At 41.6% G+C, this 72,089-nt stretch overlaps 1 long non-coding RNA gene and 1 pseudogene across 1 annotated transcript; both read right to left on the bottom strand.

Moving 5' to 3' along the window:
* Window positions 1–19,512: 19,512 nt before the first annotated feature.
* LOC117200998 (ATP synthase subunit beta, mitochondrial-like) lies at window positions 19,513–36,223 on the bottom strand (annotated as a pseudogene).
* Window positions 36,224–60,539: 24,316 nt separating this feature from the next.
* Window positions 60,540–65,815, bottom strand: LOC117201002 (uncharacterized). The gene is made up of 3 exons (XR_004482903.2): window positions 65,609–65,815; window positions 61,470–62,087; window positions 60,540–60,763 (listed from the first exon to the last, which is right to left on the bottom strand). It is a non-coding gene; the product is annotated as an uncharacterized LOC117201002 (long non-coding RNA).
* Window positions 65,816–72,089: the final 6,274 nt, after the last annotated feature.

The following is a 72,089-nucleotide window of genomic DNA, read 5'->3' as shown; positions in this document are numbered from 1 at the left end:
TACCCTATTTGGTGAGCACAAAAACCAAATAGCATATCATTTCTTATTGTTAAATATGCAGAAACCATTCATTCTTTATACAGAATGAATGGCCGTATTTAAGTGTTCATTTAAAATTACTGATTTAATATAGATTAATATATATTATACTTATCATGTGCTAGATGGAAAGGTGGACAAAAATAAGTAGCCTAAGTTTAGAATCATGGAAGTTGACTGCTTAATTACCCCCCCCCCTTTTTTTTTTTTTCTGCGGTACGCGAGCCTCTCACTGTTGTGGCCTCTCCCGTTGCGGAGCACAGGCTCCAGACGCGCAGGCTCAGCGGCCATGGCTCACGGGCCCAGCCGCTCCATGGCATGTGGGATCTTTCCGGACCGGGGCACAAACCCCCGTCCCCTGCATCGGCAGGCGGATTCTCAACCACTGAGCCACCAGGGAAGCCCAGTTACCCCTTTTATAGATAAAAGGGTATGGTGAGATTGCCTAAACACACAGAGCTGATGTGTCTTAGTTTGGGTTTCCCCTAAAACAAACTCTAAGACAAGCATTTGGTCATAGTAGCTGATTTGGGAAGTGATCCGCGAAAGCAGATGTGAGGAAATGGGAAAAGTGACAGGGCAGGAGGAAACCCAACAAAAGGTGAGTCAGTGAGTGAGTTACCCATGCTCAGTCTCACTGGAAACCCCTCAAGAAACTGCGTGGAATGTACCTCGAGATGTGCAGACAGAGGTTGGAGAGCCGGGTTAATTTATCCACCAACTACCATCCTCCCTTGGTGGATGGTTGCCTCTGGCTGGGTACTTAATTCCTGCTGGCTGTTGAGCAAATCTTTGTGATGCCAGAGGAAGCCCTTCAGGAAGTGAGGAGAGATGCTGGTGCTGAAGGTGGGAAGTTGACTGTGCTGGAAACTGTCCATCATACCTGCTGGTGAACTCAGGTGTCTCCAGGAGATATGGGGCAGGGCATAAACAGCATCTGCTACATGGTTGATGATGGTACACTTAGTAGAATGGATTTTGAAGGGTCATAATCACTGTCATTTTGGGGGCACTTAATATATTCCAAGTGTTTTATATGTATTTTTATCGAAATACAGTTGAGTTACAGTGTTGTGTAGTTTCATGTGTACAGCTAAGTGATTCAGTTACACATATAAACATATGTCTGTATATATATATATATATATATATATATATATACACACACACATACACACACACATACTTTTTCAAATTCTTTTCCATTATAAGCTATTACAAGATATTGAATATAGTTCCCCGTGCCACAGGAACTTGTTTTTTATGTATTTTGTATATAGTAGTGTGTGGTAACCATACGTTTGTTTTCTGTGTCTGTGAGTCTGTTTCTGTTCTGTAAATAAGTTCATTTGTCTCATTTTTTTTTAGATTCCACATGTAAGTGATATCATGTGGTATTTGTCTGACTTACTTCACTTAGTATGATAATCTCTTTCATTGAGTTATCCTAGCAATCATATGGAATAAATATTAGTATTACCCGTTTTTATTAATTTGAGGAAGAAAGTGGGGCTCACAGAGGTTTAGTAAGCTCTCCAAAGCCCCTTGGATGGGAAGTGACAGAGCTGAGATGTGAACCTCCATCATTTTGTTGCCATCGTCCTTGCTCTTAACCATTGTCCTACTCGACAAACACAGTCGTGCCATCCCTATGGTATCTCATCTGGGCTCTTGCGGTGGTCTCCCAGCTCTTCTCTCAGTGGTCACTCTTGCCTCCCACAAGGCAGCTAGAGTGGTTTTTTAAAAACACAAACCCAAGTAACGTCTCTCTCCTCCACTAATTTCTCACTGCCCTTGGAATAAAATCCAAAAGCCATAGCAAGCCCCAGCATGATCTAAACCGCCCCCTTTCCCCTTCAGTTTCAACATGCCACATTCACGCTGGCTCCTTACATTCCAGTTGCACTGGCTTGGCCTCCCTTCTGTCCTCGAACCCCTACACTTGTTCATGCTTAGGGTCTTCACACTGCCCCTTCCTGCAGCATGGGATGCTCTTCTCCTGGATCTTTGTATGGCTGGCTCCTTTTTATCATTTCAGTCTCAGCTTAGATGCCATCTCCTCAGAGAAGGTCTATGGCCCATATTATGAACACAGCAAATCAGATTTCTGTAAGACTCACAGACTTCTGAGAGTCTTTGGTGGCTCCCTCTCGCTTTATCTAGAGGGGAAAATAAGACACACGTATAATTCACATATATTGGGTTGACCAAAGAGTTCGTCCCTATTTTTCTGTAACATCTTACAGAAAAACTCGAACGGACTTTTTGGCCAACCCAATATAAATACACACACACACACACACACACACACACACACACACACACACACATACACACAGACATATATACATACAGGGATATAAAGCTAGGTAGATAGATATAGATTGTTACAGCTATAACATGTTATATATACATATACATGTTATATATGCATATGTTATATAAATATGTAGAAAGATTTTGTTGTTTGTTTATAGGAATTGACTTTACTGTTTTGCATATTTGTCATTGAGCAGCATTTCTGTCCTGGTGTCATCAGCACTAATAAAACTTATTTTAATTAAGTCATACACCGAGACGTGTGTGTTTGTGTGTGTATATCTACACTCTAGGAGGAATGGTCTAAGGCAAGAATAATACACAAGTCCTTCACCGAGATCTTCCGTCATCTTTCTGATTTCGTCCTTGCATATGGACATCCTTGAACTGTTATTTTTAACAGATTTTTTATGGTATTATTTATATGCTATGTAATTCACACATTGTGAAATACAGTTCCGTGATTTTTAGTTAATTTAGACAGTGCACACCATCACCACCATCCAGTTTTAGAGCATTTCTGTCACCCCATAAAGAGTCCTTATTAATTCCCATTTACAGTGGATTCCCATTCTACCTCTAGCCTCAGATAGCCGCTGATTTGCTGTATCTCTATACTTTTGCTTTTTTAGGAATTTCATACAAATGAAATTTTACTACATGTAGTATTTTATGTCTGGTTTCTTCCACTTGGCACAATGTCTTCGGGTTCAGCCGTGCTGTTGCGTATATCAGTAGTTTATTCCTTTTTATTTTGTGGATAAATTGCATTTTTATCCATTCACTAATTGATGGACATTTTGATTGTTTTGGGGTTTTAGTTAGCCGTTATAAATAGCGCTCCTACGAAAATTTGAGTAAAAGTTTTTTCTGGGGACATATATTTTCACTTCTCTTAAGTAGATACCAGTAGTGTAATTGCTGGGTATATGGTAAGTGTGTGTTTAACTTTTTAAGAACCTGCCTGTTTTCCAAAGTGGCCACATCATTCTACATTCACACCAGCAACCTGCGTGTTTTGAGTTCTCCATATCTTTGCCAACACTTGGTATACTGTTCATCTTTTTGATTATATCTATTCTAATGGGTGTGTACTAGTATTTCCTTCTGGTTTTAATTTTCATTTCCTTAATGATTAATGACATTGAGCATCTTTTCATACACTTATTAGTTATTTGTATACCTTCTTTAGTAGAATGAAAACCCAATTTTTACTTGATTGTCTGTCTTTTTAAGTTTTGAGTGAGTATAATATTTTAAAAGTTCCTTTGTTTGTGGCTTTCTTCAATAGCATTAGAATTGTCCCTTGAATGATGGTGTCATGGTCAGATAATGTTAATACATTAAGTGGTCTTGGAGATCATTTCTAGTATTTCCTAAAGTGGTGCTCCAGGGAGGAATGTCTTAGGAGCTGTTGAAAGTGTTCCTTGGTTAAGAGTTCCTTTGGAGAGCTCTATTTACCGTATCCCACATCTTGGAAGGTCATAACATATGTCAGTATATTAAAGGCCCTGAGAAATTCTGTAATAACAACCTGTTAGCTCTTTAATCCAAGATCTTCTAAACTCACCTGAGCCTAGATCACATCAACAATTAAGTAAGACTAATGATATTAACATATTTATAAAGCAGAATTTTTCCAATCTGTGTTCCATGGACCTTGTTAATAGATGAAAGGTGAAAAAGGACATCCAGAGAGCTTAAATGATTTGTTCAACTTAGTGACAAAGTTGGTGGGTAGAACACAGATTTTTGGACAGCCACCCTAGTCCTCTTTCTTCACTGCTCCCTTGGGTTGCCACCAGCTACTGTCAAAAGCCAATAGAAAAGAAAACAAATGAAGTTGAAATATGTATGATCAATTCCAGCCAATGAGTTGACAAAGGATGCCTTCCAAAAGACCTCCTCTCACATCCAGCTGGTAGGGTACGTGCTATTCTACTAATATGCTTCTTTTCCATAATCTTTTGTTTTCAAAGGTTAATCTTTAATTTAAAAATTTATATATTTTTGTATTTATATTTTTATATAGATAAAAATTTATATATTTATCTGTGAAGTAGGGTTAGGGAGACCTTAGTCTGAAGCTCCTTTAATAGAACTGATTATAATACAGTAAAACATTGGGCCTTCCTCTACTTCCTCTTTTTCTTGCAGGATTCTTTGGTTTGTTATTTCAGTAACTACTTACTTATATCCAGGTATGTAACGGGCAAGGCCTTAGGGACAAAGAGAACAGCAGGGAACAAAGCAGAGTCCCTGTGCCCATGCGGTGGGTGTGAGGATAGAGACAATCAAGGAATAGGTAGATAGATGATGTTATGTCTGGTAGTGTTATGTGCTATGAGAAAAAAAATAAACAGGGAAAGGGGAAAGGGAATATTAATAATAGAGGGGGTGATTTTAGTAGAGCCTTGGATGAAAGGAGGGTAATAGTCATGTGACTATCTTTGGGAAGAAGGTATAAAGCACATGAATGGAAAATGTAAAATCTTGAGCCAAGGGTAGGCTTGGTGCCCTTGAGGGGGGCTAAGGGGAGTGAATGAGAGGGAGAGTGGAGGAAATGAATGGGGTTAGGTGGGTCACTAGAACCACAGCGGGGGATACAAAGAATTATAAGGTGCATTTGCTGCCCCCAAGGAGTTGATAACCCTGGAGGGTCAGGTGGGCATTGTTTAAAACCATGAAAACAACCTTTATGATTGAATTGAATTCAAAAATATCTGTTTTTCTACATGAATTTTCATGGCACTGATTAATAGTTGCTCCAAAAAAAAAAAGGTGGTAGGAAGGAAATTTCTAGATAATTTGGGGAATTGCTCACCACACACTCATCTTGGAGATTTACAATGTACATACCCACCCATCCCCAACCCCCGACGTGCAGATGGTTCTGAGACCTTCAGCAATGAAGAAATATCTTGACTTTTTAAAACTTCACGCATTTTACATCAGTTTATTTCATAAATTGATGACTCTCTCCTTGGATGATCAGAATTCTCAGGGATTGTTTTCTCTGGTTTCCAGTAGACATATTCTGTTCTGTTCACAGAAGGTGCTGAATGCAGCACATTTAATATGCACTAAGTCCATGGAACTAAAAAGGTATAATTAGGAGTTTTCAAAGTTTTATCTTTATTTAAAATTAGACAACTGACACTTTTTACTTTCAAGTACTCTCCAAATTTTTATCATGTCAGCTGTAAAGACCAAACTTAATAAAGATGAGAAATGTACAGTCTTATTAGATCCTGGTTCAACCGTTTGGATCCTCTAAAGTCTAGTCTTCTGATTTATGACTCATCTGAAACATAATAATTTAAAAAGTCCATCGTAACAAAATTGTTAAAATGCTAGATAAATTCCACTGTGGATATCAGATGAGAAATATACCTTCTATGAATGATATATTTCAAGACGCAAAAAGAGTGGAATTCACATGAAATGTTACGCGCTTCAGAATGAAATAATCCCTGATTCGTGCAGGGGGACCATAAACACGAATGTACGCACATTTATGGACACGAAACTGTGAGACTTGGCATGCGGCCCCCATCTGTGATGGCTTTTCTGAAAAGGACAATAAAGTCCACCTGTTCGACTTCCATTAGACCTGCAAGTGTAAGGCAGGCCAACGAGGTCCTGAGCCTACCTTTAATATGTGACTTTTGGAAATTGGTCTCATTACCTTGAACTCCACATCAGAGGAAACACAACTACTCAAAACAAATTTGTCAGGAAAAGCAGACAAATGAATAAAACGCTGGTTAACCAAGTCAATATCCTGCTTCCCTGCACAAGTACTTCTTCCTTGGGCATATGGTAATGGTCAGTGTGTGGTCTCTGCCTGATATTATGGAAACAATGCTCGTAAACAATTGGGCTTTCATACTGGGGGCCTTGGGGAGGCTGTGCCTTCATACGGGCACCACGCAGGTGGGTGCTTTTCTGAAGTCCTGCAGCAGAAAGAACGCCATCCTGGGAGGGGGTAGACGTGGATATTCAATAAGACACTGGGTTAAGGAGTTGTGTGAAATTAGGAAAGCCGTACCTTCTCTCCTGGCTTCAGTTTTCTTGTCTGAAGGGAATTTTGAGTTCTGAAAGCTCTGTGACCCTACATTTTTTATGCCAGAATTATTTCCACGTTATTGTTCCTTTCAATGGCTTTAAGGCCAAGTAAATAAAAATAATTAAGAAACTCACTTTGGCAAATGTTTCACGTTTTTATATTCAATATTGCATCTTTTGGAACCAAAAACCCAAAGTCTCAAATTATTATTTCACTATCTCTCGCACTACACTTTTAAGCCGTACAGGAATTTCAGAGTACTCTTAGATATGTGTTGATCTCCCTGTGCTTTTTTTGGATAGCCCATTATACCAGCTCTCAGCGGGACCCAGAGATGGTTTACTTCTCCCATTTCTCCCAAATTGGGGCCACATGGCCTTCACACTGAGTTCCTGTTGGAGGAAAATGGGATTTTAATCTATGAGACTTAATTACCATAAGGGTTGGTCTGTTCTTCTACTGAAACCAGAGTCCACTTCTCTTAGTTTCAGCCTCTCCAAAAAGCCCACCTACTGTAATTAGAAGGGAGGACCTCTGTGCCCCAAATGCCTGTGCTCCCTGACTTAATCTGTTACTTCCCCACTTCCTCCTGATTGCTTGCATGTCGGCCACTTTCCCAACATCTACATTTGTGTTTTCACATTCTCTGTGTGTAAGAGAGAAAGAGATCCAGCACCAGTATCAGTGTCCTCTGACGCATGTCTGCTCCCCAGGATCAGTTTCACCCTCTTATTTGAAACACTGAGGTTAAATATCCAGGTGGAGAGAGACCACGATGGGAGGTTGCATGACAAGTTAAATAATTTTCTAGGGAACATCGAGGAATCGTCTCAGTTCTTTGACTGCTTGGCAATTTTGTTTCACTGCTTCTTGCCTTTTTCTGTTTTTGTAATTCTGTTTTATTGGCAATTTCTCACGGTGAGTACACTGGTAGTCTTGGTGACATGTTGATTGTATTCAGGTCTTTAGGACAAGGAAAATTTCTTGTAATGTTCATGAGCTTGTAGATGTTAAGATGAGAACCTTCTTTTGCACTGCCTCGTGTTTCCATGGTGTGGGAGTTGTGCGTTGGAGGAAAACCCCTATTGTTCACTGTCCCACTTTCATTGGTCTCCAGGGCATAAAGAGGGGCTTTCTGATGGGTTAGTTTGGGAGAAAAAACATGATAGAGCCCTTTCCTCCTCTCTCTCTCTGTTTCTCTGTCTCTGTCTCTCCTTTTTATACATCTATCATACTGCAGACACCGTGCATTCATTCCGGTCTACTGCTGGCTAGGGGGTTTGTATTTGCCCAGCTCCAGAGACCAGAGAAATGCACAATCCTGTTAAATTCAAAGGTGAAGTATCAACACTTTCAGTCATCACTTTAAAGCCACATCCTCCCAAATAGCCTTGCTTCCTCCTCCTTCTTCTCTTTTTCTTTTTCATAAGTAATAAACCTAATATATTGGTCTCCAAGTATCTGATTCCTATGTCTTTCAGTTTTCTCTGAACTCTGGAGGGGTGCTTGGCCCTCAGTCCCCTTAAGTTTGGAGACGAATGGCTTCTTCTGCTCCTACATTTTCCACTTTTTAGAAGATTCTATTAGACTGAAAGAAACTTCCAGAAACTTTTTACAAATAGAAACTAGATTAGTCTTTCAGAATCAATTAAGACAAATAACAATGATGCTAGGGAAGTTTACTTAGCAACATAACAATCATCAGGATGGAATGATTTAATCATCTCCACCTAAAATGGAAATAGGAATAATGACCCAGCCTCAATTTTCAGACATGTTTAAGTGAGTAAACATATGTCCTTTGGGGCTGCAGTTTTCCAGCAATCATTTTCTGTTTCTTACCCACCTGTACCACAGTAGGGATTAGTTGAAAACTTTCAATACACATCCTACCCCACACATGCCATGTGGGAAATGCAGAGTATAAAGAACACAATTTCTAGCTTTCAAAACAAACATGAAAAGGGATATTACACAGCGTGGCCCTGGAACATGGAGGAGCGCGTGTAATAGTTATGGATGTGCGCAGAATTGTGGATGTTGACTAGATAGAAAACTGGCTTGGGACAAGTGAGAGACAGGGTTTCAGAGGTGATCCTTGCATGCCCAGATGCTTGCGTAGGGCATTCTGTAATGTTCTTCCAGGAGCGTCCGTACTATGTATGGATTTTGCTTTTAAATTTTAGCTTTCGGAGGCAAAAAAATTTCCATACAGTATTGTACTTTAGTGATACTGAGATTGTTTGACGACTAAGGAAAAATGGCAGCTAATAAAGGTCTCCTAGAAGAAATTTTTTTCCATGAAGCTTTAAGTTGACCTGAAAAGTCTAACCTTTATTAAGGTGGAATCATTTTGGAAATAGAGGTGTATTTTCAGAAATTTCACTTGTTTTTCAAATGTTTCAACATTTCTTACAATTATGAAGATACGTATGAATGGAAAGAGTTTCCAAAAGCTTCGACTTTTCTCATAAATATTGTACATGGCAACTGATAGAATATTTTTCTTTCTCCGGTGCTCCTGGCAAACCTTTTCAGTCCCTGGAGAATAAAGCAGAGACTGAAAACATTGGGGTAATGCCTTCTCTGGTTGTATAGGTCAAGAAGGCTTTATCCAGGCCATTTCTGATAGCAGCCCCTCCCACCCTCATGCATGTCGTTTTGGTTGGAGATTGAATTTTTGTCCTCGATTTGGCACCCTGTTCTGCTGGCGGGGACTCTTTCCTGTGCACCTGTGAGAGTGCTCAAGGAAGCAATTCACAGTTGTTCTTGGACTTCTTGGAGAATTCACAACAGCCTGATTTTAAAAACATGGGTGCTGGAGCACTGCCTGACCGTGAAATGTTTTTGAGGTGTTATTATGTTTTGCAAGGCCCGCATTTTAGACACACAAATAAATAAAAAGTTCGAAATGGAGCCATGCATAGGTAGAAAGAAAATATCTGAAAAGCAGTAATAAAATGTTGAAAGTAATTGGATGTGTGGAGAATTGTGTCTTGGACTGTCTTCTTTTATGATTCGGAAAAAAAAATTACTGGGCTTAAGAGAAAAGTAGAGTAAATGCATTTATACTGATGTTTCTCCAGCAGATTCTTTTTTTTTTTTTTTTTTAATTTTATTGGAGTAGAGTTGGCTTAAAATGTTGTTCTAGTTTCAGGTGTACAGCAAAGTGAATCAGTTATACATATACGTATATCCACTTATTTTTAGATTCTTTTTCCATATAGGTCATTACAGAGTATTGAGAAGAGTTCCCTGTGCTATACAGTAGGTCCTTATTAGTTATCTATTTTATATATAGTAGTGTGTCATTTGTAGCAACATGGATGGACCTAGAGATAGTCATACTGAGTTAAGTAAGTCAGACAGAGAAAGACAAATATGATATCGCTTATATGTGGAATCTAAAAAGAACGGTGCAGGGCTTCTCTGGTGGCGCAGTGGTTGGGAGTCCGCCTGCCGATGCAGGGGACGTGGGTTCGTGCCCCGGTCCGGGAAGATCCCACATGCCGCGGAGTGCTGGGCCCGTGAGCCATGGCCGCTGAGCCTGCGTACCGCAAAAAAAAGAATGGTGCAAATGAACTTCTTTACAAAACAGAGTCACAGATGTAGAAAACAAACTTATGGTTACCTGGGGGGTATCTTTTCATGTGCCTGTTGGCCCTCTGTATGTCTTCCTTGGGATTGACATATCCAGCAGATTTCTTTACAGTCAGCTCAACTTAAAGTCATGTTGGTTTCATTGAAAAATAGTTCTGTATATCTGGCAAGGATGTGTTCTTCAAGGAAGCATGTATCTTTGGGAGAGGTGCACGTGGGATAGAGGAGGGAGAAGGCAGTATCCACTGGCAGAGAGATGGCTCCTGGTGTGGAGGGCATGGCTCATTGGCTCCCTAACATCCACTTCACCTCTGCCCCACTGTAGAGCTGCACTTGGTTTATGTAGGATTGATCTTCAGCTCTAGTTTATTGGGTGGACATTGAAGGGCCTGACCCCAGAGTAATTCTGCACCACTCGCTGCTGTAGTGAATGGTTCACAGGTGAACATATTATAAATAGAGTGAAGTTGAGGTCAGTTGTAGAATTAGAAGCATCTTCTAAATGGGTGGTCTATAGATGTGAGGCCTGGAATTGTTATAGCCATTTTGCTACCAAGAGAGAGGAAGCCAGCTTGAATACAACCCAGCTAAGACTAAGCCAGCCAATGCATATTATTTTCTTGGTCACTGAGATTACTTCAGAGGTGGACACAGGATTAGACTTGGTCCTTAAGAGAGAATATGATGACATTTGTTCAGTGATTGAGAGGACGTAATTCTCACTTCTGTGTGTGATGTGGTTTGAGAATCTAAGGCCATTTTGCCTCAGGAAGGTGGAGGAAGGTGACCTGAAGCCAGATTCAGCACACGGAGGAGGCAGAGTCTGAACAACTGTAGAGAAATGGGGCTGACACCTTGATCAAACCTCTCCTGAAGGTTTTTTTAATTGAAATATATTTGACATACAATATTACATTAGTTTCATGTGTACAATATAGTGATTCAACATTTGTATACAGGGTGAAATGGTCACCACAGTAAGTATAGTCACCATCTGTTACCATACAAAGTTAAAACAATGTTCGTGACTTAATATCCCATGCTGTACATTATAGCCACATGACTTATTTATTTTACAACTAGAATTTTGTACTTCTTGACCCCCTTCACCCATTTTTGTACTCCCCCAACTTTCCTTCTTTTAGGGAGGAGACAAACACTAGTTTGTTCTCTATATCTATGAGTCTGGGTTTTATTTTTTTGGTTTTGTTTTTTAGATTCCACATATAAGTAAAATCATGCAATATTTGTTTTTCTCTGTTTGCCTTATTTCACTCAATACCCTCAAATTCCATCCATTTTGCTGCAAATCGTAAGGTTTGTTTCTTCTTTTATGGCTGAGTAGTACTTCATTGTATATATATGCTACATCTTTATTCATTCATACCTTGATGGACACTTAGGTTGTTTCCATCTCTTGGCTATTGAAAATATACTGCAGCGAACATGGGGTGCATATATCTTTTTGAATTAATCTTTTGTTTTCTTGTAATTGATACCAGTAGAAATGGAATTGCTAGATCATATGGTAGTTCTATTTTTAATTTTTTGAGGAACCTGCATACTCTTTACATAGTGGCTGCAACAATTTACATCCCCACTAACAGTGAGTGAGGGTCCCCTTTTCTCCACATCTTGCGACACTTGTCATTGCTTGTCTTTTTGATAATAGCCATTCTGACAAGTGTGAGGCGATATTTCACTGTGGTTTTTATTTGCTTTTCCATGATGATTAGTGACGTTGAGCATCTTTTCATGTGCCTGTTGGCCCTCTGTATGTCTTCTTTGGAAAAATGTCTATTCAGATCCTCTGCCATTTTTTAATTAGTTTTTTTTTTGTTATTGAGTTGAACGAGTTCTTTAAACATTTTGGATATTCATCCTTTATCAGATACGTGATTTGCGAATATCATCTCCTGTTCAGTAGATTGCCTTTTCATTTTGTTGATGGTTTCCTTTGATGTGCAGAAGCTTTTTAATTTGATGTAACCTCCTGAAGTTTTTTGCTTCTCTCCACTTTGAGTTTTGTGAGCCAGTAATTTCTGTTACAAATAAATGAGTTGTTTGAGTTGGAAACATTAGTTGATTTAAATGAACTTGAATCAATGTTACTCCCTAAAGAGAAGTTAACACACTATCCTGTTATATGCTATCATACATACAAAAATGCACATTACTTTTTTAGGTGTCCTAAGAAGAATATTAACATGCAAAGGACAAAAACCAGTAAAACAGGCACATTTAAATCTACACCTTCACTATGTAGGTCAAATGCCACAGTCACTTAGTTTCAACTGATTTACTGGAGAAAACACAAAAGCATATAATAAGAATCAGATGTACTACAAGTTGCATATAACTAATTGGATTCAACAAAATCTTGGAGATGTTTCTGCTTGTTTTTTTGAGCAATCCAACAATTTAATCAAAATAGAAACGGTCTTCTTTCAGTTCAGAGCAACAAATGAAAAGTATACAGTACAACATAAGAAAACAATGCAATTTTGTTCAATTGAGAGACACACACACACATACCAAGAAAACTACAAACATATACACAAGCACACAGAAAAAATTCTGCAATGACACACACACAAATAATTTACCTAAACTCAAAACTAAACTATCTCACATGCTGAAGTCCATGGATACCAATGTACAAAGAAAGGGTATCTGCCTTATCTCAACAATTACAGTTTGCTCTAAGGTGACAACCCAAATACTTGAATTACCCAGTGGTTATTAAATTTATGATACTGTAATATTTTTATGTTTTTTGCTTCTTTAAAAAAGCAAGGGACAAAGCCATTTCATAAAATTTTTCAAGAACCAAATCAAACTCTAATGTAAAACTAATGGAATTATAAAGTGCCTTGAACTTCATTTTGTTTGTTTGTTTGTTTGTTTGTTTGTTTTTAATCTAAGACCACAAGGGGGTAGAATAAAGGAGGAAGAAGACAGAGGGCTTCCCAGGGTAAGAAAGATTGAAGACACAGGAAGAAGAAAATGAGAACTAGAATTGTTACTTAGCAAATGAATAATGAATAAATTAGAGGGTCAGAGGAAAATGCATAGATAGTAGTTTCAGGATCTTTAAGTCTCATCATAACATCATTATTATCATCAAGCAATCCATCAGTTTAGCTTCGGTCATGCTTATGTCAAAAAATCATTTGAGTTGGTCAAATCAATTATATTAATAATTGGCTATCTTGATAAAGATTTAAATCAAAGTTTTTGGAATTGTAAAAGCAAAACCAAAAATTGTTCTGAAGATGATTATCTGAAGATGATAATTGCTTAACTGTTTTGCTCGCAGCCCCATCTAAGGGGAAAATGCCCTGCCTACAGTGCCTGTTAGATGGATTATCATGTTTTATACTTTATCTGGGCCCTGTGCTCACAGATTATTAAACTAGATATGGGCATCTGATTCCAGGGTAGCAGCAGCATAAGCTCTCTCGCAAATCTGAGCATGTTCTGGTGCTAGGAGACAAACTGGACCAATTAGATGTTTCCATCTCAGGGACTGAAATGAAGAAAGACAAAGGAATCTGTCAGTTGGCAATAAAGCAGAAGCTGAAAAGTTGCTTTGAGGTGAACTTAGGCATCATAAGCGAAAGTCACGGGCAGCCAGAAGTATGAAGAAGCAGATATTTGGAGGAAGGACAGCAGGAAGCAGACTGTGGAGGGTATAGAGTCCTATAGTCATAAAGCAGTCAAACTGTTAGCAGAACATAAAGAGCCAGGAACTTTTGCTTGCTGGCGTCCCTGGAGATATTGTGATCTCCCAATTCTTTCTGAGGTGGGGACCTATTACAGCACCTGTTTTGTGAAAGATCTAATTCCCTGGTGGTGCCAAGGGTATTTCTGCAATAAACTCCCCTATTACTTGAGCTAACTTGAGTGTGTCTCTTTCCCTGCAAACCAGAGGAGTTGGATGAAATACTTCTGAACTCATTTTGAGCATTTCTGCCTCGAAGCCTTCGATTACATGTAAGGATTAGCTGGGGAATTCGTTAGAATATGGTTTCCTGGAACAGAACTTTGGAGATTCTGATTCGATGGTACGGAGACAGCCGTGGAGTCTGTTGTTCTTTTCTGATGTAGCTGCCAGGAGACCGGTATTTGGGAAGCACTGCATTGGCTTATGTTGCCCCTTTCCTGGAAATCCTCTAATCTTGTGGCCGTCAAACTTTATGGTCTCAGGACCTTTCTTTCACTCTTGAAAATTATTGAGGACACAAAGAGCTTTTGTTTGTGTGCATTATGTGTATCAGTATTTATGATATTAGAAATTAAAATTGGGGAATTATGAATGTTTTTATAAATTCATTAAAAATAATAAACCATTGTGGGTTGTTAGTCCCCTGGTGCTGGTGTGAAGGAATGGTTTAACAACAGAAATTTGTTGTCTCACAGTCCTGGAGAATGGAAGTCTGAAATCCAGGTGTAGGTAAGTTTGGTTTCTTCCGAGGGCTGTGAGGAAGTTCTGTTCCGTGTCTCTCTCTAACTTCTGGGAGCCTCAGTTGTTCCTTGGCTTGCAGATGATATTCTCCCTGGATCTTCACATCATCTTCCTACCTCTGTAGGAAATGTAAGAAATGCAAATGTCTGTCTGCCTTTGTGTCCAAATTTCTCCTTTTTATAAGGACACCAGTCACACTGGATTTGGTTTCACCCTAATGACTTCATCTTAACTTGATCATCTACAAAGACCCTGTTTTCTTTCTTTTTTTTTTTTTTTTGCTGTACGCGGGCCTCTCACTGCTGTGGCCCCTCCCGTTGTGGAGCACAGGCTCCGGATGCGCAGGCTCAGCGGCCATGGCTCACGGGCCCAGCCGCTCCGCGGCATGTGGGATCTTCCCGGACCGGGGCACGAACCCGTGTCCCCTGCATCGGCAGGTGGACTCTCAACCACTGCGCCACCAGGGAAGCCCGACCCTGTTTTCAAGTGAGATCACCATCACAGGTATTGGGGGTTAGGATTTTTTGGGAGACATATTTCAACCCATAACACAAGTTAACAACAACAACAAAAAACATTTTTTTGTGAAAATAAGGATATTTTCCAATATAAAAAAATTTATTGAGAAAATAGACATTGTTTTGCATTTTTATAAATCTCTTTGCTATCTCATTTAATAGGAGATAACTAAATGCATCTTTCCAATTTGCTGGGGTTTATTGTTTTAGTTGAAATATGTGCAGAAAATCTGATCTCACACAAAAATACAGTTGGAAAAAGGAGAGTTATTTTAAAAGCCTTTTAAGGTAATTGTGCATAATTTTCTATGATACTATACTGAAACTTGACAAATCATGTTTCATAAAGTTTATTGTTATGTGACATTTGAAACCAGAGCAATAAAATTTTGAAACTTGTTACATCAAAATTCATTGGCATCTCTTGCAATTTGAAGAGTTCTTTTACCCATGCGTGATTTTGTAACATCACGCAATGATCCTTTAAAAAATATTGGTTTCCTGAATTATGTAGATTTTCAAAATTTACCGTGGAAAACTCCACTGTATCCGTATGAGAGAATGAGAAAAAAGGCATATAAAGTCTTAGGATTGTTAGGAAAAGAATTTTTTACCTCATGGGTCATCTGAAAGGGTCCCAGGGACCACCATAGGTCCCCAGGCCACACTTTGATCACTTCTGTTCTAATCCATTCTTACTTGAGGAAATTCTCCCAACATTTCAAGTACCACCTTAAATTCTCTTCTCCCTAGTATCCTGACTGACCTCCGCACGTAGATGGGATTACCTCTTCCTTTGTATGGCTCTATTTGTGTACTCATTATATGGTCTCTATGTGAGCTCCAGGGACTGAATCTTAATATACATTTTTATTACTGTAGGGAAAGAACACAATGCCTTAAGAAAGATCCTTTCTGGTTTGAACTAGATCAAATTCATTACGCTGTTTTTATGCAGAATAGTTTTTAATAATCAAGGGACCCATCTTTAACTGTTGCTATTTCCATTGTTTATTGTAAAGCAGACTTTCTCATCAATTAAACAGTTTTTGACTTACCTACCCTGAGATGGAAAATAGTTTGTAAAAATGTTGTTTACATTTATTTTCTTGAAATTGTACAAATGATGTACCCTTAAGTTTTTACATATGTCTTTTCCTCTCTCTAGATTGCTGTCTATCTAGCAAACTTCTACTCATCCTTCTTGATGCAAAAGTTACCTCCCCCAGCTCCATGAGACACTGTTCATCTCTCCTAAAGTAGTTGCAGTCATGCTGTATTGTGCTGAAGTCCTTTTTGCAATTTTCTCTTAAAAGAATCTTTCAAAGATGCTCAAACGGGCCAGAGAAAGAGATCTATTTCTCACGTCTGTTGTGCAGTTGGTAAGGGCAGGAGTGTTGTGTTATGTCACTCATATCTACGTGAGTAGAAGAGAGTATAGTACCTTGGATGGGGTATTCCCAGCCAACTTAAGAAATGATAGATCATGTTTCAGTCAGACCCCCGTTGGTTTCCAGAGGCAGAACTTCAACTCTAACTCAAGTCAAATAAGCATTTATTTGTGAGTGTATATTGGTTGATTGGAAGGTCCACAGAATTGAAAAGCAGCTGTACCACAAGCCTCAAGCGTACAGGAACCAGGCCTTCTCCAGGGAATTCAGATATTGGAACTGGGACCAGCATGCTTTCAGGACTTCATGACTCATCTTTATTTTTTTTCTATAGACCAGCTTTCTCTATGAAGCTAGAACCATGGCTGCTACCAGTAGCTCCTGGCAGCGTATCTGACCAGCACTGTCATCTACAGGAAGGGACTTTTCTCCCAGAAACAACTGAAAAACCTCAGGACCATTAGATGGCCTTGTTTTGGATTACCTGTCCAATTCCTGGACAAATTATTATGACCAGGAGGGTGAAAAACTAGACTTGGCTCAGATTGGGTCATAGGCCAATCTTAAGGACAATTACTGTGTCCAAGGAGGGGGTTCATGAAAGAAGAGGGCAGCAATCTTTTGAAGCTAATTATTGGAACTGGGGCATAAAGACTGGGGAGAAACAGTTCCCCTCCAAAAGATGGCAAGTTCTGATTTCAGAAAAGAGGAGGAGTCCTAGATAGACTAATCATTAAATGTCCACCATAAGAACTGGCTGGTCTGTCTTTACAGAATCCCTTGTGAAGACATTTGAAAATACCATGTTAGCCAGCCATGGCCAATTTAATCATGCTGTATGCTTTGGAATATTGACATCAATGAATATATCTGTGACTGAATGAACATAGTTATTTAATAATTGTACTTTAATATTTCAGGTTACATGCTTTCCTAGTATCGCAAATCAACACTTCACAGAAAACTGTTATTATTTTCCTATGGTGAATAATGTAATGAAATTACATGAGCACTACCGGATTTTGCACAGAATTGGCATTCACATTAGTTTCCCCAGGATTAATTTGGGCTGGCCATATAACATGGTCTTCCTAGGGTAGCTGTCGCCCTGATAAGACCCTCAAGATGCTTGAACGGGTGACCCAGAGCCACTGTGCCATTCAGAGGACTCTGAGTCTGTACTTGAATACCAAGCACAAGGCTTGGCACAATGGGTTGACTGCTCTCCTCAGAGCAAACCCAATGCCTAACTGCTTCACTCAAAATAATCCAATGTCATATGAATAAATCTCATGCTCCATTTTCACCTTACCCCTACTTTCTTATTTAGTTATCAGTTATCCTTAATTTTCATAATTGCCTATCATTGCTGACAACCTAGTTTAATTCAGTGTACACAGAAGTCTCTCAAATATTTCTGCCCTCATCATTCTATTATAGTTGCTCTGGCTAAGATCCCCAATGTTGATCTCAGGTTAAATGTCAGAGAGTCCTCTTTCTAGGTTTCAATCTACATTAGATTTCCTGTATTAAACTATCTCATTCTTCCCTTTTTTTTCTTTCATAGCACCTCATATAATATATCATTATAGACGTATATTTATTTAACTAATGTCTTCTCTCTAACTCTAACCTCATGAAGATAGGTACCAGATCTTTGTTCATTGTTGGACTTGATGTATTAGGTGCTCAGAGAATATTTGTTCAGTGACTGAATGAATAAAAGAAAAAGTACCTTTTTGAGCCATATTCCTCCAGGAAATAAAATCTGCCTCATATGCAACGGGTAATTCTAAGTAATGGAGGAAGGGCAAATGAAAAAAGAAATAGCAGGTAGCCCAAATACGAAGACAGCATAGGTTTTAATTTTTAAAATATGTCTTCAAAAATGGCCTGTGCCCTGTAATGCTCTTGAACATTGTCTGGGAAAATAAAGTGCACATGTTTTATACTTGAATACACGGAAGCAGGAGACGTCTGTCTCCCCACTGTGAGCACTCATAGGCTGGATGGTGGTGACTAAATTCTGCTCCCCTTGAGTTCCCTTTACTTTTCGGACCAAAGAGATTGACCAACAGAAGCCAGTGGTGTGACCATCTCCAAGGACTGGTGTCCAAGCCTTTTCTTTCACGTACTGATCACGTCTGAGGGGAAGAGGGAAAAATACATTGAGTCAAGGGTAATTTGCACTGAAAACATCTTCCTTTCTCTGAACTCTAGCATGTGTTTTTCAGTTAAGTTGGAATCGTTTTTTTCAAAGGAAGCAGAAAAGCTATATTTGTTTTCCAACACTTCATCAACATCAAAGTATTTACCAAGTTCTCATCTGTGTGTAGCACTTTGCTACTTGCGTTCCAGCTTTGCCACTAATTATCTGTGTAACTTGGGCATGTCATTTTGTTTCATGTAATTTTTGACTCTAGCTTCCTTATTTGTGAAAAATAAATAAAAGGTTGGAGTAGTTTAAGGTCTTTCCAGATCTAACGATCAAGGAAGAAAAACAAGCATCGTATATCTTGTGAGTTTATTTAATACAACAAAGCAATCATTTGCTCAAGGAAACTAGGAAATTCACTCACTTATTCATTCTACAATCCTGCCTAGACTTAGAGTGTAGTGAATAAGAACATTGACATGGGAGCCTGAGCTTGAATTCTGGCTTTGCCATCTCCCTGATTCTAGGCAAGTTTCTTAACCTCTTTGTGCCTCATCACCTTCGATGTAAAGGGGGAACCATGACACTAGTACTTAACTCAAAGGATTTAGTGTAAAATGTATCAGATGTTTAGAATATATAAAGATATTCAATAAATATTAGCTATTATTATTTATTGGGAACCGACTCGGTGCCAGGCACACTGTTAAACATTTGGGATATAAGAATAAATAATGGGGCAGTTAGACTTTACTGAATCCAGGCAGGCCTTTTAGTGGTTCTTAAATCTGGTTGCACATTAGAATCACCCGAGGAGCTTGTAAAATTCCTTCCTTGTGTCACTCTGTGGGAATTGGGGCTCAGACACCAGCACAAGTGCTGATAATCTGGCTACTGTTATTGTTGTGAGTAATAACTGTCCTTCGTCTCTGTCCCAGGAGTCTTGTGCCTTCTCCCAGCACTCATGGAACTGAAGCAGAGTGACCTGTTAGCTTACAAGTAGGATAAAATCTCAGACTCTTCATATTTTTTTATACAGTCTAGATCTAGCAATGAGTTTATAGGAAATATAAGGGAAAGAGGACAGGGTAAACAACATTAAGAGGATATAATCAGCAAACTCAGAATGTAGGAATTCTACAGAAGAGATAGTCCAGTTTCTTGGACAAATAGCATGGTGGGGAAGGATGGAGAATTCTTAAAGAGACTAATATCAATCAAATGAAATGCATGAGCCTTGCACAGACCATTATTCAAGTAGAACTTGCCATTCATTCATTCATTAACTTATTCATTTTGCTGGGCTAGGAGCTAGAGATACAAAGACATAAGATACAGTTTCTTGTCTTAAGAATATCATCATTTAAAAAAGGGAGGCAGACATGTAAACAAATTATATAGAAACTGTGTTAGAAGTAGGTACTGGATATAGTGGAGGAAAGAGGGACCATTAATTCATGGGGCCGAGAGAAAAATTAAAAAAATGAATTCATGCTGGAGCTGATCCTTGAGCTTAATTTTACAGCCACCTGGAGTAGCTGAGATAAGAGCACCGTGCTTTCCATGCACAGAACACAACTAACTTGTCTTCCTCAGAAAGTTCATCCACATCCAGGAGGGCAGTGACGTCCTGGAGGGATTTGTATTCCTGCAGGATCTTTTGCGCCCCACAGGCAATGTCTTAACGCTCATTGCCAGCAATGTTGGGATCCATGACGGGAGAGGTGGGGTCCAGCGGATCCACAGCTGGATAGATGCCCAGCTCAGCGACAGCATGGGACAGCACAGTGGCAGCATCCAAATGGGCCAAGGTAGTGGCAGGGGCAGGGGCAGTCACGTCATCAGCAGGCATGTAGATAGTCTGCACAGATATGATAGATCCCTTTTTGGTGGTGGTGATTCTTTCCTGCATGGTACCCATGTCAGTGGCCAGGGTAGGCTGATAACCACAGCAGAAGGGATTCTGCCCAATAAAGCAGCCACTTCTGAGCCAGCCTGGGTGAAGTGAAAGACGTCATTGATCAACAGCAATGCATCTCGGCCTTTTCTTGGTCTCTGAAGTATTCAGCTACAGTCAATCCAGTCAGAGCTACCCAGGCCTGCACACCAGGCAGTTCATTCATTTGACTGTACACCAGCACTACCTTAGAGGTTGCATCTGTTAAGTTGATAACACCAGACTCAATCATTTCATGGTATAAGTCATCGCCCTCACAGGTCCTCTCACCAACACCAGCACACGCAGAGTAACCACCATGGGCTTTGGCATCGTTGCTAATTAACTCCACGATCAGTACTGTCTTGCCAACTCCAGCACCACCGAAAAGCCCAGTTTTGCCACCCTTGGCCTAGGAAACCAGCAGGTCCACAACCTTGATACCAGTAACCAGAATCTGCTGCTCAGCGCTCATCTCCACGAATCCAGGAGCCTCAGCATGAATACTGGCAAAGTGTTTGGTTTTGATGGGACCTCTCTCATCAGTATATTCTCCAATGACATTCATGATTCTGCCCAAGGTCTCAGGGCCAACAGGAATTTTGACTGGTGCACCAGAATCCAGGACTTTCTGTCCTCTAAGCAAGCCTTCTGTACCACCCATGGCAATGGTCCTTGCTGTGCTCTCACCCAAATGCTGGGCCGCCTCCAAAACCTGGTCTCCCTGCCTTGCACTTCCAGGGCATTTAGGATGGGTGGCAGTCCCTCATCAAATTGGACATCCACCGCTGCACCAGTGACCGCCACGATGTGCCCAGTGGCGGTGCCTGCCTTTGGCAAGGGATATATTTAAGCGGCATTGTCTCCGGCAGGCTGGAGCGGCTCACAGTAAGAGCTAGGCTTGGGGTAGCAGCGCTGAAGGGCTGAGTCCCTGAAAGGCCCCAGAATCTGGGGCATCGGCCACACGACCCACAAGACCCAACAAGGCAGAGGCCGGGTCGGGGGTGGAAGGAAGAGCATTTGACTTTAACACCTCACCTCCCAATCAAGTGAGAAAAATCCCTGCTGGGTTCCTTGTCTCAGAAAAGAGTCTTTTAGATTCAACACAAAATGTGATGCTATCGTCTGGAGCAGAATGCCATCCCTAAGTCCCTCACATCTCTAGGCGGAGCTGAGATGCTGGGCAAATTCACGACCCTCACTGATGTGTTAAGGGCTTAGATCTTGATCAATCATCTTAAGTTGTTAGTTGTAGGACAGTGTTTTTATGCTGTTGCGTTATATAAACCTGATTTCTTTCTTCTGGTGTGTAAATATTATTTCTTGGTATAAATAATTGGTTATATCAATTTGCTGGTTTTACTCATCTGTAAATCCCGAGTCTCTAGAAAAAAAATGTATACATAAAACTTATTTGATGCATTTTTTTACAATCATATAATTTAGCCCTTTCAAGTGTACGATTCAAAGTTTATAAAGTAACTTTATCAAGTTGTGCAACTTGTATCAACATACATCTGTTGAAGAGCATTTCCTTTGGGCTGAAATTTGAAAGATGAATAGGTATTTGATAGGGAGACAAGGGAAGGGAAAGATAATCCAGGGAAAGTGGAAGGGATGAGCAAACGACTACAATAATAACTAATTAATAGAAAATTAATAGAATTTTCATTACGTACCCAGCTAAGAGCTTTATATGGATTATTTCACTTACACCTCATAAAAACAACATAACAATGATGTAGGTAGAATTATTATAATAACCCTCATCTTACAGATGGGGAAGCTGGGGCACAGTGAGTATATTGCCTTAGGTTACACCGTTAGTGAGTGGTGGGATGGAATTGTAATTCAAATCCAGGTAGTCTGACTGTAAGGACTACATCCTTTCTCATTCTGTCTTCCTGCTTGGAAGGTCCTGAGGTCTAAAAGCAGACTGGTATAAAGGAGCTTGAATGACTTGAGTGCAGAGGAAGTGGCAGTGGGCAGGAGCCATGGGGCTGCTGAGAGGGTACTCCAGCTTCTGTCTGGTGTGACTAATGGATTATGAAGATGAGGAAACAAGAGGAAGGGCAGGTGATATTGAGTCTGAGATTTCTGAGGGTCACTCAAGTGGAAACATCCAGAAGGTGTCTGGATACACACAACAGGGCTTGCAATAAAGATTTAACTCTCACTTATGTATGAGTAGCTGAAGACAAGAGTGTAAATGAAACTATCCAGGCATAAGGAACGAAGAGAGAAGGCATAGGACAGAACTCTGCAGGATGTGAACTTTTGAAGATAGAACAAAGGAAGATGCTACGGACTGAATTGTTCATAAAATAAAATTCATATGTTGAAACGCTAACCCTCAATATGACTGTTTGGGAAATAGGGCTTTTTAGGAGATAATTAAGGTTAATGAAGTCATATGGCTATGGTCCTAATCCAAAGGGATTGGTGGCCATATAAGAAGAGGAAGAGAGAGAGCGATCTTTCCACACATAAATACTGAGAGAAGGCCATGTGAGGACACAGCAAGAAGTCTGCTATCTGCAAGTGGGGAAGAGAGCTCTGACCAGAAACGGACCCTGTTGGACCTTGATCTGGGGCTTCTACCTCCAGAACTGTAAGAAAACATTTTCTGTTGTTAAAGCCACCCAGTCTATGGAACTTTGTATGGCAGCCCAAGCAGACTAAGACAGAAAAGGAGCCAGTTGTGCAGCCTAAGAATGGATGATCAGAGAAGGAGAAAAAGATAGAGTGGCATCATGGAGGTCAAGGTTGTAGTTCCACAATAGGAATAGTAAACCGGATTTCCCTCTAAGAGGTCATAAATTTTGACACATACTCATTTGATTTGACAAATAAGAAGTCATTGGTGACCATGCCAGGGTGTGGGAGTGGTGGGGCAGAAGCCAGATTACAGTGGATAGAAGAGTACATCTGAGTTGAAGGAGTGGATTGTCTAGAGACCCTTTGTACTGGCCTCACCCAGGAGCTTATCAGAAGTTCAAACTCTCAGTCTCCATCCTAGACCTACTGGATCATAATCTCATTTGAATAAGATGCCCATAAATGAAAGTTGAGAGTCTAGACCATTCCTTGTGGGAAGCTACGTGGGAATGAAAGGAGGGAGGATTAGGGGATAGTCAGGGGGAAGCAGAAGGGAATTTTAATTTATTTTTCAGAAGGGAATTTTTAAATGTGAGGCACTTGAATTTACTGATAGTCTGTGAGGAAGAAATCGGTTGAAAGGGAAAGACTGAAAAAAAAGGAGAAAGAAAGAATAACCAATGGAGCAAGGACATAAGAGGTGAGATCAAGAACTTAAGTGGAGAAAATAGCCTAGTTTGAGAGTAGGGACACTTCTCCATTTGGCCTGGGAAAAAGAAAATCTTGGTTATGCAGACATAGATTTTTAGGTAGGGGTGGAGAGCTGAGGAAGTATATGTCCAACAGCTTCGGTTTTTTCCTCTATAAAGTTGGAGGCATAAACACCTTCTTAAAAAGAGGAGTGAATTGATTGAAATGCAAGTGGTTAAAATGAGGGTCCATGGGATCTGGGATGGATAGGAAAGTATGTGTCCATGAATATTTAAAGGAATTCATCTTGGGTGGCCTTGGCCTGCAGCAGCTTGAAGCAGGATTTCAGTTCCCAGTCAGAGATGGAGGTCCGGCTGTGGCAGTGAGAGTGCTAAATCCTAACCACTAGACCAATGGCCAGTGACAAGGCCCTGGCCCAAAGGGCTTTGCAGAAATGAATTCCCACAAAGACGGAAAGTAGTGAAACAAGTAAAGCGTTTATTAAGAGGAAAGATAGTACGTGTGGATAGACACACAGGCGGGCTGAGAGAGAAAGTCGCGCCCTCGTGGTAGTTTGAATCACTTATGTGTGGCATTTCTTCCGGGTTTCCTTTGGCCAGTCGTCTTGCTTTACATGGTTCTGAGTCTGTATTTGGTTTATCTCAGGGTCCTCCCATGTGTGCATGTGCATCTCTTAGCCAAGATGTATTCCGGTGAAGAGGCCTATGGGTAGGTCGACATCACTCCCTTTTGATTTCCAAGGAGCCTTTCTGCACGTGTATAGTTGGAAAGGTGTCATTGACCTTGAGAATGAGAAATCTGTGGTCTCTTATCTGGGTGGGGCTCAGTTCCTCCTCGTCTTCATCTTGGAGTTATCTGTCCACAGGGGACAAACTCTAGCTGCTCAGCCAGGGACCCATCTATCTCCTGCCTCAGAATGGAATGAAAGGGAAGGACCGAGAAACGGGAAGATATAAGAGCCGTGAGGTCAGGAGAGTGTGGTCAAGGATTGGTACGTTGGAGTTAAACATGTCAGAGGTGAAGCAGAAACACCTCTGGACAATGACAAAGTCTTGGGCGTGGCCATGGAGTGGGTGGTCGATGAGTGACAAAAGACTGTTAGAGTCATGAAGATTAGAGAATGTTGAGCAGAGTAGGTCAGATAGATTGTCACCGTGGATGTTAAGGTCATTCCTGGTGACAGTCAGATGGAGACAAAAGGCCGAGAGCTGGATTTGGACCTCAAAGTTCTCAAGGGGGGAATCTGTTGTGACTGTGAGGAGAAAGGCACAGAGGATGGACTAGGAAGATGTGTGAAAGCTCAACGAAGTGAAGATTTTGTATGATGATTTAAAAGCAGCAATGGGGAGCAAGTAGAAGGAGGGCAGTGATTCTCACTCCTGGCGGTGATAAGGGGTCAGGGATGCCAGGAAGGGAGAGCACAGTGTGTTCCATGTTGCTCTGAGCTCACCAGTTCCTGCTGTGGGCTCTAATCTTGCTGTCTGCAAGTCTCACTGCTTCTCCTTCCTACCTTGTCAGTTCTTCCAACATCACTGGTGGTCACCAGGCTGAGCGGCTTCTCATCTGCAGTCTCCGTGCTTGTTTCAACCATGCAGCCTCAAGGCCCACGGTCTGGGATGGGACCCTGATGGCCAGTGAGGACTCCAGCACACGAGAGATGCTCTGTAAGTGTTGGACCTCTTCCTTTCTTTCTCTCTTCTGGTAAGTTTTGTACACTTGAAAATGGAGTTCGGTGATTGGCAGCCACAGCCCAGCCACTGCTGATGGTGAGCTGGTGAGCCCTGAGTGAACCCAGGAAGGGAAAGAATACCTACCAGCTAGCAGCCATCAGACTGCAGCCCCTCCCCACAGTAAGCCCTGAGGAAACTCAGGATGTGAAAATACTACAGAAGACTGGCCCCCAGATAGCTTGGGGTGCCTAACGAAGGAATGATTTCAGTGAATGATTTCATCATCCCATACATAGAAAAGCGCTACATGCCTTCACTGGAGATTTCTAGTTTTCTTTAATTAACAGGAATCGTTTGTTCCTGCTACCTGCCCTTTGTTGCAAAACTCCTATACGTCCTAGCTCCCCCCTCACCTCCTCCGAGCAGCTCTCAGGGTTACGTGAGAGGCCACCTTGTGGGCTTGAAATCCTAAAAATTGCTGCCAAATAAAACATAACTCTCACAAAAAATAATAAACAGAAAGGAAGAAAAAGAAAATGGAGTTCATAAAGATGGGGAAGTGTGGGAGTTGGAGGGTTGTGAGAAACAATCTGTTGGGAGAAGAGTCTGGAGAGATTGGCCAGAGACCTACAGAGGTGACATTTGGCAGCCAGGATTTATAAAACGGAGGAAGCATTGGAGACTTTGAGCCTGGGGAGGGATAGGATCACTTCTGGATCTGGTGAAAATAATTCTGTAGACAGCTGGAAGGATGACTTGGCAGGCAGGAGGTTAGGAACCAGGAGATGAGTTAGTACCTGATGCTCAGGACTGATTAAAGGAGAGTGAGGTCTGGATCAGAGAAATACTCGGAGGGTAGTTTTAAGTCATTTAGGTCCATGCCTTAAATCAGTGTGGGTCAACATTGGAAAGAGAAAGGAGAGAAGGTGTGAAGGTTAGTTCTCCTTGCAAACATGGATTTCAAATTGTGTTACCATTACCTTAGGACTGAATTCTTCTTCTTCATCTTCTTTTTAATTTTGTTTTTGCAATTACTCTTCTTTGAACTCCTCCAATTGTTTTTGTTTGTATAGTCCTATTTAACTAAAATAGAAACTCCAGCTAAAGTTTCATACCAGTTGTTACAGCAGAACCCAGGAAGTAAGGCACTTTGATTTGTGAAGTAAACAAGGCTATCAAAAATATTTTTCATTGTAGAATACATCCTACATTCTTGTATTCCTTAGCTGTACAGTTTTAGTCTTTTTTTTTTTTTTTTGCGGTACGCGGGCCTCTCACTGTTGTGGCCTCTCCCGTTGCGGAGCACAGGCTCCGGACGTGCAGGCTCAGCAGCCGTGGCTCACGGGCCCAGCCGCTCCGCGGCACGTGGGATCGTCCTGGACCGGGGCACGAACCCGCGTCCCCTGCATCGGCGGGTGGACTCTGAACCACTGCGCCACCAGGGAAGCCCAACACTTCTATTCTCTATTGCTGATTTCTGAACTTGTCTAAAACAAACTATGAGAATGTGTATCTGTCAATGTTACTGTTACGGTGATTGAAACTGGGAGGAAGGGGTGAGGTGAGGGAGAAAAGAGTTGTATGTGTCCTATAACTTTACCGAGACACAAAAATCTGAATTTACTTTCACCTGGTGATACACTTTTATCAGCTAGACCTTTGGTTTGCAATCATTAAGTGCATGTTCGTGTAATAGTGGCACATGATTCTCTTAGTAAAGCCACTTGGTTGTAAATCCAGACCTGCCTCAGTTTCTTTTAAAAATGGGGGTGAGGTGAGAATTCTCTTTCTATTTACTTCTTATGTGAAGCCAAGTGAAGTATTTTAAGAGTGAGTGCGCTATGGAGAAGTAGGGTCAGATGGTCTCAGTTCAAGTTCCAACTTCCTTTCTCCTTAAGTCATTTGTCCTTCTAAGCTTTGTTAGTTTCATTTGTAAAATGAAATGTGAAATAACAGAGTGTACCTGAGAGCTGTTAGGAGAAGTAAATGAGATAGTATCTACCAAGCTTGGCCACAGCACCTGGCTCGTAGAAACTGTTCAGCATTACAGTTTCTCTGATACCCCTTTTTAGAGAGATCTGCAGAGTTTTCAGTAAGGAAAATTATTTTCCTATTCAAGCCAATAGTGCTGCAGATGAAGAGCACAAACGTATGGACACCAAGGGGGGAGAGTGGGGGGTGGAGGGGGGATGAATTGGGAGACTGGGATTGACACATATACACTAATAGGTAACTATTTTATAATAGTTATAAAATAGCAGTTCCTTTAATAAGAACCTGCTGTATAGAAAATAAATAAATTAAATTAAATTAAAAAAAAGAAACAATAGTGCCGTAACTAGGAGGTATGGAAGAATTTGGGGCCAGAAATGAGATGAAGATATTTCTAGACGCAAGAGCCAGAAAATGATTGCAGGGGGAAAGAAGAAAGGACAAACAAAATGGACAGTAATCAAAATGCTGGAAAGTGAAATAAATGTAAGTCACAAGCAATGTGATACAATGGGGAGAGCTAGGGGTCAGCAGATTGAGTTTCAAGACCATTGACATGACCTCAGCAAGTCACTACCTCTTTCTGGGCCTCAGTTTTATCATAAGTAAAATAGGGACCATATTTCCTGACCTGCCTGATGCCGAAGGTTAATGTGAAAATCAGATGGGAAATTATGAGAGTGTGAAAGTGCTTTGTGAGTATAAAGGGAAGTAAATATGTTGTCTGAATGCAGGTGTCAAGGAAACGACCAAGAGGGCATCTTTTAAAAAACTCTACAGATTACCCACCTTCCTTATTTAACTGCTATGATTTGACCACCAGTCTATCAGCATAATCTCAGAGGGACAACCTTTGTGGAATCCAATAGAATAATCTAGGAGTTCAAGATTTGGTGATATTCACTGAGGCCTGGATTCTGTTCTTCAGATTCCTGGATGTGTGAACCTGGACTGAAGCTTTTATCCCTCTGGGTCTGTTTTTTAGCCAGCAAATGATAAGACTAGCTGTTCTTTCTCTCTCTTAGGGTTATTTTGAAGACCAAATATATTGTAAAAGATCCAGTATAAACGACTTATGCAAACAATCAATGAATGAATTCTTCATCAATTAATTCACTTGAATTGCAGATGGTATGAAAATTAGGTGAGGTAAAGCATAAAAACATATGGCTTCTACATAGGTCGGAGTATCATGCCAGCCTGACCAACTGTGCTTGCGAAGAAAATTTAATAATGTGGGAAAATGTTTATGAAATAACGTTAAGTGGGTAAATAGACATGCACACGCAGACACACACACACACAATCTTAGAATACACAGACACAGCAACAATGATTGTCTTCCTGAGTATTAGGATTAGTATAGGATATTTATTTATTTATTTTTGCTTCTTTAAACTTCCCTGCATTTTCCATTTTTTGAACAATCAAAAGCATGTATTGCTACTCAATAGGGGAAAAGGTTATTTTAAACAATGAGACAATGTGTGTCAAAGGTCTGCAAGCAGTGCCAAGCACACACTGAGTAGGGATTTCATAGGCATTAGTTGAATCTGAATGAACTCTTATAAAAGAAATCTTGGAAGGAGGCTGTATGTCCAAGGCTCTCCCATCAGTTGATGATCTTCAAAGGAAATAGAAAGACAAGACCCATCAAACATACCCTCACTAGGAAGCCTGGACATAGGCCTTCAAGTGGATGTTAGGAAAAACTTTGACCCCTAAGCCCTGAAGGGGTACTGTGGCTTCTACTTTTTCATGACAAACAATTAACGTTTCAGCTGTTCTTGTTCTGAGTAAGATGAGAACCACGTGAAGGATTTAAAATATCACTGGGATGACATGTTACAGAGCAGCTGGCTGGCTGGAGGGGTCCCATAAATGTCACAAGGAAACATACCAATTGGGAAGGCAGGAGACAAAAATAATAACAATAATTCTCCCCATTCACATGGCATGTTTCATCTGAAGAGCTCAAAGTATTTTACAGATGTTATAGCCATTAAAACTTCTGTGGCAAGCATTATTCTCCCTGGATTACAGATGGGGAGGGGACTGTAATCCTGTCATTCAGACTAAAACTGGAATAAACATATAATTATCTTTGAGAGGAAATCTTTCTAATGTAACCCTTTCCTTCTGCCGTTTCCTACTGCTTCTGAGTGAACAGGGCACGTCACCTCCTTGGTCCTGCAATATCTGCTCCAGGTATCCAAACACTGAAATGAGATCACCTCTCCATCTTTCCTCCCAGACGAAACATATTTAACTTTTCAAGTCTTTCTTCAGAAGCCTGAGCTTCCCTTTTCTCATTTCCCTACAACCTGGAGGTGGTTTTCAAGTTGAGTAACTAAAACCAGTGCCTGATACTTCAGCCCAGATTCATCAGCGACTTTACCTGAATAAATCGACAGACTTGAAGTTAGGTTTGTGTTTTTGCAGCTGGGCTTTCCACGAAGACTCGTTTTTGGTTTTGACTTGTTTCTGATAAGGCAATGACTTCTATCCTATTTCTGATGTTCAAGATCTTTGTTCCTTTTTTCTTTGATTTGGGAGTTCAGCTTCCTTTAAAAAGGCCAAGTATCCATTCTCCTAACAGAGCAACGATTATCATTTGTACATATTCCATTTTCTCTTTATTTATATTCTTTTAATAGCATTAGAGTAGTATTGTATATGTCATTTTGCATTCTTTGAATTGTATTCTTCTTTTGAGACTCACATTATATTGTAAGTATCTTTCTCCATTGCTTCTTGGAAAGTAAGCACAATGTTGACTGTATAATCAGGATTCTAAGTTTGTATTATAATTTGCTCAATCATACTATTAGAAGATATTAGAATTGCCTCCAGTTTTTCTATTGCTGTAAATTGTTCTTTGCTGAACATGTCCTTATATCTTCTTATATATTTTAAGCTATTTTATTAAGAACTTTCAATATATATTTCCAAATGGCTGAAGCTAATTGCAGCATCCCCAATAATGCGTGGCGGTATCAGTTTCACTGCACTCTTGTTAGAATTGAATATTTCTATTTGAATTGGTGAAAATATTTACTTTGCTTTAAAACTGATTTTGAATTTCATTACTATTAGCAAAATTAGCTATTTTTATTTATTTATTTTTTAGCAGACTAAATGTTCTACCTCTTTTTTGGGGAGTTTCACATTGGATGAAGGATGGTTATAAACCTAAACTATGTTAAAATAATCTTGATATAGAACTAGTTGTAATAATAAAATCTTGCGCTATAAAACACCTTTCACTCAGGGACCCAGTGTGTCGCTTTAATCTTCAAAATGCTTCTGTGTGGTACATGCAAAATGCTATCAATCAGTTTTAAAGATGAAGAAAATAACATGACTAGTACTTAGTGCCATGATTTAGACCAATTGTTGTGTTATAGCAAATGGCACTGGTCACATTTTCTCACTGGTTCTCACTATTTTCTCATAGCAACAGCGCTTCTGGCACGGGCTTAGCCTTACTCAAATTCTTCAGGCATTATTGCTTTTCCCTTTGTGTCTTGAATATACATCTGATTATTTATCCTATGCCAGATAGTGGGAAAAAAATCAGTTGAGCCAGTCTGGCAATATGTAGGGGAGGAAAAGGCACTTGTGAATTTAATCTCTTCTCAGAACCAAAATGATTTTCATATGCATCAAAGAGCCAAACTAGTTTGTGCATGCAGACACCAGCTCAGACAGACCGATTGTCCTTAGTGATATATTTCGTATTGGGATCTAACTCAGATCCCTAGGAAACCTTATTTATAATTTATCTCTATGAGGAATCCTGGCCACAGACCATAGACTTTTTTTTAAAAAATAAATTTATTTATTTTATTTATTTTTGGCTGCGTTGGGTCTTTGTTGCTGTGCACGGGCTCTCTCTAGTTGCGGCGAGCGGGGGCCACTCTTCGATGCGGTGTGCGGGCTTCTCATTGCGGTGGCCTCTCTGTTGCAGCACACGGGCTCTAGGCGTGCAGGCCTCAGCAGTTGTGGCACGTGGGTTCAGCAGTTGTGGCTCGCGGGCTCTAGAGCACAGGCTCAGTAGTTGTGGCGCACGGGCTTAGTTGCTCCACAGCACGTGGGATCTTCCTGGACCAGGGCTCGAACCCATGTCCCCTGCATCAGCAGACCGACTCTCAGCCGGTGCACCACCAGGGAAGCCCCCAGACCATAGATTTTAAATTTTTTGACAGTCTGAGGTTCAGCCTTTCCAAAACTGTGTTTTCACATTATCTCAGTGTGAAGCTGTCTTAGCTTATAAAGTCAGATGGCTTCTCCCTTTTGCCATCATGTGAACATGTTAACTTGTAAACTGGCACCTACTTAAACTAGGCTTCCTCCTGAGGCTTATGGGAATAGGGTTTCCAGTCTTTCAAGTCAGAGCACTGAATTTCATTCCTCTTCAGCCATCAGTGGTCCTTGATCCTTTTCAGAGTAGGATGTACTTTAGTTAACACACCTGGGAGGGAACTGAGTTTTGATAGAATGGAGCCCAGTGAAATTTTTGGAATTTAACTAAGTTTGGGGAAAATCACTGTCTAAATAAAGAGAACTTGACGTGCTATTTATTTCCTTACGGTATCTCTCTTCCCTGTCTCTCTGCCTTGTTCACATTTATGTGAAGCAGGATGAAGGAGAGAGCAGTTTCAGGACAGACTTGTCTTGCAGCTCAAACATTTGGACTGGATTCATTAGCAGAAACGCTGCAGATTATTAAACAATGAAACCTTTTCAAGTGGGAGATAAAGTAATGAGAAGTGGCAGGAGAGACGTAGGAATGCAGACAGCAAAACAGCAGAGAGTGACTCTGATAAGATCTCAGGGAATCTGAGACAAATCGGATTCAGGCTCGAGATGCCCTCCACCTTGTGCCTTCTCTGTCCCTTGCCCATGACTTGGCCTTGGCACTTTCCAGTCACTTCTGTCGTGAAGGAGACCAGGCGCAGTTCCTTCCCTTACTTTCTGTACCTGATCCTTCAGGAGGGCTCAGAGCCCACCTACCTGCTCCTGACAGGCTTTGGTTGCCGTGTAGCTAAGACCCTGCTCTTGCTGTTTCTGCTCTGACCACCTGAGAGTAATTAAGCGGCCTCTCCTACCTAGAGCTGAACGGACTGGTTCCAAAATTATATTTTCTTGGAACATCTTGTTGAACTGGAATGCTTTGGCAGTTAAAAAAGCCACTGCTCACACCTGAACAAATCAGTCTGTTTTTCCTGAAATGAGTTCATGTTCACCTCCTGGCACATGCGAAGGTAACTGGCAGACCCAGGGGTCTGGCTGAAACCAGCCACGGTGAGATCATTGTATCATCATAAAGTACAAAGTTAAAGATGGCAGAAGATCAAGAGTTATATTGATTGATTTGTAGTCTAATCATGCAGACAGGTCAGATGAAAAAACCCAGAGAGACTAGTGAATGTGTCCAAAAATACTGGGCAAAGCGAGTCTGCCTCCGATGAAGTCGATTTCCCAAAGAAACAAAATTATTGACATATGAAAGAATTCTTATGTGGCATAACACACACACACACACACACACACATACAGAACGTGTATTCTATTGCCCATACGCTACCCCTTTTGTTGGAAAGTAAGTAAACTCTTTCAAGATTCAGAGTTCTGGTCTACACTTGCCTTACCATTATTACTATTTGCCACCTCTTTTTCTTTGGGCAAAAGGCAATAATTCCATGCTAATTTGTAGGGTAATCTTAGGAAAAGAGTGTGGCCAACTTAAGTCAAAACAAATGCTTAAAAAGCACTTAACTAAATGAACCTTTGAAAGTGGTTCTCCCATATCCAGATCGAAAGGTAATAATTTTGAAAAAAGAAAAAGAAGTACAAATTAGAAGCATTTAGCAAGACACATGTATTAGAACCGGAAGGCATAATTTTTTTCCCTAACATTCCATTCCAGGGACTGGGTTGGCTTCTTACTTTCTTCTCACTCTAGGGGAAACTGCTCTTGAGATGCTGCAAGGAACCACTGTTACTAAAGCACCCAATATATCCTTAGACTGATCCCCTCAGCCCCTTGCTGCCCAGGAGAAAACGTCTCCCTCATAACCCATAAAGCAATACTGAAGAATCCTGGAGTCACTACCCTGCAACCAATGGTGAACGGTACAAATTGTGGTGCTCTGGGACCTGGCATGCTGGCTGGGAATGTTAGACATGGCAGCCAAATGATTTTGAACGCCATGTGGAAATAAATACCCCTTCTCAAGTAAACACATAAACGCAGCCACAAGAAAACCTAGAGATGAGACAAACTCCTTTTGTGATCTACTCTCATTTCATTCATTCAAGCTTCTTTGGGTTTTATTTAATACCAGCCTGCTTTCTAAGGCTGCCCTCCCCTGCATGGACCCATAAGTATTTGCCCCAAAGCAGTAGAGTGGTAACGAGCATTAAGAATGGCCTCTTCAGGTTTGAGAGTTTAATTCCTTTTTTCTTTTCCTCTTCCTTGTTGGAAAGGAAAACCGTTATTTTTGTGTTCATGGCAATCTTAACTTTAGGAGATGTAGTAAACATTTTGAAGGTTGCTATGTCTTGGGATGAAATTTTAAATTGGGAAAAGCTAAACACAAGTCTGGCTTTTGATGGTAAATTGAGGTATAAATATTTAGAACGAATTACCAGATTCCACACACTCAGATGTGGGCTTGTCAATCATGGCTCCAATGGCGGTACCTATCAGAGGCTGAGAGGATGAGAATACCACCTTCTCACTGATAACCAGTCAGATTCCTCCTTTTGTTCCAAATGCTAAATACAGTAGCTGGCACTCATTGATTTATTTCATGTGATCTTACATGCAGTATGCAAAGTTACGAAAAATTAACAGCAATCATGTTTTACACCAAGGGCATACAACAGTAGGACTTCAGTACTACTAGGAATATATCTTGATAGTGCTTCTGGCTGGTATGTTACTTTAGTTGCTAATATAATGAATGTGCTTATTTTGAGAGACAGTTTTAAACCATAGTTACATTTTATTACTCCCTTAAAAGTACTTCTCACAAATCCCATATCACTGTAGAGTGTGTTGGTCCAATTTTTTATTAAGTGCAGCCCTTGTCCTATTTATGACCCATGACTGATGCTTCAGCCCCAAAATGTGATTTCTCTCAAGCACTGCAGGACAAGTATCTCGGCTCCTATGACAGGAAGGCATTTCACAGAATCGTTTCACTACTCTAAAAATGCTTCTGTTGCCAGCATCCCAGATAGGAAGCAAGGCTTCCCATGGCTTATGTTTTTGCAGGAAAAACACAGAATGTTTTAGAGAAGGTAGTTCTAATTGGTGTGAAACATCTTGAATTATTGAAGTTCTAATGGACTTGAAAAAGCTTCTGGAGAATCAAAGGAATTAAATGATGTAATGGTCTTTAAAAGATAAAATACGAATAGAATGAAGAAAGCTTTAATTCACTTCAGAAAAAGATGTCAACTCTTAGAGTTTGTGGATAAAGTTGCCACATAATCTTCTTCATTTCAAAATCAGGGTTTTTTTTTGGGGGGGGAGGTTGGTGAGGAGGTGATATGCCAGGGGAAAGATGAATATCAAACCATCAGTGCCATCTAGCGGTTTTATACGATAAAGACAGAGAATTTCAGCAAACAGAGAACTGGTTTTTGCAACCGCAGTGCCTGAGAAATGTTCAATCAGGCCAAACTATAGATTTCTAGAGAAGACTGGCTGCAATTTATATCTCCATTTATTCACTGCATAATGAACATCAAGTGATGCGGCAGTAGTTTTAAATAGTTTTGATGAAGGCTAAACGGAAAGAGAGTGAAGCCCTTAAAAGTCACAGATAACAAACAAGCCCTTTAACATATTTTAAATCTGTGAACTTTGCTGTGTTTCAACCTTGTCTGAGTTAAAACTACCAAGTGATATTTGAGGAGGAAAATCACATCTATTTCAAAATATCCTGTTAATGAGAGGTTTTTTTTTTTTTTTTTACCTGTAAACAATACAAAAAAATTCTGAAGTTAAACAACTGTCCTGAAGGTCTGAGCCAGAGGAAGAGAATAGAATCAAAGAATCCACAAGTTTGGATGGAAAAAATTACATCTTTATCCTCAGCACTGTAAATCTGAAATTTAGCATTTCCCTCAATTGAGAATGTAGGCTGCAAACCACAGTAGTGTTAGCAATATCTGGGAACTTTGACACCAAAAGAAATCAGATAGTTTCATATTATTTTATATGTTCTTCACCATTTATAAAGGATAGTAATTATTAGACCTGATGCCAGGTATAATAAAGAAACAAATATAGTATCGTGTCATAAATTTAGTTTTAAAAACATTTAAATAGCTGTTTTCAATATAATTTATTTTCTTTGTACCCCTATGTATTTTATTTATGGCATTTGGTTTTCTCACCCACATCTCTGTAGAAATTAGACTTCTCTCACAAGGTTTTGGTGAGGATTAAATAAGCTAATGTTTATGAACATCTAGAAAGAAGGCTGGTCCACAGTAGGCAGGCAACAACTCTGTGGTGGATGTGGCCCTCTCTCTTAATGTTTACGTGTGGAATTAACCAAGGAGGCCGTGGGGCCTACGAGAGAAATAACTTACTTACCTTGGTGAATCTTATCTTCATCTCTCATGCAGATAGTATCTGCCCAACAGAGTGGTAGTTGAAGTACCAGCAATAGACCATATAGTGCACCTAGTAGTTTCTGGCACAGAGCAAGCAGTCGTGAAATTGTACCTATTGTGATTATTACTGCTTATGAGTCTAAGCACATATTAACTAGGCCATCTGTGAAATGTGTTACAAATTTGGATTGAGGTACTGTTGATTTTTTTTTTTTAGATGTTGGGGGTAGGAGTTTATTTATTTATTTTTGCTGTGTTGGGTCTTCGTTTCTGTGCGAGGGCTTTCTCTAGTTGTGGCAAGCGGAGGCCACTCTTCATCGCGGTGCGCGGGCCTCTCACCATCGTGGCCTCTCTTGTTGCGGAGCACACGCTCCAGACACGCAGGCTCAGTAGTTGTGGCTCACGGGCCCAGCCGCTCCGTGGCATGTGGGATCCTCCCAGACCAGGGCTCGAGCCTGTGTCCCCTGCATTGGCAGGCAGACTCTCAACCACTGTGCCACCAGGGAAGCCCCTGTTGATATTTTTATTATAAAGACTTTGGAATATTTTGACCAAAAAGCCTTAAAACAAAGAAAACATTGAAAAGGCTAAGAACGTTAAATTCAGTGGAGAACATAGGAATAACAACTAGGAGTTCGTAAGATCATAATAAATGTCCCTCAAAAGCATATCTTCAGAATTCAATTTTTTTTCTGACTTCATGTATACATGAAAAACCATATATATACTGCTTGTGAGGTATCGGATCTCTCTAGAAGACAGGCGTGTTTATAGGGACCAGATTTTTCCCACTGACTCAGTTACCTGAAAAGTGTGTGTGTATTAATGGTACAGCAGGACTGAATATTTAAAATTGAGAAAGTTTGGTACTGTAGGCACAGACTTGTTGGGAGGAGTTAAATGGGAGGGGAGTTTATTCTTAAACAGTATTTGGAAAACCAGATTCAAATTTAAGTACTTGGGCTCATGTCATCTTTACAAAAGTAGTGCCCTGGGACCGGTCCCTGTGGATCTGCCTGGGTCCAAATTTACTCCTACATTTAAAGGGTATGTTGTCTTACAAAGGAGGGGGTTGGTTAAATGAATATATTATGGACATCATGCTTTGAAGCTTTCTGATTGGTTGAGGAGTGATTTCCTCCTCGCCCCCCCACCCCTTTCTCTCTCTCCAAACTCCATCAGCTCTTGTCATTGTGGGGTAGGTACTTGGCAATTTAAGACCTCAACCCTCACTGCATTCCTCTGGGGGACACAGGGGCTTTATCTGCAAGAATGATGTGGGAGGTAGTGGCTGCATGCTGAGTGATTCTCTCAAATGAAATGAATTCTAGCTCTGTTTGAAGGAGCTCCATGAGGCCAAGCCTGCAGCCTGGGCTTGGACTTCAAGAACTGTCCCCTCCAGGATGCAATCAGCTGGTTTCCCTCTTGTCTTCCTTTCTACCTGCTTCCTGCAACTTCCCTCTTCTGGGGTCATATAGGTGATTTCTGCTCTTTCTGGGGCACTCCCTCCTTAATTAGGGCACTCGACCTCCCTACAAGGCCCAACAGCTGATTTTTTGGTCTCTAATTGTGATTGGTTTGCTTATATCTGCTGCAGGGAGAAGCCTGTTGCCTGCAGCCAGTTCCTCTTCTGCTGCCCTTCACTGCTCCCTACTGGCCAAAGAGGTAACTTTTGTTAATTCTTGAGGTTTAGACTCCACCCCAGAGAAAACAGATAATTAAAACTTTCAGATGTTTGTGCAGTGAGGCTTCCAAGTAGAAAGTTGGTTAAAAAAAAGGAAGAGAGACGTATTATAGAGGCTGGAGTACTGTTCTTGTTTTTATTTGCATCTTAAACATAAGTAAGTATGTTGAAAAATATACTGCTTAGGTGATTTGGTTTCAGTGGAATAAGCAAAACCAAGAGGTTTATTTCATTAGAGTAGCAGCTCTTGATTCTCATTCTCTAGTTAATTGCACACTTCTGCATTTTACATCGTTCGGAGGGTTTTGCACATGAATCAGAGCTCTGACTCAGATCATAGGGGCATGATGATAAGGGTCTCCTAATACCTGGGTGTACCTTCGCTGTAATTCAGGTGCCTTGGGGAGTTCCATAACCTCTCTTGCCCAATACTGCAGCTGACAGGCCAGTCACGAGGGTCTGAGTTAATTCTTGTACATATGTAACATATATGGTTCTTATGTCAACACCATCAGTTGAATCTCACAGGCCTTAGCAATCCATTATACAACCAGGTGATTTCCAGTGGAAGCAACTATTTTCAGGCCACCAGGTCCTTATGGAACATACTAAGAAGGCCAGTTGGTCTTTGGCACCTTCTCCATCCTCTGCAGTCTTTCCCACCTTAAAGACGTCTAGGAACCACATGACCTCTTGCCTGAACCAGTCAAGTTTGTTTGCATCTTTAGAAGTGCTGCGAGAGAGCCTCTCAAACATCACGGTGCATGTGAATCACCTGGGGATCTTGGCGGACTGAAGATTCTGCTTCGGGGGGGGAGTGGGGTGTGCCTGAGAGTCTGCGTTTCTTACAAACTTCCGGGTGATGCCGAAGCTGCTGGTCCTTTGAGGACCACACTTTGAGTAGCAAGGCAATCAAATCATCTGATTAGAGGGGTTACTTCTAATGAAGTGTAAATGAGTTAGGTCTAACACAGCTGGTGTTTGTGTTTTAATAAGAGTTGTGTTCTTTCCAGCAACCCTTGATTACATCAGGAAGAGCAGTGGTGTGACGTGCACTCCTCCTTTTAAGGCTCCTTTTCTGAAGTGATGTGGGGGAGGATAGGGTTAATACTAGGAAATTTGCAAAGGTGTTTCTTTGACTTTCCATCCCTTTTCTGTGCCCACCGCCACCTCTTCCATCCATGGCGCGTTGTTTCCTATACCCCCTTTCTACTCTGTGGTTCAGGGACAAGAAAATGCTACACGTTTTTAGAATATTTTTTAATCTTTAAATATTTTTGGATGATAAAAATGTTTGTAAACTTTTGGTGATGAATGGGTTCCTATCCCAAGTTTGCCACAGAATTTAGGTGCATATGTGGCCTATTTCTTGACCAAGAGCTTGGGCAGACAATATTAGCTTCCAAAAGCTAGGAAAGCTTCAATGATTTTAGAGACAAAAGACCAGTAAAAATAGGGTTTGAAGTTAGTGCTGTTATGCATTAACCAATATCTATTTAATGAGGACCTTACTCTAGTAGAGTGTTGAGTTGGAGCTAAGAGACCTTGGTTCTGTTCCAATTCTATGCTCTCTAGCTGAGTAATACCGAGCAAAAGCAGTGGAAACTGGGCTTCAGTTTTCCCCTCTGTCAAATCTATTCATTAGTTGAACAAATATTTATGGAATACTTATGAGGTCGTTCGATATCTAGTTAGTACCCAATAGTCAAGTGTTGATCAAGTCCTTATGTATTTTTAAGTCATCGGGTTTTTGAAGTTGCATTTATTTGCTCCCGGAAAGTGATTTAGGCACATAGAATAATGACTCTACTTCTTGCTCTGCACTCCTTCATGTGGTAAGAGGCAACCCCCTCCTGTCTCCTGCTGTTTTCTTGAATCTAAAATTATGTCTGGAAGCCCTAAAGACTCAGCAGGCTGGTTCTTGTAGCAACTTTCTCTGTTGGGTGATGGCCAAGGAAGGTGTCCTGTTGCATATGAATAAACTGTGTCTGGTGAGCTGGGGCTGTTATAACTTGGGTGGGCTTAACGGTCAGGAATGCTGCGACTGGCCAAGAGGAAGTGCTGGAGAAACCTCGGACCAGATGGGCCCAGGGCTGGGGAACTTTCTCAGCTGAAGGGCTCCAGAGCCAGTGGTACAATTTGCAGTGTCAGAAGGGTCAGCCACGTCATGGCTCCTGAGGATAAACACATTTGGAATGGTACCCCTGCCAGCAACTGGGAATAGAAGGAACAAGCTACAACCTCCAGGGGAGGGATAAGGGCAAGGGTGCCACAAGGTGTTGGATCCCTTCCCAGTGGGCTCTGAAGGTTCCAGGCAGAGCTCCAGACCCAGCAGTAGACTGGAATAATAAGCAGGAAATTGAGGCTGAAGTCTGGTGAGAGAACAGGGCTGCAGCCTGGTGCTCGGGGCTCATCAGATACCAGGCCTGCAGCAGCAAGATGAATTCCAGACTCTACACACTGGTGTTAATCCCTTCCCTGGTCAGGGCTGATTGAATCAGAGTCTGGGCAGGGCTGTGGCTATAACTGCCCAGGACTGGGAAGGCAGGGGTCATGAGGGAGGAATCAGAGGAGGAACTCTTGTCGACATTCTCAGTCCCAATATTGCCACCTCCATCCCATTCCTTACTGGAACATTATATTTACAGGTAGGAAATCACTTCTTTGTCCCAGAAAGGTTTTTAAACAAGAGTAAGATTTGCTAAGTGTTAATATTTCTGAGAGATGTGACATCTTAAGCCCTGCTTCCCTTTGCCTGTACTGAAAATTCTGGAGCAAATGTGTTGTCAATGCCTTCTGGTGAAAGACCGTCAGGGGCATACATGTAATTAACATGCTGAATTGATTACTCATTGCAATAAGGGAGAACAGACCACATGGGGATCTGTGGGATGTCTTGGTGAGAAGGTATTAGAAATGACTTATTACAGGCTCTTGACTTTGGTTGGGTGACTTTGGGGGAGGGCCTAGAGTGGCTTCTGTTAGAAAGCAGGGACAATTCAATGATTAGGCATCTCAATAAGTCTTATCTATAGGGAGAAGAGTCTAGAGCAAGCACAAAACTGTAATTAGTAAAGGAAGAGCAGTGAATCATATTAGCTATGAGCAACTGGATTGTTTGGTATTTTGTGGATTGCATGACTGTATTTCTGTCTGTTCTTAGATAAAATTAGGAAGTGCTTTTCTTTTGCCTCACTTATTCATGGCCTCAGAGTGACTGTGTCTGAAGCCAGTGTTCTGGGAGATTGTCAAACAGGAAACCCCATGCCCAGCTGTGAGCATCAGGCCATCTCTCAACGATGCCTAAACCTAGTTGTACGTGCCAGGTCAGTTCTCAGATGACAGTCTGCTTTGGCCCATCTACTCCTAGTAGGTTGCAAGGAGTAGGTTTAATATGTATATTTTTGATAGTTAGAGTTTTGGGAACACAGAGAAACTCATGTCCCCACACTAATATTTTGCTGTCAGTTCTCACACTTCACTTTGTTGTCGGGAAACACATCCCATAACACTTCTGCATTAATCCCACTCAGATGTTGTATTTACACTTCGCAAAAAAAGAAATAAGGGCGTAGAAATTTAGGAGGGTTATCCTAGATCATGCTAAAGGTGAATCAGGCAGGACTAGAAACAACACATGCTAAGCTTCTCTGATCACACACTAGTGGTTGGTCATCAAATCACGGGAAGGCTGCCCTTTGCTAATAATGCATCCATGGTGGCTTTCTGAGAAATCATGCTGGGTGCAGTTGGTGAGGAAGATGATGATGGTCTTCAGGGTTAGGAATGTATCATAAGCATACCTGACTTTACTTAACATTGGTATATCCATTCTTTATATGATAACTCATGATATCACTATCTACAAACATTTTCTTAAGCCAAGTTATAGTTGTGGCCAGTTTTGTCTTTCTGGAGAATGAGTCCCTTGAGTTTACTGCCCATTCTGTTCATAGGCCTACCCTCCTTCAATTTATTTACACTTTGTTTTTTTCACTAGATTATGTGTTACTTGAGGGCAAAGTCAATATCCTCATGAGTTGCTAGAGTACAATACTGAATAAATGACTATGGGTGAAGGATGCTTATTTATTGTCCAAGGAGCTATATCATCCCAGTACTAAGATTTTATGACAAACTCAAAATCTCAACACTGCCATAACTGAAATTGTAATTCCCAAATTTCTTTGATCTTAAGCAAAAACATCTGCTTGAATGAAAAACAAATCCACAAAAGACTTAAACATGAATGTTTATAGCAGCTTTATTCATAAGAGCGCAAACTAGAAACAACTTACATGTCCATTGATAGGTAAATAGATAAAAAAGCTGTGGTATATCCATGCAATGGAATACTACTCAGCAATGGAAAGGAAGTATGTACCAATCCACAGATCAACATGGATAATTCTCAGAAACAATATACTGAGCAAAACAAATTGGACATGAAAGATGACACACTGGATGATTCCATTTATGTGAAACTCAAAGACAAATTTCATTTATAGTGACAGAAAACAGATCAGTGGCTTCCCGGGTCTGGGGATGAGAGGCCGATTGATGGGAAGAGGCACCTAAGAGGTTTTTGAGGTGATGAAACTGTTCTGCATCTGGATTGTGGTGGCACTCACACAGATGTACACATTTGTCAAAACTCATTGAACTCTACACCCGAAGTTGATGAGTTGTATTGTATGTAAGTCACACCTCAATTATGCTGATTTAAAAAAAAATTGTCTTGACTTCATATCCCTCTTCATCTATTGTCCTTTTCCTTGGTCCCCATTCAGAGCAAAACTTCTTGAAAGAACTGTCTATACTCTTTTCAATTTTTCTTATTCTCTTTGGAAGAAAAGATGCTCACCAAGGTCATTAGTGATCTCAGCATTGTGATCCTGGTGGTCAGTTCCATCCTCATGTCATGAGACCTCAGCAGAGCTTGACAGAGCTTTTCAGTTCCTCCTCCTGGACACCCTGTCATCAGTGCTCAAAGTGCTGCCACATCACTGGCAACTCTTCCTCAATCTCCTTCTCTGCTTCCTCGTTATTGCATAGATGATTGAATTTTAGAGGCTTACCCCTTGATGACCTCATCTAGTCTCAGAGTTAAAAATGTCACCTCTATGCTGATGACTCTCAGAGTTCTATTCTCAGTGCAGATCTGTCCCCTGCCCTCCAGAGTCATATAACCAACTACTTATCATGTCTACTTGGATGTCTGACCATACCCATCATTTCCCAACTGGAACTCCTGATTTCCACAGTGTTTCCTCCCACACTGCTGCCTAGCCAACCTGCTTTTCACACTATCTCCCTCATCTCAGGAAAGGGAAACTCCATCCTTCTATTTCCTTGAGCCAAAATCTTGCAGTCATCCTTTGTTTCTTTCATATCCCACATTCATTCCATTGACATTCTGTTGACTCTACCTCAAAAATATATCTAGAATTCAACAATATTTACCGGTCTTATTTCAGTCCAAGCCATAGTTGTCTTGTGCCTTGATTATTGCAATGGCTGCTACTCGATGTCCTTTGTTGAGTAAGCAGTTGCATTCATGTTCCCCTATAATCTAATCCCCACACAGGAATTAGTATAATCCTTTTAAAGTGCAAGTCAGATCATGCCACTCTGCTGAAAACAAACACTCTAAGCTCTGATGCTCTAAGTCTGGTGCTTTAAACCCACATCCTTATAATGTCCTAAAAGGCCTGACAAGATCTGGCCTCCTGATGCCTCCCCTTTGCTCACTCAGCTCCAGCCCCACTGGTCACCTTGCCATTTTTGGAATGCACCGGGTGTCCTCGCAGCCCAGGGCCTTTGCACTTCCTTTTTCCTCTGGAATGCTTTCCTCCAGATATCCACATGGCTCATTCTCACTCCTTCAGAACTTGGCTCAAATGTCACCTTCTTAGGAAAAGTCTTGAACTGCCCCATTTAAAATTATAATGTCTTTCATGCCCTTCTACACTAGGATTCTCTATTTTCTTTACTGTTTTATTTTTCATAGAATTTGTCACTATCTGACATTCTATATATTACACTTACATATTTGTTTGTTCATTGTACACTTTCCTCCACTTGAATGTAAGCTCTGTGAGGCAAGGTTTTTTTTTTTTTTTTTTGTCCATTTCTTTGCCATTTTACCTATAAAGCTTACAGTCTGGCACATGGGAGACTCAACAAATACTTGCTAATTAATGAGTGGAAGGAAACCTGAGGCATGGAGGGGCTGAGTAAATTGATAAACGTTTTCTAAAGGAGACGGAGAATTGCTTTCAAGAAAAACAAATACCCTGAATTTGGACTTGGTCCTTACGCCAGATTTACTTCTAGTAAACTAACCCATATGTATAATAAACTTCTCCACATCGGCAAGATGGCTCTAGAAATTAGTTATTATTTCTAAGTTGATTGACTTCAGCAAAGCGTTCAGAAAATTTCTAGAGGATGATCACCGACTATTCAATGAATACTCCACTGTCAAGGGGCTTGTGGTCACTAATGAAAAAAGAACAGCCATTATCCACCAGCCTCTGAAATGCTTATAGTTTTAGATATTTCTGTATTATTTCTATGTAAAAAAGCTGAAAGTTTGCTCAGTGGTGAAAGGATTCATATGAAATTTCCACCTAATTCCTGCAAAGAGGAACACTTGGTGGTGAGGTCAAAGATTCTTAGCCTTGGGTCTCCTTGGGCAGAGGAAGTCCCTGATTCGGAAGTTGTGAATCTGGACCAAACTCTAGTGGGTATGTTCTCGAACTAACTTATAAGTAAAAAATCACTTTCAAGGTCCCCAGCATCCTAAAAAAGAGTGAGCAAATACCTACAATGTGGTTTTGGAGCAGGTGGTTTAAGCCTGCACAGAAGTAGAGCAATCATTTTGACATATCCTTGTGATTAAAGATAATAGTGTTTTAGCGACTGTAAGCTTACTCAGGTGTGCCGTTTGTTCCATATGTCGTAACACACTGCTTAGGTGTCCGGACGGCGCAGGTTTGCTGGATAATTACCTCACTGAAAACCAGATTACTTACTGTTCAGGTGTCAGCTACTGAGAGTGTGCCAAATGACCCTGAGACAGCTGGGAATTACCCAGCAATACTTGCCTGATGGAGGTACCTGCATTTTTCACGTCACGTGTGCTGCCAGGGTAGGCAAACTGGTTCAGAGAAGTGAACTTCATTGCATTCCAGGGGAGACAGCGGGCCTCCCCTGATCCACCTCCACCCCAGCTGGGCAAACATCATGACAATCATTTTCTCTGACGGTGTGGTGCTCTGAGACAGCTCCTGAGCCTGCAACCAAGAAGAACAAAAAATCTGATATTTGTCTCTGACAATATCCTCTGCTTGGGAACTTCTGCAGTCCTATCGACATCATGACATCAGAAAATTTGATATTCTAGACATTAGATCAGTTTTGAAAACTTGAATACACATATATTTAAATAGTTACAAGTAAATATATGTGCACCCGAAACACAAGTCTTAGAAATGTCTGCTTTTTGTGATAAAGGGTTATTAAAAGTCAGGAGTTAGTTTGCTGGATTGAAACCTGCTTCGACCTTCTGCTTGTTACTTAATCTCTCTAAACTCATTTTCTTCTTCCAAAAATGAGGATAAAATAGTAATTTCTCACAGACTTTTTTTTCAAAATTGAATGAGGAAAAATACATATACAAATATCTGACAAGGAACCATGCATTAGGTATGAACACCAACTCACATATATTGGGAGTTTATTATCAACCAAGTTCAAACAGAAATCCAACTGAAGATAGGTCGGGATTATTTTTCTAATTCCCTAATTTAATACCCAGTTTCCTCATTTGCAGTCCCTGAGTAGTGCTGAGCATAATTCCTGGTCCACAAACAGAGATTAGGAAGCATCAGCTATTACTATTATTGTTGTTGTATTATGCTCTGAGGTTTAGGAGGCAAAGATCATCCAATCAATAAACAATTATTCTAAATCTTACTAAGTACAGGGGTAGGAGTGAGAGAAATGGAGGAAATTAAAACACAGAAATTACAGTTTAGTTGGTGAGGCTGACTTATATACATTTATAGATATCTGGGCTACAAGACCTGAGTTTTAAGGAAGAACATGAGGTTTGAAGCTAGAAGACTTCAAGTTCCAGTCCACCACTTACCAAGTGGTTCCTTGAACAATCCAGGTACTCTGACACTTGGACTTTTGAACCTGTGAAATCACTGTAACGAAAACTATGTTTGAGGTCAGGATAAAATGAGATAATGCATGTGAAACTCTACTAAAGCGCACACACACACACACACACACACACACACACACACACACACACACACACACACACATATATATTAGCTATTGTTATCAGGCACTAAAAACTGAAATCTTATATAACAGGTATCTAATTAGGCATACAGTAAAAGGTGTTCAGAGAAAGGGGAGATCACTGTGGCTAGAATAATCTTAGAAAATTTCATGGAGAAAATCCACCTAAAGCTAAGGATCAAATGAAGGATATGGTTTAGGAAAAAAAAAAAAAAGAGGGAATAAATTTCCCAATGGGGAAAGCAGTATGAGCAAAGGCAGAGAAATAGAAACGCAAGGCACACGGCTAGCAACTGTGAGCCGACCAGTACTCTGGGGATGTAGAATTCGGGTAGGGATGTCGTGGCAGTCGGGGTCACATGTTTTTTGCAGAGTGTGTGATCGGTAGTGATATGGTAAGAAGCCAGCCCAGAGCTTGATTCTGGGTCCTGCTGCTTACAGTGTAATCTTGGGTAAGTCAAGTCTTCCTGGAAATGGTACCTAACTCTCAGGATTGTTGTAAATATTAAATGGATCAATACATATAAAGCATATAAACATCATGCGTGGTACGTAGTAATCACTTAGAAAATGCTAGATATTACCCAGTGGCACTTAAGCATTCTGACCCATTCACATTGATCTTTATTAGTTATTATCAGACAGCTGAAAGCAGGGTATATGTAATTACTCATGGCATAAATAAAACAGGAATGGAAAACACCCATGACTCCATGAGCCAAACAAATCAACCACTTTATTTTTTCAGATTTTCTTTTGATCACATATAGATCAATATGTCTCTCATTGCTTTAAGAGTCGTATAGATAAACGTTTGCTAGTAAAGGCTGTGTGGATAGTTTTTCAATGATACATTCAAATGCTAGGTATAATTTTTTTTCTAATCTTGAATCTACTGGAATTTCGGTAACCTGAACACTTGAAGGTATCTTTGAAGCTTCAGATAATTTCTATCAATTTCAAGGGAGTTTTTATGAACTTTTGTTTATTTTTTGCATCTATTTATCTGTATTCCCTCACATGAATTTCTTGGAATTACAGTTGACCCTTGAACAACATAGGGTTGAACTGCGTGGATCCACTTCTGTGTGGATTTTTTTCCGTAAATACAGTACTGCACGGTCTGTGGTTGGTTGAACCTGTGAATTTGGAATCGCGGATATGAAGGGGTGACTGTGGGATTGGAGTATGGGCAAATGTTGATATCTGGCCAGGTCCTGAAAGCGATCCCCAGAGGGTGCTGAAGCACAGTTGGGGGTGGGTTTCTGACCGTGTGAGGGTTGGCGCCTTAACTTCGGTGTCGTTTAAGGGCCAGTGGTACCACAGGATGGGAAAAGACCTGGAACAGTGGTTCTATACCTTGGTGATTCCGCCCCACACCCCAACCTTTGGCAAAGTCTGGAGAAATTTTTGGTGTCAAAACTTGGGGGGAGGGGATGTTGCTACTGGCATTTAGTGGGTAGAGGTCGGGGAGGTTGCCAAACGTCCTCTAACGCGCAGGACAATCCCTCCACCCCCAACAAAGAAGTATCTAGTCCAAAATGTCAATAGTGTGGAGGTTGAGAAACCCTGACCTAGAAAATTCTTTCATCCTCGCCTTCTTGAGTTAGATACTATGACACGGCCAAAGGTACTTGAAATAAGAAACTGTGGCTCAGATGATGTAACTCGGCAATGTTTTTTACTCCTTCATGTCTGTGTCACCACGTTAAGCCCATCTTCATTGGCCACAGTAGACCAGGAGCGACTGGAAAACCCTGCTTTACAATCGGCAGACACAGCCCCCATGTCTGTGTTCAACTTGGTGCAACCAAGTGAATCATTCCTCTTCAGTCTCAATAAATTGCGAAGTGAAACAGTTAATTAGAACCTCTTCAACTGCCCACAAACACCATCTAACAGAGGTCTGCTTCCTGCTGGGTGTTAGCTGTTGTTTCCGGAGCTCATCTCATTCCTAATATTTCTGGTTCCTTTCCTAATGCTGCATTTCATCAAATTGAATAAGCCATCGATTCTAAGACGCAGCATTATTTCTTTCTCAGTGGTGTGTATTCCACTGAGAAAGGGCAAAAATGGTACCATTTTCCATTGTAAGATGCCATTGATGGTAAGATATATGCCAATTTCGGATATGCTAAAATGTGAAAAAAATGTGCATCTTAAAGTTGAGGAAGTGTGGTCGCTATTGCCCCTATTATTAAACTTACTTTGATTTTAGAATATCATATCCTTTCAATATTTAAATTTTACTTTTGAGTAACTTCAGTATTTAAAAACTGAAGTGCTCTAAAATGTGACCATTGTAAAAGTGAGTAAAAATTTTGTTCAACAATAATAGATTGCCATCCTGGGTGAAGGGTACATACCCAGCAATTCTTGTATCCTGAGGAATATAATGGTAAACATATTTTAAAAGTCCTGGAAAAATTATATTATGCTGTAATGTGGGTATAGCGTTCCATAATATTTATGTCCATTAGTATGTGTTCTTCTATTAGACTTTAGATTATGGCCCCTCACTCACTCATTTTGACTTTTAGATTCTATTCAGTTATTTTGTTACAATTCCTTAATCTTCCATAATAATATTGATCTATTCCTAAAAGTTCCTAAAGCTCTTCTCAGTAGCCCTAAATTAGAAACCTGACTCATTTTAGCTGCAGTGAGAAGCAGAGATGATTACTCCTCTGGGCTCATTTCATTTACTTGTTTTTTGCAGCTATAGGAAAAGCACAGAGAGGCAGAAATGTCAGGGTGTATAATAGGTGATGATTGAAAATCAAGGTCCAAGTCCAGTGATGGGGAGCCCTAGCCAGCCATAGAAAGGAAAGCTTGTGTTGCTGGGACTCAGCCTTAGGTTAAATCTGGAAATCTGAAAATGACGATTGTTTTAAAACAGCGAAGTTCCTTAACAGGTCATTTAAGAGTCTTACCAGAATCTGGGCCCATCAGCCCAACATCATTGGCTGTTCACACATAGTAACAGGTTAGTTTGGGCAGCCTTTCAGACTAACTAGGGAAATATAATTTTTAAAATAGTTGCTATTTGAATGAAAACCTGCAAAACCCATTTCTGTGGAGCAATTTGCTATGTTCAAGATTGCTTTCTTCAAGTTTTCTCCTCCAATGAACAAAAATATTTTTATAATAAAGTAAAACAGTAAAGCAGTAGTGTAGTTGATACTTAAAATGGCTTGCTACACCTTCCATTTCCTGTATAGCTCCACAATCTTTTCCTGAGAAAATAATCCAAGATGTTTGCCTCTTTGTACAAAGAAATGTGAAAAAACAGAAAATGAATAATTTCCATATATTTAAATCTAATTAAGGAAAAAAGATTGCAGTTTTTGAATATCATGCAACTAAATATCTGTAGCTGTTCAGGTTGAAATATGGAACCAGAAGATAAAAACAATTTATATGAAAAAGAACCAAATCAGGCAAAGCAGTTTAATGAAATGACTGAAAAATAAGCTTGTAGGAAATTATTATCGACTCAACCAGGGAGATAGAATGCCAAGACTGGTGAATTGCTCAACTGAAATGAACACTTTACAGTTTCTTTTAAGCTGTAAAAACAGCTTCTTTTTGACAAGGGACAGAATTAAGCACAAAGCCCTATACCGTAGTCAGCTCTCTTGTGGCAAATACAGATAATGACGGAAATAATAATTAAAAAGTTCTGTACAAGACATTTTTCAAGAGTCAGAATTATCTTTCTCTATACTAAATTTCAGAATACGTTTACTTAAAAAAATCATCATAGGTGTTTGCAATCAGAAAATAGAGTGTAAGTGTCTAGGCTTTGGAGTAAAAACACTTTTGGAAAAATCCCCATGTTGCCTCTCAGCGGCTGCCACCAAACCTCTTGGACAAGATTCTCAAACCTCTGTTTCCATAAACGTGAAATGGGGTGGAGTACTTGTTTGGCAATCTCAACAAGATCCTTTGGAGGAGGGTTAACTGAAATGATGCATGTGGAAGCATTTTTAAACTGTAAAGTACCACAAATGCAATGAGGAAAAGAAGTGACTAAACACCCAATCCAAGATACTGGCTTGAAAAGCAGAATGTGTCTGACCTCATTCTAAACTTAAGAACCTTTCAATTCTGAAATAGCTGCTTTTTTTTTTTTTTTTTTTGGCGGTACGCGGGCCTCTCACTGCTGTGGCCTCTCCCCTTGCGGAGCACAGGCTCCGGATGCGCAGGCTCAGCGGCCATGGCTCACGGGCCCAGCCGCTCCGCAGCATGTGCGATATTCCCGGACTGGAGCACGAACCCGTGTCCCCTGCATCGGCAGGCGGACTCTCAACCACTGCGCCACCAGGGAAGCCCTGCATTTTTAAATTAACTGTTCTTTTCTTTGCATTTCTCTTCCTTTACTCTTTCGGTTTTTAAATTCTTGCAGTTTCCTTTCAGCTTTTTATTGGCTTTAATGCTAATTATATTTCATATTGTTTAAAGTTTTGCTGTTCCCATTGTGATCCTATCATTTCTATTCTCATCTTACATTTTCATTTATAGATTCTCTGGTCTTTTTGTAACGAAATGCCTATAGTATGACAATTACTGTTCTATGTTCTGGGGATACAGGGGTAAAAAGTGTTCCCATGTGGAACTTATGTGTGTGTGTGTGTGTGTGTGTGTGTGTGTACTGCTAGGTAGTGTTAAATGCTACAAAGAAAGAGAAAGCGGTAGCTCAGAAATAATGGGAGTGAGGTGGTGGAGGAAAAATTATTTCAAGCTGAAGGAAGAATAAGTGCCGATGTTCTGAGGCAGAAAGAGAAAGAAGGCCAGTGTTAGTGGTATGAGTGTCGTGGAGACTGGGAAGGAGTCGAGGAGAGAGAGGCCAGTGCAGCTCACGAATAGGTTTGTTGACCATGGAAAAAAGTCTGTGGTTTATTCTGAGTGTGATGGAGGCCACTGGGAAATTTAAAGTAGGATAATGAAACGATCCGATGCCTACTTGCATGGATGGCATGGCTGCTCCATGAAGGACTGACAAAGACGAGACAAGGAAGAGATGGCTTTTGCTGTGTTCCCTGAGAGGTGACAGTTGTTGGGAGTTGGGTGATGTTGGTGGAGAAGAGCCACAGAGGTCAGTTTCAAGGCACGTTTTGAAAGGATATGGGGAAGCCTTCAAGGGATACCTTGGGTTTTTGATCTGTGCAACCTGATGATCTGTGGTGCACGCCGTACAGCTGAAGGAGATGGAGGAAGAAGTCGAGTTTTGTGATGGTGGCGGGGAACTCAATAGTTCTGTTATAGACATCAAGTTTGAGGTGTTAAATAGATAGATATTTGAATCTGGAGTTTGGGGAAGTCTGGGATAGAGATATAAATTTGACATTCTTTAGTTTGTAGATTTAATCCTGTAACACTGGGAAATGGGTTCTTGATAAAAACAAAAAACCCGAGTATGAAGCCACCATTTTGGATGAGTATTAATACTCATTTTGGATGAGTATTAAGCCCTGGAGCAGTTCAACATGTAAAGACTGGGAAGAGGAAGAACCAGCTAGGGAGGGTAAGAAGGAAGAGCAGAAAAGGTAGAAAGAGTATCAGAAGACAGTAGTGACCCAGAAGCCAAGTGATGAAGTGTTTCAAAGATGAACCAGCCTCAGACTTTGCAGAGAGGAGTAAGATGAGGGTGAGAGCGAACCACTGGATAGGGCAAGAGGAGGGTACTGGCGATTGTACTGAATACCCTGGGCACCACCTCAAAATCCTCTCAACCCATCTCTGACTCTGTATCACTGCAGTGGGCAAGTTCCAGGCACTTGCTCTGCGCTCACACAGGAACAGTCAGCAAGTGCAGGGGATTTACTGTGCAAAGGACCACCCTTGACCAAAGGGGAATAGGAACCTATGGATTAAACCTTCCTACTTTTATCCTCCTGATGAACACTTCTGAGATGCATCTCCTAAGGGTCCGCAGAAGGTCTCAGAGGGACTTAGCACCAGTCATCTGAAATGGTGGCCAACTTCATATTATAGCCTTGCACCCCTTTCCCTGTTTCCCTGTTTGCCTCCACCATTGTTTACTCCTGCTCTCTGGGATCACAGCCCAAAATAAAATTCCTCAAGCCACATTCCTCTCCATGCCAGAAGGTGACACTTGTCCTCGTCACTCCCATCCCCTCAAGCCTGGCCTGGGTCATGGCCTAACACAGTGAACCTGGGATATGGAGCGCCTGTCCTAGAAGAAGATCTTACAGGCTTGAAGAAGTGATAGCACCTGGCTGATATGTACTGGGAGGAATTAGGAGACATGCAGACATCAGCTCGTCTGGCAACATGCCTAAGTGATGGGTGAGGGGTTAGAGTGGAATAGAAAAACTGTATAGGTAAGAATTTATTAACGTGAAAAGGCTTTCTTTTGACCTGGAGTTTGACATTCTGGCAAAGATGCTAGGATTGCTCCCAGAACACTTTTGGGTTAGCTCCTGAAACTTGGCCCCAATGGTGGCCTTCCGTAAGTTAGGTGGAGGTGCTGGAACTACCATAGCGTGGTACTGAGGAAGGGGTCAGGGAAGAGGAAACGTTGGGTTGGTTTTATCACATGAGATTGAGAACCAGGTGGACCCAGAGGACATCCCCTTTTTTCACAAAGGGTAAGGAGAGTTTTGGGGAGGGGCACTGGTGTCTTTGAGAAGCTCCGAGGATGGCTGTTCTCTGTAGGTCGGGGCTGAGCAGGAGATGCTGCCCTTGGCCTGGGCTCCCTGGCATTATTAAGAATGATGGGATTCTGGTGCACAAGAGGTCAGGGGCCAGAACTTAGCCATCAGAGGCAAAGTGGGTATAAGCTACAATGAGCAGCAAGGCTGGAGGGTGGTCATGATGGCTTGGTTTCTGGGTTTTGTGGAGAGGGCTTCTGATCACAGTTTCTGGGGGAGGAGATAGATGGATAGCGTATTGGGCTGCTTATTAATGTATTTTTTAAAATCCTGTGAGTTAGTAAGACCCGTAACAGGACTGTCAGCTACTGCAATAGAAAATTGCAGTTTCTTCACCCAGTCCCTAAATCAAAGTCAGTTCAGAGACAGGGAGCCCATTGACTGAAGGGAAGTTCAAGCCCCCTGGAAGAACCACTGTGGTCTGAATGCTTGTGTCCCCACTAAAAATTCATGTTAAATTCCTAATGCCCAGTGTGATGGTATTGGGGCGGGGAGGTTGGGAGGTGTTTAGATCATGAGAGTGGAGCCGTATGAATGGAATTAGTGCTCTTATAAAAGAGAACCCCACAGAGTTCCCTACCACGTGAGGACACAGTGAGAAGTTGACAGTCTGCAACCCACAGGAAGGGTATTCCCCAGAACCTGACCATGCTGGCCCCTGATCTTGGACTTCCAGCCTCCAGAACTATGAGAAATACATTTCTGTTGTTTGTAAGCCACCCAGTCTGGGGTAGTTTTTTCTTACAGCAGCTGGAACAAACTAAGACAAGAATGTTCCAGGTTTTATTATAAACATGCTCCTGAAATTTCCCCAAAGAAGCCTGTGGCCACCTCCCAGGCAACAGGGTGTACTGGGACAAAGGGAGTGCCCAGACTTTTCAAGGACTGCTGGATCAAGGGTGTCTGAGCTCTCAGTAGTACCAGAACTTAAACATCTCAGTCCTTCTGTTAGAGTGGGGCTTTTGGAGACAAGGAGATACATGGAGGTCTGGTCCAAGTCTGTCGTCTACTGGGGCCAACACATGTTCATCACTGGGGAGAGAAAGATGTTGAAATCGATCAGAGAATAAGGGGTAATAAGCAGGAGGGGGCTAGGTTATTGCTAAAGGGAAGGGTAGCAGTGGGACTGGTCTGATGGCATGGGTTTCAACCATCCTGGGATTCTTGAGGGAGGAGAAATGGCCTGGAAGCACGGGCAAAAAAGGTGTTTCCCTCCCTCCAGGCCCATTCTGGAGAAAACAGCCATCACTTTAAGAAACGATAAACTGATACATGGCACCGTGAGACAGGGACTGTGACTCGTCCTCATGGTTTACCACACATGTTTCGTCTCACGTCACTTAACCCTGCCGTCTGACAGCTCCCCAGGTGATTTGCTTAAACACCAGTAACCATTAGACTTCAGAAACAGAATGGCAACTGTACATTCATTGCTGTTCAGCTCAAAGTCTAAAGAAAAATGCTTTTCAACCTCCTCTCCTGCCTGCCCCCTGGCAATTGAGAGCATTAATGAGGTAATATTGTTCAAAGGGCTTTAAGCTCCTTGGAAGAAAGGCAGTCCATAAATAAAAGGTATCATTATTTCTCACTGCCAGGTGATTCTGCACGGGTGTTCCTCTCCTGCAGCCTTTGGTTTCCCAATGCTTTGTCATACCCATAATGGATGTCACACCTGAACCGGAAGAGTCCTGGTAAAGGGGAATTCTGCAGTGTGTGTTCCTTACTAGTCTTATCTACTCTGGGTACCCACATCCTGACTTCAGTCCTCAGGCAGGTCTCAGGTACCACTCCTTAACAATACCTCAAGACGTTTGGTAGAGGCGACAGAAGGTTTGTTAGACCAAACAGAATATATACTATATATGATAGTATATATTATGTATTTATTTACTCTCTCTCTGCATATATATATAAAATCAAATGACATGAAACAGACCAAAATTGGGGGTAATATTGCTATGAACTCTCCCTTAAGATACTGATGAACCTTTAAGTCAGGAGGAGCTGAGAGATGGGTATGTCTCTGTTCTCCTTCTATTCAGATCGCTTTCCGCTGCTCATCTTTTGTTTTTGTTTTTGTTTTTGCGGTACGCGGGCCTGTCACTGTTGTGGCCTCTCCGTTTGCGGAGCACAGGCTCCGGACGCGCAGGCCCAGCAGCCATGGCTCACGGGCCTAGCCGCTCCGCGGCATGTGGGATCTTCCCGGACGGGGGCGCGAACCCGTGTCCCCTGCATCGGCAGGCGGACTCCCAACCACTGCGCCACCAGGGAAGCCCCTGCTGCTCATCTTTTGATCTGCTTTTGTGTCCCTCACTGGTTTATATTCCAGCCTGATTCATATAGATAATTGACCCTCTTGACAATACTTGAAGTTCAGACCATAAGGTATAGATTTCTACTCTCTTCTTTTACGATTAGCTTCTGTGTAGGTCATTGCAACACTGGAATATCAAAAGATGTGTGTCTCCTTCAATCCACACTAAAAAATATCCAAGTTTGAGCCCTTTCAAAATAGCTGCCACATGGCTTCTCTCCCCTCTGCCCAGAAGTGTGGGACCCTTTTTGCCTGAGTGGACAGGTGTTTAACTTGGTAGGCTGGATGTTGCCTAAGAAAGTCAGCCTCGTCATAGTAGAGAAAAGGCAGAACCGGTGTGAATTGAGGGCTCACCATGGACCAGACCGTCATCTCAGAGTTGTTGAAATGCCACCTTCTTTTATGATCTCTTTTTCTGTCACACCACCAAACATCCCCCTCTTTAACCCCCAACCTAAACTGTGGTTAAACTTTTTATTTGTTGCCTCCCTTGAGTTTCACTGTGAATTTCACATTTAAGTTACAGTTTTCATGCATTTCTCAGTATTCCCCAGAGAGAAGTTGCAGGAGCCAATGAGAAAGCAAATTCTGTGCACTTCTGTACTCTTTTCATCTCTGGACTGTGCAGCTGACAGTTCATATTTTGGAGACCCCGGGTACCCTGTGAGTGTTGAGATGGGGCTCTCGAGTCTGTCTTGTTTCTCTCCCACCAGCCCTTGTGCACCAAGGCCCTCCACATGCATGTTCTCTTCTATATATGGTGACACTTGAAGGCTCCACGCCTTCTCCCTGACCTCCTACGGGAGTCCTCATACTTCTGTCTAATTTAATGTCTTATTGTCAGTGCTAGGGGCTCGGGGCTGTCTTCCTCCTGCTGTGGAGATATTTTGTGGCTGTTCGTCTTATAATTAAGGGGATCTGCTACCACCATTCCACTGGCTCTGTTCAAGGTTAAATTACCTCCCATCATTATAGGCCAGGAGGGGAGGAATGTAGTTACATGAGGCAAGACCTTTCAGATGCATGGGGGCCAGAGAAAGGCCCAGAAATAATGTTCTCTCCTATTTTCCTGTCCTCGTTTGACTGGTTGAAGCAAGTTACTTTGGTTGAGCTGAGTTGTTTAAGTGGGCACGGTAAGTGGCTGTGTGTGTGTGTGTGTGTGTGTGTATGTGTGTGAGAGAGAGAGAGAGAGAGAGAGAGAGAGAGAGAGAGAGAGTTAAAACAGAGAAATACAAACAGACTAGAAAAGAAACAATGAAAAATAAAACATAAAAAAGGAAGCAGAGAGAGAAATGAAGGTTTCCCAATCCTCAACAGAGCTATAATAAGTTATATTTCCTTTATTTGCCCAGTAAACCTCACCTCTTTATTTACTTTTGCCTTTTATTTTCCCACTGAACTCTGCGCAGGGAGCTGCCCTCTGCATCTCTCTGCCTCTCTGTGCGCCTGCCCACCAACTTCTATTTCCCTTTCTTCCTCAGGTTTAATACAGTCTGTTCAGCTCTAGCCCAGGAGAAGGCTCTTTGTGGCTTGTATTTTTAGGGCATCTCTGCAGTCTCTAGTCTCTGCACCTGCCTTAATCTAAGGGTGTCACTCAGGATGTTCTCTGGAATGTTCTACCACAGGATCTCCAAAAGGTTTGGCCTCTGTGGCCAGCACTTGGGAGTTTCATCTTAAATATGCCTGGTCTGCCTTTTCTGAAATTGCCTGGGTGTGGAGGCATCTGGGGACTGTAGGGTGGCCAGACTTCTGCACAGACTTGAGGGTGCTGATGGTGGCGTGAAGGGGAGTGCCAAAACCAAAACAAAAATACACCCAAGAAAAGCAGAGTCGGAAAACAGAGCAGAAAGTCCTGACACTGCAAGGTAGACGTGTTGTGTAAGAGATTATTTCTTCCCCTCCAGCAACCACCTGTGTGGGATGAGAAGGGTGTCTTTCCCCAAGCTGTTCACGCAGTCTCCACCTACCAGGAAAGGGACTCCAGAAGTGCTGATTCTTCTCCAGCCAGCAGCAGCCAGTGCAGTGACCTGGTCACCAGTACTGCCAAATAGAACTTTACCTCACCCCAAACGTATGAAGACACTAAGATGTGGAGATCCCGTGCCAGATGCTGGTGTTCTGAAAGCTGACTATGGTAGAGAGGGAGAGCAGGGTTTGTTGCTTCACTGGACTTGGAGAGTTGCAGCGAGGGTGGAGTAGAGGGTGACTCCCAGGTATCCTGCTTGGGCAATAGGAGGAAGGTGATGATATCAGTGAACAAAAGGACCGTAAGAGGAGCAGGTTTGAGCAAGGTGGGGCAGGGAGGGAGCAGGGGGTGATATGTTTGGTTTGGTAGGTGTTGAGTGAAGCCTGCTGCTGAGGCATTCAAGTGGATATTCCAGAAAGGGGTGGAAGTATAGGTCCAGCGTTCAATGGGGAGTTCAGAACTGAAAACATGATTTAGGAGTCAGCACTGTAGAAAGAGTGTAGAATAGCTCTGATTTTAGGTTTCCCAATGTGGATAAAGGGAATAAATATCTGTTGCAAACTTATATATATATATATATATATATATATATATATATATATATATATATATGTCTCTCCTGCTGGTTCCTGGCACAGAGCTCCTAAAACCCTCGTCATTTCCCAAGTGATAAGAACACTAGGAGCAGGGCTTCCCTGGTGGCACAGTGGTTAAGAATCTACCTGCCAATGCGGGGGACACGGGTTCGAGCCCTGGTCCGGGAAGATCCCACATGCTGTGGAGCAGTTAAGCCCGTGCGCCACAACTACTGAGCCTGCCCTCTAGATCCCGTGAACTACAACTACTGAGCCCAAATGCCACAGCTACTGAAGCCCGCGTGCCTAGAGCCTGTGCTCTACAACAAGAAAGTCACCGCCATGAGAAGCCCATGCACCGCAACGAAGAGTAGCCCCTGCTAGTCGCAACTAGAGAAAACATTCACGCAGCGATGAAGACCCAACGCGCCCAAACATAAATAAATAAATTTATTTAAAAAAACACACTAGGAGCATCTATTTTCCTTATACTTGATCTTTGACCCCAGTTTCTGATACAGGGCTCTTGAAACCCTTGACATTTCCTGGGTGATGGATAGGAGTATCTTTTGTTCTAACGAGGCAATTCTGAGTGGGCCCCTGAATAGCTTCAGGATGTGGACTTGTCATCAGAAAGACTAAAAGCCATGATTAGAAACTTGGAACTACCCACCTCACCCACGCATCCTCCGGGGGGGAGAGGGAGGAGAGACCGAATTAATGATTGAGCCTGATTAGGTGAGGCCTCCATACACATCCCAAAATTACAGGGATTGGTGAGCACATCTACACGCTGGGAGGGTGGCACACCTCAACTCCACCAGAACAGACGCTCCTATCCTTTTCTGTATCCTTTATAACAAACACGTACAAGTAAGTGAGTGTTTCCCTGAGTTTTGTGAGCCTTTCTAGAAATTATCAAACCCAAGGAGAGGATCATGAGAACCCCAATTTATAGCCGGTCAGTCAGAAATACAGGTGACAACCTGGGACTTGCGATTGGTATCTGAAGTGGGGACAGCCTTGTGGGACGAACCCTTAACTAGTAGGATCTGACACTAAGGCCAGGTAGATAGTGTCAGAACTGAATTGAATTGTAGGAGACCCAGCTGGTGTCGCAGAATTGCTTGATGTGTTGAAACCCCAAGCATCTTGTGTCAGAAGTATTATGCTTGTGAGTAAAGGGGAAACACAGGAGTGTTTTCCCTTTACAGATGCCCTGCCAGACTCATGGGGTCATTGCAATCATCAGATAAGACGATTTACGCAGAAGTATTTTTAACACGCAAAAGGATGCAATGGTAAGATCTTACTATAATTGTTTGACCACTGTGTTTATAATAGGGCACTTTGCGGTGTAGGATGTAAAGGGAGAGAAGGTGAAGCCCTTCTCTGAAGGAGCTTGCAGTTAAAGAGGGGTCTAGAAAGAATAACTATGCCTACTAAACAACGAGGAAGGTGAATTTTGGGGGCGGGGTTCTTCTAGGATTTGGATGGAAGAAAGGGTACAACGTGGCGAAAAATTGCTGGTGGGGAAATGGTAAAGTGTTCAGGCTCTGCTTCGTGATCTGAAGCCTAGGTGTGGCGTTGTACGGTTGTTGGAAGAAGACTTTGTCCAAGTTGAGACACTTTTCTCATGTTCTCTTCCATTATGCAGGCAGTTTTTAGGATGCCTCCTCTCTTTGGAAGATGGCCCCTTGTCCATAACCCTGAAACACACTGTCAGTACCTACTCCACAGGGACCAGTAGTGTCCTTTGGCAAAGGATAAAAGCTACAGCCAGATTGCCTACATAATTTGCAGGGCTCAGTGCAAAATGAAAAGGCAGGCCCCTTGTTCACAAATTATTAAGAAATTCAAAAAGGCGACAGAAGAGCACGACACCAAGCACAGGGTCCTTCTAAGTGTGGACCCAGTGCTACCGCAGAGGCTGCTCATCCAGAGGCTGACTCTGCCTGCAGAATTTCCAGCATCTGCTAGAGGACATCATCTGGATCTCCACTTAAATTGAGGGAAAGCTCGAGTCTCCATGCATTCCACAGATGGTTAGATCACCACATCAAGCATCCCTTACGCGGTGGGCCAGCTCAGAAGTGGGCACAGAGATAGGAGGGTAGATAAGGCTTTCTTCCCTTGAGAAGCTTGCATGATAATAATACAAAAACACACATAGTCTTTCTTGAAGGTTCAGTTTAAATGCTACTCCCCCAATCACTCATTTAGAATTTTCTCCTTTCTTCTATGTCCCCACAGTACTCTGGACCTTGACTGCAGTCTTTCTTAGGGGAAATGGACAGAACTTCATGGCTGACTGGATGAGGGCTTGAACCCACCTTTCTGTCCAGGGGGTCTTTCCATTAGCAGGACTTCCCATGGCAACATGCCATGATGGGGTGAGAGGGTTGAGGAGGTACTGGTGTGCTAGGGGTAGCCAGGTGAGGCTGTGGCAGTCTAAGTCCCCAGCTGGCCCCTCTGGCCACGAGTACTGTACTTTCCATGCATGCCACCATCTGGAAATGATCAGGAAGCCCCGTATTCCAACACAGTTCTTCTCAGGCACCAGGGCTGATCAACCATGGGAACTCTCCACACCCACATTCACATACAACCTTCCTCCTGGGTTTTCACTGAGTTCTTACATGTCTTTTTACTATGGTATTTTAGGGCTTGCGACCAGGCCACGGGACACAGGAGTCACGGTCAGTGGGCCAGACCGCAGCCCCACAGAGCATACTTCACTGATCTGAACTCCCTCCTCTTTTCAAATGTAGGCAGACACTGAAATCCTAGAAAGGATTTGGCTGGTCTTCCTTCCTCCTAAATGGGAGAGACAGTGTTAGTGTAACTGAGTCCAAGCTTGTATTGCTCGCAGCGCGACAGGCCAATAAGTCGAGAGACGAGTTTTTTAGGCAAAGAATAGAGACTTTATTTGGAAAGCCAGCAGACCGAGAAGATAGTGGACTACTGTCCAAAGAACCATCTTGTCTGAATTAGAATTCAGGCTTCTTTTATACTCAAAGAGGTGAGAGTAAAGTCAAACATTTCCTAGTTCCAGAGGTGATGTGTTCATTTCTTCCTTCCAGCAGCCATTCATAGGTGGGCCTGGTCAGGATGTTTCCTGTGAACTAAACAAAGGTATTTTAGCTTAATGCTCATTACCTGGGAGGCAGGGTTCCCAGGGATAGGCCATTATGTATAATTTAAATTTATAGGCAACATCCCTTTAGGGATTAACTTGTAATAGAATACAGAGATTCTTCCCTATGACATTAAGATCTGCCTGAGGAAGAGGATGACTTTTAAGCCTGCATGTCCCTTCTCTGCTTCCCTCCTACTCCCTCTACATCCAGAAGATGTTGATTCTGCCCCGTACATCCTGCTACATCCCTTCTTTTCTCTTTCCTTTCTCTGTTTGCACCCCCCTGCCCCCGCACAGCATTGTCTAACCTCTACATTGCTTTGCCCTCACAGAACCCCTTTCTTTAGGCTGAGTTTTATCATTGGGCCACCAGCCTACTACAGATCTCCAAAGCTTACTTTGTTGAGCTTACTGTTGGGGTGGTGCCTACAAGTTGAGAACTGAAGGAAGAGATTTCTCAGAGGCCTTGGTACCCGGATGAACTGGGTCTCTTTGGAAGAGCTGCTCTGCTCTTTAATCTGATGTAAATTGTGTAACCAACAGTGTTGCCCCTTTGGAATGGCTTGCTGAGAACCAAACCCGTTTAGGATTTTAAAAGCCTGCCTGATATTCAGGAATATCTTTCTAGAAATATTTTTGCGGAACTCTACCAAAATGTATAGGATTTTATCACATGTTATTGGAATACTAACCTTTCCCTTATCTTAGTTTCTTTTTCTCTCCTTCCCTCCGATTTTCTATTTTTATAATGATGTGGTGCTTGTATCATATGCTGCTTTAAATATCTTTCTAGAATGAGGCAAGTAATAAATACATAAACAAACAAGTGAATACATAAATAGAAAGTAAACAAATTTCTAATATGTACTCAGAAAACGTCTCTCCTTTTTTGTTTCTTGTTTTCCACCAATTTCCTTTTCATTGCACCTCTTCCCCAAGCCCTCTGCAAAGAGGGGAGAAACACTGTGGACAAAACAAAATGCCTGACAGGCACGTGAGTATCTGCCCAAGAGTAGGGAACACGTGACTAAATCATCCAATCACACGCGTTATATTGCTCAGTCCCATCGCTGGTGGTTTGCTTGTGTGTTGCACGAGGAGGCACGTAAGCACCTGGTGATGGGTGGGACATAAACTCCATGAAGGGAAAGACCGACCGAGTCTTTTCTTTAATCAGCTCTGGGCATCTGCTACATTTCTGGGCACAAGTGGAATGCGTTGTGGAGGAGGAGAATGGCGCTTCCGTAGGAGGCTGTGGATACTTCTGACGGCTGTTTTCAGAACTTAGATACTTAGTTCCAGGTCTGCAACTGGGGGCAAGGGAGAGAACCAGATGAAACTTTAGAATCATTTCAGCCTCACCATTTATGGGCCGGAGGTGGAGCCACACGCTGCTGTAGATTCTTTCCCATGTGGTATTTTCCATAAATTTAAATCTTGCTGCTATACAAAGTACAGTGCAGATGCGTCTCGGATAACAGCTCTGTTTCTGGGCATTTTCTATGTAAATTGAGTCTTGCATAGTAAATGGGATCATTTAACATACAGCTGGGCAGCTCTCAGTTCAAGGGAACCCTGGAGTGAATCCTTTTGAAAGCAATGGTTCCTCTGTGACTTAAGTAATCACATTCTAATTTATATTTTCTCTTAATTTGGATTGGAACTTAAAGAGTTTCTTTATAAAGCTTTATTTAATGTAAGTAAATAAATGAGTGCATACCCTATTATATTCTTCCCGGGGCAAAATGATCATCCATGTATCATAATTGTATTTTAAGTCAATGATTTAAACATAGCCTTAAGAGAGATAACAGATGTCAGGAAAGGTTTCTGCTCATTAGCTCTTATAAAGCAGGGACATCCAGAGTCTAGTTTGTTCATGTAAGAATGGCTAGCCTGGTTTCTGCCCTGGGATGTCCTGAGTTCTTCGATGAAAGGCTACTGAGGATTGTGGGGTGGGCGACAAGCATGAAAAGAGAAGAACTGGTTTAAATCGTGCCTTGACTCAGTTGCTTCCTTTAAACCTGTTTGATCTTGAGCTGATTTCTTAAAATCCCTGAGCTTCAATTTCCTCAGCTTAAAAATGGACTAAAACATATACAGTCTCTGTAAGAATATGGAGGGACAAATTTCATAACACACTTTACAAAGTGCCAAATACAAAGCTTATTAATCATTGATGCAGGACAGGGTATTCTTTGTTTTGTTTTGTTTTTCAAATTGGCTTCTGCTTTTAAAACACTGTGTTTTCCTGGCAGCCTTTGATTCCAGTTTTTCTAATTGCTTACTCAGTTGTTTTAAAGAGTCCCTGAAAATTAGCAATCTTCCTTAGCCAAGACCGTCTTACCCCTTTATAAAGATGTGCATTGGGAACATTTATAGACAAGACAAAGTTCGCCCTCTAGTGTGGTCCATGAGAAAGACAGAATAAGAATATGAACTAGTTGCAATGTGCATCTTAAAACACGCTGCTCTCCAAATGATATTTTATTCTATCATTTGCATTGACTCCTCACTTCTTTACTAATTTAGCTTGGCTACTAGGTATTTACTTAAACGCTCTTCAAATGAGCTCTTTATGTTTTATCATATTAGATATTCTGCTGGCTTTTTTTTTTTAACATCTTTATTGGAGTATAATTGCTTTTCAATGGTGTGTTTGTTTCTGCTTTATAACAAAGTGAATCAGTCTGCTGGCTTTTTAAGCCATTGAAGACAAGTAAAATTTTCAGAATTAGTTCAGTTTTATTCTTTCCAGGTTTTTTATAGTCAGAGATGTAATGTGAATGCTAAGAAGAATCTGCCTTGATTTATTTTGCTTTGATTTAATTTCAGATTAAATAAACTTAATCAAGATTATGAACTAGGGCTTCCCTGGTGGCACAGTGGTTGAGAGTTCGCCTGCCAATGCGGGGGACACGGGTTCGTGCCCCAGTCCGGGAAGGTCCCACATGCCGCGGAGCGGCTGAGCCCGTGAGCCATGGCCGCTGGGCCTGCGCGTCCGGAGCCTGTGCTCCGCAAGGGGAGAGGCCACAACAGTGAGAGGCCCGCGTACCGCAAAAAAAAAAAAAAAAAAAAGAAAAAAGTTTATGAACTAAAGTGGCTGATGCTGTGTCTTGTAAAAGATCCTGCTCCTGGTGAATAAAGAAAGCACAGAGAAACGAACGCTCTCAGAATTTCAGAACGATGCATTTAATCACATTCGCGTACAATACACGACTGCATAAAATTTCTTTCCATGGAGTTACTGGCTACTTATATTGTTTTAAATTGACATGGGCCTGTCTTCCCCAAGCTTTGAGTTTATGCTAACATTTTTCACTCCTTCTCGAAACACCTCAATAAAGAAAATGTAGCCATGTAAGTTTTAAGTTTTATTTATTTATTTATTTTTGGCTGTGTTGGGTCTTCGTTTCTGTGCGAGGGCTTTCTCTAGTTGCGGCAAGCGGGGGCCACTCTTCATTGCGGTGCGCGGGCCTCTCACTGTCGCGGCCTCTCGTTACGGAGCACAGGCTCCAGACGCGCAGGCTCAGTAGTTGTGGCACACGGGCTTAGTTGCTCCGCGGCATGTGGGATCTTCCCAGACCAGGGCTCGAACCCGTGTCCCCTGCATTGGCAGGCAGATTCTCAACCACTGCGTCACCAGGGAAGCCCGCAATGTAAGTTTTAAAAGCCACACAGTTAAATGTGCAAATATTTTACTATCTTTATCTTCCTATTACATGACATATTATGTATCCTGATTCCTCCTTCTGCCTTTTGGCAAAAAACTTAACCAAGTCACTTCCGGGTCTGGTGGTGCAGCGGAGCTGGCTCCTACCAGCAAGAGTCATTGTTAAATTTTGAGGAATTTTACATGCTGGGTTATTATTAAAAATTAAATTGTATAAACTTACAAATAAATTATATTAAAAGCAAAGATTATAACTATGCAAAACTCATAACTTCCTGATTAGTTTAGGTTGGCATGATAATGTAACGCAAAGGTCTCCACACTTGCTATCCACTTCTGTGTCCATCCATCCCCAAACTTCTCCTCGTCCTGATATCTCAGTCTTTTTCATGCCAGGTCTTTGCCCAGATGGCCAGGCCATTCATCACTACCCGTGAGTCAGGCCCCTTCCCTTTCCCCACAAAGTGGACGATCAGGTGCTGTACCTAACTCTCTGCCTATTGGATGGTTTTCCCTCACCTTTAGCTTTCAAAGCCACCTCCCGAGTGAGGCTGTAGTGCAGCTGCCAAACACTTTCATCCTTTACCCACAAAACAAGGATTAACCATCTGAAACCAAGCTCTGGCTGTTCCCCCTCCTCTAGCTGATCATATAAGAGTCACCATTTGGAGATTGGTTCAAATGGTGGAGTAGAAGGATGTGTGCTCACTCCCTCTTGCGAGAGCACTGGAATCACAACTAACTGCTGAACAATCATCGACAGGAAGACACTAGAACTCACCAAAAAAGATACCCCACATCCAAAGACAAAGGAGAAGCCACAGTGAGGTGGTAGGAGGGGTGCAATCACAATAAAATCAAATCCTATAACTGCTGGGTGGGTGACTCACAAACTGGAGAACACTTATACCACAGAAGTCCACCTACTGGAGTGAAAATTCTGAGCCCCACGTCAGGCTTCCCAACCTGGGGGTCTGGTAACAGGAGGAGGAATTCCTAGAGAATCAGACTTTGAAGGGCAGCAGGATTTGATTGCAGGACTTTGACAGGACTGGGGGAAACATAGACTCCACTCTTGGAGGGCACACACAAAGTAGTGTGTTCGTCGGGACCCAGGGGAGGAGCAGTGACCCCCATAGGAGACTGAACCAGACCTACCTGCTAGTGTTGGAGGATCTCCTGCAGAGGCAGGGGGTGGCTGTGTCTCATTGTGAGGACCAGGACACTGGCAGCAGAAGTTCTGGGAAGTACTCCTTGGCGTGAGCCCTCTCAGAATCCACCATTAGCCCCACCAAAGAGCCAGGTAGGCTCCAGTGTTGAGTCGCCTCAGGCCAAACAACCAAAAAGGAGGGAACCCAGCCCCACCCATCAGCAGACAAGTGGATTAAAGTTTTACTGAGCTCTGCTCACCAGAGCAACACCCAGCTCTACCCAGGATCAGTTCCTCCCATCAGGAAACTTGCACAAGCCTCTTAGATAGCCTCATCCACCAGAGGGCAGACAGCAGAAGCAAGAAGAACTACAATTCTGCAGCATGTGGAAGGAAAACCACATTCACAGAAGGACAGACAAAATGAAAAGGCAGAGGACTTTGTACCAGATGAAGGAACAAGAGAAAACCCCAGATAAACAACTGAATGAAGTGGACGTAGGCAACCTTCTAGAAAAAGAATTCAGAATAATGATAGTGAAGATGATCCAGGACTTCGGAAAAAGAATGGAGGCAAAGATTGAGAAGATGCAAGAAATGATTAACAAAGACCTAGAAGAATTAAAGAACAAACAAAGACAGATGAACAATACAATAACTGAAATGAAAAGGACACTAGAAGGAATCAATAGCAGAATAATTGAGGCAGAAGAACAGATAAGTGACCTGGAAGACAGAATGGTGGAATTCAGTGCCACAGAACAGAATAATGAAAAAAGAATGAAAAGAAATGAAGACAGCCTAAGAGACCTCTGGGACAACATTAAACACACCAACATTTGCATAATAGGGGTCCCAGAAGGAGAAGAGAGAGAGAAAAGACCCGAGAAAATATTTGAAGAGATTATAGTTGAAAACTTCCTTAACATGGGAAAGCAAATAGCCACCCAAGTCCAGGAAGTGCAGAGAGTCCCATACAGGATAAACCCAAGGAGAAACACGCCGAGACACATAGTAATCAAACTGACAAAAATTAAAGACAAAGAAAAATTATTGAAAGCAACAGGGAAAAATGACAAATAACATACAACGGAACTCCCATAAGGTTAACAGCTGATTTCTCAGCAGAAATTCTACAAGCCCGAAGGGAGTAGCATGATATACTTAAAGTGATGAAAGGGAAGAACCTACAACCAAGATTACTCTACCCAGCAAGGATCTCATTCAGATTCAATGGAGAAATCAAAAGCTTTACAGACAAGCAAAAGCTAAGAGAATTCAGTACCACCAAACCAGCTCTACAACAAATGCTAAAGGAACTTCTCTAAGTGGGAAACACAAGAGAAGAAAAGGATCTACAAAAACAAACCCATAACAATTAAGAAAATGGTAATAGGAACATACATATTGATAATTACCTTAAACGTGAATGGATTAAATGCTCCAACCAAAAGACATAGACTGGCTGAATGGATATAAAAACAAGACCCATCTATATGTTGTCTACAACAGACCCACTTCAGACCTAGGGACACCTACAGACTGAAAGTGAGGGGATGGAAAAAGATATTCCATGCAAATGGAAATCAAAAGAAAGCTGGAGTAACAATACTCATATCAGATAATATAGACTTTAAAATAAAGAATGTTACAAGAGACAAGGAAGGATACTACATAATGATCAAGGGATGAATCCAAGAAGAATATATAAGAATTATAAATACATATGTGCCCAACATACAAGCACCTCAATACATAAGGCAACTGCTAACAGCTATAAAAGAGGAAATCGACAGTAACACAGTAATAATGGGGGACTTTAACACCTCACTTACACCAATGGACAGATCATCCAAAATGAAAATAAATAAGGAAACAGAAGCTTTAAATGACACAATAGACCAGATAGATTTAATTGATATTTTTAGGACATTCCATCCAAAAACAGCAGATTACACTTTCTTCTCAAGTGCACATGGAACATTCTCCAGGATAGATTACAACTTGGGTCACAAATGATGCCTCGGTAAATTTAAGAAAATTGAAATCATATCAAGCGTCTTTCCTGACCACAACGCTATGAGATTAGAAATCAGTTACAGGGGAAAAAATGTAAAATACACAAATACATGGAGGCTAAGCAATACGTTACTAAATAACCAAGCGATCACTGAAGAAATCCAAGAGGAAATCAAAATATACCTAGAGACAAATGACAATGAAAACATGATGATCCAAAACCTATGGGATGCAGCAAAAGCAGTTCTAAGAGGGAAATATAAGACACTGATGAAAGAAATCAAAGATGACACAAACAGATGGAGAGATATATACCATGTTCTTCGATTGGAAGAATCAATATTGTGAAAATGACTATACTACCCAAAGCAATCTACAGATTCAATGCAGTCCCTATCAAATTACCAATGGCATTTTTTACAGAACTAAAACAAAAAATCTTAAAATTTGTATGGAGATACAAAAGAGCCCGAATAGCCAAAGCAGTCTTGAGGGAAAATAATGGAGCTGGAGGAATCAAACTCCCTGACTTCAGACTATACTACAAAACTACAGTAATCAAGGCAATATGGTACTGGCACAAAAACAGAAATATAGATCAATGGAACAGGATAGAAAGCCCAGAGATAAACCCACGCACCTATGGTCAACTAATCTATGCCAAAAGAGGCAAGGATATACAATGGAGAAAAAACAGTCTCTTCAATAAGTGGTGCTGGGAAAACTGGACAGCTACATGTAAAAGAATGAAATTAGAACACTCCTTAACACCATACACAAAAATAAACTCAAAATGGATTTGAGACCTAAATGTAAGACCGGACACTATAAAACTATCAGAGGAAAACATAGGAAGAACACTTTTTGATATAAATCACAGCAAGATCTTTTTTGATCCACCTCCTAGAGTAATGGAAATAAAAGCAAAAATAAACAAATGGGACCTAATGGAACTTAAAACTTTTGCAAAGCAAAGGAAAGTACAATCAGGACAAAAAGACAGCCCTCAGAATGGGAGAAAATATTTGCAAATGAAGCAACTGACAAAGGATTAATCTCCAAAATATACAAACAGCTCATGCAGCTCAATATGAAAAAGAAAAAAAAAATGCTAGCAACAAATTGATACAGCCACTATGGAGAACAGTATGGAGGTTCTTTAAAAAACTAAAAATAGAATTACCATAGGACCCAGCAATCCCACTACTGGGCATATACCCTGAGAAAACCATAATTCAAAAAGAGTCATGTACCACATTGTCATTGCAGCTCTATTTACAATAGCCAGGATATGGAAGCAACCTAAGTGTCCATCAACAGATGAATGGATAAAGAAGATGTGGCACATATATACAATGGAATATTACTCAGCCATAAAAAGAAATGAAATTGAGTTATTTGTAGTGAGGTGGATGGACGTAGCATCTGTCATACAGAGTGAAGTAAGTCAGAAAGAGAAAAACAAATACCGTATGCTAACACATATATATATGGAATCTAAAAAAAAAAAAAAATTAGTTCTGAAGGACCTAGGGGCAGGACTGGAATAAAGATGCAGACATAGAGATTAGACTTGAGGACACAGGGAGGGGGAAGGGTAAGCTGGGACGAAGTGAGAGAGTGGCATGGATTATATATACTACCAAATGTAAAATAGATAGCTAGTGGGAAACAGCCACATAGCACAGGGAGATCAGCTCAGTTCTTTGTGACCACCTAGAGGGGTGGGATAGGGAGAGTGGGAGGGAGACGCAAGAGGGAGAAGATATGGGGATATATGTATATGTATAGCTGATTCACTTTGTTATAAAGCAGAAACTAACACACCATTGTAAAGCAGTTATACTCCAATAAAGATGTTAAAAAAAAAAGATATATGCACCCCAATGTTCATTGCAGCACGATTTACAATAGCCAGGACATGGAAGCAACCTAAATGTCCATCAACAGAGGAATGGATAAAGAAGATGTGGTACATATATACAATGGAATATTACTCAGCCATAAAAAGGAAAGAAATTGGGTCATTTGTAGAGTCGTAGTTGGACCTAGAGACTGTTATACAGAGTGAAGTAAGTCAGAAAGAGTAAAACAAATATCGTATATTAACACATATATGTGAAATCTGAAACAATTGGTATAGACCATCTTATTTATAAAGCAGAAATAGAGACACAGACATGGAGAACAAACGTATGGATACCAAGGGGGAAAGGGGGAGGTGGGATGAATTGGGAGATTGGGATTGACATATATACCCTATTGATACTCTGTATAAAATAGATAACTAATGAGAACCTACTGTATAGTGCAGGGAACTCTGTGCTCTGTGGTGACCTAAATGGGAAGGAAATCCAAAAAAGAACGGATATATGTTTACGTATAGCTGATTCACTTCGTTGTACAGTAGAAACTAACACAATATTTTAAAGCAACTATATTTTAATAAAAGTTAAAAAAGAAAAACATATGCACACAAAATTGTGCATATATTCCAATGTTAAAAAAAACACAATGCTAACAATAAAGTATTTTAAAATTAAGGTATGTACATTGGTTCTTTTGCTTCACACTTAATAAACTACAGTATAATGTAAACATGACTTTTATATAAGTGGGAAACCAAAAAGTTCATGTGACTTGCTTTATTGTGATATTCCCTTTATTGTGGTGGTCAGGAACTATGCAACCGAACCTGCAATATCTCCAGGGTGTGCCTGTAAACCAGTAATCTAGTAAACAAAATGTCCTCTGAGTTATCTGAGTTGCTCTAGCAAACTAATTGACCCCAAAAGGGGGTTGTGGGCATCTCTGATGTATAGCCCATCGATCAGAAGCATAAGTGACAACCTGGCTTGTGAGTGGCATGTGAAGGGGAGGGGCAGTCTTGTGGGACTGAGCCTCAACCTGTGGAATGTGATGCTGTCTCTGGGTTGTGTCAGAATTGAGTTGAATTGTAGGACCTCCATCTGATGTCCACGAATTTCTTGGTGTGGAAACTGTCCCCCACTCCACACATTGGAATTGGGTATCAGAACCTTTATCAGATCACTCACATTTGCCATCCTCCAGGGATGCAATATTGCTTGTGATTTCTTTTCTTGGCCAGAGGAGGTCAGGTTCAGAGACTTCTACTTTGATTTCCCTTCTTTGAAAGCTCTTAACCCACAGAACAAGGTGTCAGCTGCCTAATATGTTGATCTCAGTTATATATTTTGAGACTGGAGAAATGACGTGAAGTGGGTCCAGTAGACCCAGTTTGACCCACTGTATGCTAAATGTGGTCAGGATTCTATTTCTTACATGGCTTCTATATGCCCCGACTCTAACAGGGGGAGAGGCCTGGGGTATTTCATGTGTCTGGGTGTTAATTTCCATTCAGATCCTGTGTCCAACCATTCTTGAGATGTCTGGCTAGTCCATTTTCTCCAGGGTGCAGTTATACATAATTGGCTGTGGGTCCCTTTGCAGAAGGACTGGGGGAATCACCATTGTGTGTATTTGACGAGATGTTTCAGATCCTTCTGAGGACCTGGCCACTTCATCCATCAGGGGGATGCAGGTCGGAAAACTGGCTCAGGTCTGGGAACTGGGAAAGAGATTGTGACTGTTTATTGGGTAACTACCCTTAGCCTACTGGTAATCCACCCTTGATTTCTTCTGCTGGTACAAACTGAGTAGGATCTTTGTCAGTTGTCCATCTTTATTTCCCCCAGGGCCCCTGTAGTCTCTTAGCCATCTCTATAGCTTGTAGAGACTCCACAACAGTTTTGCCAGCCCCCTGAGACCCCTCAGACTTTTGGCAGTTGAGTCTCATCACCAGACCGCTACTGTTTTGGCATTGCATCATTTGATTGCTATTGGTGAGGCAAGTTCTGTAAACAGCTTCTCCTACTGTCAGCCTGGACCTACGCAAGGGAACCACTGCTGAACTTCTTAGTGATGCTGGTGCCCCTCTCACCAGCACATTCTTGTGGCCTTGGTGTGTTTTGTGTCCTCTGGGTCCTCCCATGGGACATAATCATCTGGAGGGTCTTCTGGCCACTATGGACATAGTATAGGTCCATTCCTCTTCCCTGAGCCTTTTAATCCCCTTCTCCACCACAGTGCTGTCCTTTTGGCATCAGCCATTGCTTTTTCATGTCTCTAGGACCATGCTAGTAATGAGTTAGCACCGTCTCCTGGGGTCATGGTCAGGGTAGTAAATCTTATCACTTGGGACAGAGAGATAGGATTCAACTGAGGCAACAAACTCTTCCTTATCCAATTTAATGTTCTGCCTCCTTAATCAAGCATTTCCAGAATTCAGCCCCCTGTGTACCTCCCCTGCTAGTGCATGATGGCGTAGGCTGGTGACTCCCTTGGGAGATAGCCCTTTCCTCCCTTATCAGGTCAGCACATCCCCAGCTGTGTGATGCTGACTTAACCCTAGTTGTAAACCTAGTGGCCAGGATCCTGAGAGGACACCCA

This window comes from Orcinus orca, chromosome 7 (genome assembly GCF_937001465.1).
Source record: "Orcinus orca chromosome 7, mOrcOrc1.1, whole genome shotgun sequence".
Classification (NCBI taxonomy): Eukaryota; Metazoa; Chordata; class Mammalia; order Artiodactyla; family Delphinidae; genus Orcinus; species Orcinus orca.
This window is presented reverse-complemented; position numbering and strand designations above follow the sequence as displayed.